This window comes from Miscanthus floridulus, unplaced genomic scaffold (assembly GCF_019320115.1).
Source record: "Miscanthus floridulus cultivar M001 unplaced genomic scaffold, ASM1932011v1 fs_776_2_3, whole genome shotgun sequence".
Taxonomy (NCBI): Eukaryota; Viridiplantae; Streptophyta; class Magnoliopsida; order Poales; family Poaceae; genus Miscanthus; species Miscanthus floridulus.
The window spans coordinates 1-60,000 of record NW_027097257.1 but is presented as its reverse complement, the minus strand read 5'-3'; the positions used below and the strand labels follow the sequence as shown (position 1 = coordinate 60,000).

Here is a 60,000-nt window from a genome sequence, read left to right as displayed (position 1 = left end):
ATCGTCTAGGCTTTCCTCTCCGGCACCACCAACCGAGACTTGGTCCAAGAATTGGGCTGGAACGTGCCACGCTCAGCTGTCGCGCTCCTCGACATCACCACCAACTTCGCCTTGGGTGAAGAGGCTGTTGGAGCCATCTTCCCCGACAACAACGCCAAGGGGAAGTGGAGGGACAAGGCCACTAAGGCCTCGGCTCCCTGCCTCCCTAGGAAAAAGAAAAAGGGTCACCAGGGGAAGCAGGAGATGCTCGAGGCTGATCTAGTCACGGTCACGGAGCACAAGAATCCCCGAGGCCCTAGGGGCCCCAGGCTCTTTGACGACTTGGTAAAGAAACCCTGCCCTTATCACCAGGGCCCGGTGAGGCACGCCCTCGAGGATTGCACCATGCTCTGGCATTATTATGCCAAACTCGGGCTCCCCGATGATGATGCCAAGAAGAAGGGCGTCGATGACCGGGACGACGACAAGGACGAAGGGTTCCCCGAGGTGCACAACGCCTTCATGATCTTTGGTGGACCCTTGGCGTGCCTTACGGCAAGTCAGCGAAAGAGGGAACACCGAGAGGTCTTCTCGATTAAGGTGGCCACTCCCTGATACCTCGACTGGTCTTGGGAAGCAATCACCTTTGATCGGGATGACCACCCTAACCATGTCCTGAATCCTGGGTAGTACCCACTTGTTGTCGACCCGATCATCGGCAACACCTGACTCACCAAGGTGTTGATGGACAGAGGCAGTGGCCTCAACATCCTCTATGCCAACACCCTGGAGCTCCTAGAGATCGACCAATCACGTCTCTGAGGTGACACCACACCTTTCCACGGCATCGTGCCAGGGAAGCGCACGTGACCCCTCTGGCGCATCGACCTTCCTGTTTACTTCGGCACCCCCTCCAACTACCACAAGGAGGTCCTTACCTTTGAGGTGGTTGGGTTCAAAGGAACCTACCATGCCGTCCTGGGGCGGCCGTGCTACGCCAAGTTCATGGCGGTCCCCAACTACACCTACCTCAAGCTCAAGATGCTGGGTCCCAACGGCGTCATCACGATTGAGTCGACGTATGAACATGCATACGACTGTGACGTCGAGTGCATCGAGTATGCCGAGGCTCTCATGGAGGCCGAGACCCTCATCGTCGACCTTGACCGACTCAGCAGCCACCTGCCCGAGCCCAAGCACCGAGCCGGGACTTTCGAGCCCGTGGAGGCTGTCAAACTCATCCCAATCGACCCTACGTGCCCCGACGATCGGGCGCTGAGGATCTACGCCACTCTTGACATCAAATAGGAAGTCGTGCTCATTGACTTTCTCCACGCTAATGCCGATATGTTCGTGTGGAGTCCCTTGGACATGCCGAGCATACCAAGGGAGGTCACCGAGCACGCCTTGGACATCTGGGCCGACTCTAGGCCGGTGAAGCAGCGCCTACGCCAATTTGACAAGGAAAAATGCAGGACCATTGGCGAGGAGTTGCAGAAGCTCTTGGCGACTGGATTCATCAAGGAGGTATCCCATCTAGAGTGGTTAGCTAACCCTGTGTTGGTCAAGAAGAAAAATGGGAAGTGGAGGTTTGAATAAAGCCTATCCAAAAGTCCCCTTCCCATTACCCCGAATCGATCAAATCGTTGACTCCACTGTGGGATGTGAGACTCTGTCTTTCCGTGATGCATACTACGGATACCATCAAATCAAGATGAAAGAGTCCGACCAGCTCGCGACTTCTTTTATCACACCGTTCGGCATGTACTGCTACATGACTATGCCTTTTGGCCTCAGAAACGCAGGAGCCACATACCAGCGGTGCATGACCTAGGTCTTCGGCGAGCACATTGGGCGAACCATCGAGACCTATGTGGACGACATCATGGTCAAGTCCAGAAAGGCTGGGGATCTCATCGATGACCTAGAGATGACCTTCAAATGCCTCAGAGAGAAGGGCATCAAGCTCAACCCCGAGAAGTGTGTATTCGGGGTTCCCCGAGGCATGCTCTTAGGGTTCATAGTCTCAGAACATGGCATCGAGGCCAACCTAGAGAAGGTATCAGCCGTAACCAGCATGGGACCAATCCGAGACCTCAAAGGAGTGCAGAGGGTCATGGGATGCCTTACGGCCCTGAGCCGCTTTATCTTGTGCCTCGGCGAAAAAGGCTTGCCTCTGTACCGCTTCTTGAGAAAATCCAAACGCTTTTCTTGGACCCCCGAGGCCGAAGAAGCCCTCGACAGGCTCAAAGCATTGCTCACCAATCCTCCCATCCTAGTATCGCTGGCCAGGGACGAGGCCCTCTTACTCTACATCGCCGCAACGACCCAAGTGGTCAGCACTGCCGTAGTAGTAGAGAGGCAGGAAGAAGGGCACGCTCTACCCATCCAATGACCTATTTACTTCATCAGCGAAGTGCTCTCCGAGACCAAAACACGCTACCCCCACATCTAGAAAGCTGGTCTATGCCATAGTCCTAGCCCGACGCAAGCTGCGTCACTACTTTGAGTCCCACCCAGTGACCGTGGAATCATCTTTCCCCTTGGGAGAGATAGTCCATAACCAGGAGGCCTCAGGCAGGATAGCCAAGTGGGCCATCGAGCTTATGGGGGAAGCCTTGACTTTTTGCACCTCGAAAAGTGATTAAGTCTCAGGTCTTGGCCGATTTCGTGGCTAAGTGGACCGACACCCAACTACCACCTACTCAAATTCAGACAGAGTGCTGGACCATGTACTTCGATGGGTCTTTGACAAAGACCAGGGCAGGCGCGGGTCTGCTCTTCATCTCACCCCTCGGAGTACACATGCGCTACATGGTGCGGCTCCACTTTGCCGCCTCCAACAACACGACTGAATATGAGGCCCTCGTCAACGGCTTGCAAGTCACCATCGAACTTGGGGTATGGCGTCCCGACATCTAGGGCGACTTGTAGCTCATCGTCGATCAAGTCATGAAGGAGTCGAACTGCCTTGACCCCAAAATGGAGGCATACTGCCAATTGGTACGTCACCTAGAAGACAAGTTCGATGGTCTCAAACTCAACCACATCGCGTGGAAGTACAATGAGGCCACCGATGAACTAGCAAAGATGGCCTCGGCACGAGCTCTGGTTCCCCCGAACATCTTTGCCAGGGACCTCCACAAACCTTCCATTAACTATGCCTCGATAGCAGAGGAGGGCCCACCAGTCAAACCACAGTGGGGCTCAACGCCCCCTTGGCCGCCGAGACTCCTTCGACTGAGCCCGAGGTCATGGAAGTCGACACAGAGCCTCCCTAGACTGACCAGGACATGGACTGGCGAGTCCCGTTCCTTGATTGGTTCGTTTAGGGAGAGCTTCCTAGTGACAGGACCAAAGCCCGATAGCTTGCGCGGCAAGCCAAAACTTACGTCCTCTGCAATGGCTAATTGTACAGGCGAAGTCCCTCCGATGTCCTCCAACGATGCATCACCATCGAGGCAGGCCAAGCCCTACTTTGGGACTTGCACGTAGGGGCCTACGAGCACCATGCGGCGCCTCAGATGCTCGTTGGAAACGCCTTCCACCAAGGGTTCTACTGGACGATGGCGGTTGCCGACGCCACCAAGTTAGTACGCTCCTGCGAAGGATGCCAGTACTATGCTCAGTAGACGCACCTCCTGGCCCTGGCCCTCCAAACCATCCCCATTACGTGGTCGTTTGCCATGTGGGGGCTCGACATGGTCGGGCCTCTGCAGAGGGCCCCGGGGGCTACACCCACCTACTGGTAGCAATTGATAAGTTCTCCAAATGGATCAAGGCTCGTCTGATCAATCAAATCAAATCCGAGCAAGCAGTGCTATTCTTCACTGACATTATCTACAGGTTCAGGGTCCCTAACACCATCATCACCGACAACAGGACACAGTTCACCAGCAAAAAATTCTTGACATTCTACGATGACCACCACATCCGTGTGGCCTAGTTAGCCATAGGACACCCAAGGACCAACGACCAAGTAGACAATGCCAATGGCATGATCCTACAAGGCCTCAAGCCAAGAATTTACAACCGGTTGAAGAAGTTTGGCAAGAAATGGCTCGCCGAACTCCCATCGATCATCTGGAGCCTGAGGAACACTCCAAGCCGAGCCACGGGGTTCACACCTTTCTTCCTGGTCTATGGAGCCGAGGCCATCCTCCCCACCGACTTGGAATATGGTTCCCCGAGGCTACAAGCCTACAACGAGCAAAGCAACCGCACCACCCGCGAGGACGCCCTCGACCAACTGGAGGAAGCCTGAGACGTCGCGCTGCTGCACTTGGCCAAATGCCAGCAAGCCCTACGGCGCTATCAGGCCTGGCGCATTCAAAGCCGAGACTTGAAGGTAGGCGACCTAGTGTTGAGGCTGACATGGAGCAACAAGGGCTGCCACAAGCTGACCCCACCATGGGAAGGACCGTACATCGTCTCCCAAGTGCTAAAGCCCAGGACCTACAAGCTAGCCAACAAGAGGGGCAAAATCTTCACCAACGCTTGGAACATAGAATAGCTACATCGCTTTTACCCTTAAATTTCCAAGTATTGTATATATTGTTTCTCAGAATACAATTGAGAAGCGTTCTTTAGTTGTTCTGATTTTTCGAGAACCCCCCCACCGAGCCCATCGCGGGTCTCGATAAATACAATAACACTGTAAGGGAGACTCGGCTCTGCCTTTGCAGAACCGAGCCTCCCTTGGGGGCTAGATGGGGGACTCCCCCCTAAGTCCCACGCACCATTTTTTAAAGTCATTTTTTGAAAAAATTCCTACGCTAAACTCTCTAGCACGCACTGATGAATCAGTTGTAAAAAACCCTAGGACCGAAAAGTCTGTTCCAAGGACAGAAGGCTGGTAGAGTCATGAGACGGCCTATGCCCCCAGGCTACAGCACTCCCTCACCACTTTTCGCCCAAGGGGCAGCTTAGATTCCAAGGAGTTTTTTTGCAAAAGAAATCTGATCAGACACAACAAGAGGGCAGAGGCTCAGAAATACAAGAAAAACGATTAAGAAACACGAGTACATTAAAAAGAGGCCTCGATGGCCACAAGCGTTACGATACAAAGTTAACCCCTATTCTATTTACATGGCCTCTTAGGCCTAGGTCAAGGCTCAGGGCCTCCAGCATCGACAGACGATGGGAGAGGGACCACCTCCTCTTCGAACAGCTTGGCCAGCGCCGTGCTGGGGCCCTTCGCTGCTTCTATCAACTTCGCGACCACCTCGTCGGCCTCCTCCTCATCATCAGGCAGGACATAGCCAATGCTGATGGCCTAGAGGTCAACGCCAATGTAGTGCAAAGTGATAACAGCCAGCATGCGCTTGACGCCCGTATGTAGCGCCCCTTGGAGTCGCTCGCCCACTTGGCCGCTCAACGTAATCAGGCGGCTCCTGAGGGAGCTTCCTGACTGGACCCCCTCAACTTCTAGGGCCTTGTAGGTAGTATAGGCAGTGCTCTTCAGCGCATCATGTTCCCTGATCTTGGTTTCAAGCACTGCCTGCACTGCGGCGGAGGCCTCGGCTGCCTGGGTAACCTCCTTCTCTAGCTGTATGCCAAACGCAATGGAATGAGGATGAGCGCAAAGGAATACAAGCTAGAATAGGGGTGGAGGTCTATGGGACTCACCCTCAGCCTTCTGCCCCCAGCGTCGGGCCTCGACCTAAGAAGCCTCAGCTTTCTCCTTCCAATGTTGGGCCTCGACCCGAGATGCCTCGGCCTTCTCCTTCAGGCGCTGGGCCTCGACCCGAGAGGCCTCAGCCGCCCTGGAAGCTTCTCTCCCTAGCTCTATGTTACACCAGGGAGTTAGGGAGCGAACATAAGAAAAAGTGAATAAAACGAGGGGAACAGGTCTCACCCTCGGCCTTTCCCCTCCAGACCACAGCCTCAGTTTGCGAGGCCTCAGCCACCATAAGGGCCTCATCCAAGGCACCTTTCGTCAGCTGGTGCACACTCTGCTCTGCCCCTAGCTGCCTAGCAAGGACCTTGCCCGAGGCCATGGCCTCTCCAGCTTGGGACCTAAAGGCATCCCACTCACCGGCCACACGGGTCAGCTCCTCCTCCAACTCCTTGACCCACGCCGCCAGAGGGGTGACCTGCTCCTAGGCTATGGCCACCTCGACCTTTGCATTGGCACAATGAAGGCAGAGGTCTTCTACCTCCGTGCTCCGTGCCGCCAGAAGTTTGTTGGTGCCAGCAAGCAAGCCCTTCTACCGCTAGAGCTGGTCCTAGACGTCCCTCTCCTGTTAGAGAAAGACCGACTTCTTGAGGGACCGGGTCTCGAGCTCCTGGGTAAGCAGAACAGGGGTCATTCACTACAAGAAAACTCAAAAAAAGACAACACCGCATGAGAAAAGAAAGCGTGAACCTGGGTGACTCCGGGCAGATCATCGACCACCACGGACAGCGCTGTCCATAGTGACCGTTCCACCAGCTGGTGGTATTGCTCAAAGGTGTCCCGACGCCTACCCTCGGCCGTGTCCTTAAGGGTGAATAGAGGCTCCCCCTCAGGGCATCCTGGCTCTGCCATAGGACACGTGGGTGATCCCACCCATGGGACTCGGGCCATACCCGCACGAGGGTCGAGCTTCCCTTGCTCGGGGTCGGAACCGGCTGCTCCATGGCACCGACCACCTTAGCATCAACCACCTCCTGCGCCTAGGAGGTATCGTCAGAGGAGATCAGATGGACCTCCACCTTCTGGGCACCCTCCCACGATGACAATGGGCCTTGGCCCAAGGGTGCCACCGAAGCCTCCGCCACCTTCATCTCCACTTCTTGGGCCGACAGCCTTGCCGCAATCACGTCAGCCTCAGTAGTCTCAGGGGCTTCGGCCTCTGCCATCATGGCCTCAATGGTCCCGGGGGCTCCGGCCTCCGCTATCGTGGCCTCGGTGGTCGTGGGAGCTTCGGCCACCACCGCTGTGGCCTCGGCGGTCCTAGGCGCCTTAGCCTCCAATGCCTTGGCCTGTGAAACCCCAGGGACCTCAATCTCGGTGGCCTCGGTAGCCAAGGGAACTGCAGCCCCATCCAACCCATGGGCCTCGCCATCGTGGGGCGGAGGCGCTCCCTCCCCCGCTTGTGTCGGGGCCGCCTCGATAGCCCCTCCTTGGGTGGCTGGCTCCTTTGGGTCGGCCCTCGCTGATGCCGCGCTACGTTGCAAGGCGGCTTGCGCCTCTGCCACCCAGTGGGCGGTGGAGCTGGGGTTCACCTTGAGCGCTTTGAGGGGCGCCAAGGTAGGCACCTCCATAGGTGGCTTCCGGCTAAGGACAAAACCTTTACAGGGTCAGCACGAGACAAAAGAACGAATGGAAAGCACTGTGGCTCCACCAAAAATATGCCTACCTCAAGCGAGGGCTGCAACCGCTTCGGCACAACGACCCTCGTCTACAAAGGCAGTGGCAGTGGCAGAGGCACGGCCTCCGTGTTCATTGGCGCCAGTTTGTCCTCGATGGACCCCGGTGCCCCCTCGGTCCTCTATGGGGGCAGTTGCATCGCCCCCACCGCCACCTGCTCCACCGCTACCACCGAGCCCACTAGGCTGACGGCATGCTTGCCCAACGCCTGCTCCTCGGGCGTGTCAGCCTTGGCCCCGAGGCGGGCAATCACTGACCCTAGGGCGGCTCCTCCTCCTCCTCCTGGGAGTGTTGGGCTGCTTGCCAACTCCCCGGGCACCGTCTCCTCAACGTCAGGGAGATGGTCTAAGGGACCCTGCCCTCGTCATCTCCATCCGAGGCATCCATCAGTAGCGACGGCGATGGGGACTCCTCCAACAGGAGACCATCCTTCCTTTGCTGCCGACGGCGCTTATCCAGTTCCTTGCGCACAAGGATCTTCTTCGTGCGCTTCACCACCTTAGCGTCCTTCCACCTTTTCTGCGCCTCGGCATGTGCCTGGTTAGCTGCCCGCTGCCTTGTGTCCTCAGGAACAGGTGGCGGGGAGGCTCGCACGTCCCTCATCCCCTGCAGGGACAGCGAACACGGATAAGGGAACAAGAAACAATGAGAAACGGGGATGCCCTAGGGGTTGTAGTGGCACGTGACTTACCAGCGAGAGGAACCCCCATGATGGGCGCATCGCGAAGGGGGTCAGGTTACTGCCCCTCAGCTTCGCCTCCACCATCTCCCTTATTTGGCTCATCTAGACTCATCTCAAACAGGCGCCGCCGCCGAGCCATTAGCGACAACACCCTCCAGCGGTGGAAGGCAGCCACAACCACGGCCATAGTAAGGCCATGGCCCTGCAGCCTCTCTAGCCCCTCTAGGAGCGGCTGCAGCTTGGGCTGATCCTCCCTCCAGATGCCATACTTCCACCTCTTCGGGCAGCTCCCCATGATCCGCTCGGTGTAGGGGGGAAGTCCACCATCATCGTTGTGAAGATAGAACCAGCTCGTGTACCATCGGTGATTGGATGACAAAAGCTGGGCTAGGATGTAGAGGTGCTGACGGTCCTAGTGCACTTGGAGAGTGCAGCTGCCAGCCCTCACCACCTTCCTCATGCCCGACATACCCATCGGCTTGGTGGTATGCCCCACCCGGAAGAGGTAGAGCCACAACTCCCAATGGGGAGCAATCCCCAGATACCCCTCATAGACAGCGACGAAGATGGCTACCTACACAATGGAATTGGGGTTGAAGTTGTGGAGCTCCACGCCATAGTAGTATGGGAGCACCTACATGAACCAGTCTGCCAGAAGGCCGAGGCCACACTCGTGAAAAGACACAAAGCTCACGACATAACCGTCGCGAGGCCTCGGCACCGGCTCACCCAACGGAGCGATCCACTCTAGCCTGTTGGGGTCGGTAACCGGACGAAGGAGCCCACCGTCGATGAGCGACTGAAGCATCTCCACGGTGACGTTGGATGGACCCCAAGGATCTACCTCAATGACAACAATGTCGCCGGCCATAAGTGCGATGGAGGGTTTGACTACGGCAGTGAGTCTCTCTCTCTCTGTCTCCGCCTCGCCTCTCTCCCTTCTTCCTCTCGGGGCTCTCTACTCTGGCGATGGCTAAAAGATGGCAAAGCTATTGCGGGCAAGGTAAGGAGGGGAGGGGCGAGGCTCGTTGCATATTTATGCAGGATGAAGGCAAAACAGACGGGTGATGAAATCGGGGAAGTTTCCCTCAGATCCGGCGTGGTTAATCCCGATCTGATTTTACTGCCCACGTGCCCACCTTTTCCTCATTAATTGAGGGAACAGTTACGTCCCATCTGCTAACACCACATCGCACCCGACCGCTGTAGCAGCAGGCATCGTTCCATCTCCCCAGAAAATTGCCTCAAAAGGCGCGCCAGCCATTATCGAGCTGATGGGGGAGACATTCCCCCCACTCTATTCCTTTTAGATGAAGGATCTGGGCACCGAGCCCATTATGGTCTAGGGGTTCGGAGGCTGGGCCCCTAAGGGTTTCGACAGCCACCCTAGGGTAATAGAGTCAAGGACGACCATGGGCGAGCCCACACAGGGCCGAGGCCCAAGCAAGCGAAACGCTTGGGACGCCCTAAGTCGTGTCCAAGACCGGTAGGGAGGTCTCCGAATGGGATCCCACCGTAGGGAGGCACCGAGCCACCGGGGCCTAGTGAATGGCCTCAGCACCCACTAGAGAAACCCTTTGGTACTCTTGGAGTGTGTCTCTAGACCACTAGCCGACCCCTAGCGAACAGGGCATGGGCCTCCACTCGGACTCACCCGATAATAGCTCACCGGAAGTGCCACCGCTCGCGTCCATCGAGGGTAGCTTAGCATATTCCACCCCTCCTTCCGAACAAAAAGGAAGCGCGAGGGTCACACAAAAAGCCAGGGGAACCCCTGACGGCCCTCTTGCTCCGTGTAGAGGCTAAGGGGCTCTTCCTACAACCTTGCTGAGACCCAGCGACCCAGGCTCGCATTCGAGGGGGCTTGGCAAAATAACCCCTCCTTCCGAGTGAAAAGGACGTGCGAGGGTCATTCATAAAGCCAGGGGAACTCCTGACGGCCCTCTTGCTCCATGCAGAGGCTAGGGAGCTCTTACTATAGATATGCCGAGACCCCGCGACCTAGGCTCGCACCCGAGGGGGGGCTCGGCAAACAAACCCTCATGCGCGAGGGGCGTATAAAAAGCCAGGGGAACTCCTGATCGCCCTCTTGCTCCATGCAGAGGCTCGGGGGCTCTCCCTGCAATTTTGCCGAGACCCAGCGACCTAGGCTCACACACGAGTGGGCTTGGCAAAAAACCCCTCTGTCTGAATGAAAAGGATGTGCAAGGTTCGAACAAAAAAGTCAGGGGGACCCCTGACCGCCCTCTCGCTCCGTGCGGAGGCTCGGGGGCTCCTCCTACACCTAAGACAAAGACAAGCGACCCAACCCCACACTTGAAAACTCAAGAAAACATAATAAAGGGCATCGAGCCCATTATGGTCTAGGGGTTCGAAGGCTGGGCCCCTAAGGGTTTCGATAGCCGCCCCAGGGCAACAGAGTCAGGGACGACTATGGGTGAGCCCATACGGGGCCAAGGCCCAAGCGAGCAAAATGCTTAGGATGCCCTAAGTCGTGTCTGAGACCGACAGGGAGGTCTCCGAATGGGATCCTACCGTAGGGAGGCATCGAGCCACCGGGGCCCAGCGAATAGCCTCGACACCCACTTGAGAAACCCTCTGGTACTCTTGGAGTGTGTCTCTGGACCACTAGCCGACCCCAAGCGAACGGGTCACAGGCCTCCACTCGGACTTACCTGATAACAGCTCACCGGAAGTGTCACCGCTCGTGCCCACCGAGGGTAGCCTAGCATATTCCACCCCTCCTTCCAAACGAAAAGGAAGCGCGAGGGTCGCACAAAAAGTCAGGAGGACTCTTGAACGCCCTCTTGCTCTGTGCAGAGGCTCGGGGGTTCTTCCTATGATTTTGCCGAGACCCCGCGACCCAAACTCACACTTGTGGGCTCGACAAATATGATAACATCCCTCGGTCAATGTGAGAAAAAGACCCTAGAGGAATGAATCCACTCCCCTAGGGCCTCGGGGGCTACACCCGGTGGGTGCACTCGCGCGCACCCACCGATGCCTCAAAGTATGAAATACTAGTCCGCCAGGAGCTACCGCAAGTCAAGCCTCATCAAAACCTCAAGAAGAGCGCTCACGCTCTCCCTGAGGCTTGGGGGCTATTGTCGGGTACCACAAAATGGGGTACCCCGAGCGTATACCAAAAGAATCACTTAAACCCCATAAAAACAAAGCCAAAGGATAAGCCGTTTGTTACACCCCGGCCTCATCCAAACCCACCGGCTCTCCACCTCGCTCCTGGCCTCGTACAGGAGGCCTCGGCAACCGGACAAATCTTCGCCTTATGCGAGGCCTTGCGTGGGAGCCTCGATAGGAAACTGATTGTCCATTTCGCCCGAGGCCCCGCGCAAGGAGCCTCGGACAAGATATCGATTCCCTATCTCGCTCGAAGCCGGCTCGGCAGTGACCCATCACTTCCACCTCGGCCGGTCTCCCCGACAGCACGTCATGTCCCATTAATGCGCCAACCACTCCTACAATATCAGCTGGACAACGGCTCAACACTATGGAGCGGTCGACCAGACGGGAAGTCATGTCTACGCCATACCATCCTGGACTGGGCACGACGGGGATTACCAGCCACTGTACTCTAGTGCTATGCCCACGATCAGCGCCTACACTACACTGTGCCACCTAACCCCCACCCAAGAGTCAACGTGGCATGGGGGGTCAAGTCTGGGACACCACAGCCTCAAAATCAGTGTATGTCACCAACTACTCCCTCCAAGCCTTGGCAATCCACTTCAGGGTCTTGGCAACTTCGGGATTCACGTCTGCCGAGCCTCCCACGATGGCTTGGCCTCGGCACCAACTAAGCCTCGACTTCCCGCATAGTCAACACACGATGACCAACACGCCGACTGCCGTGCCCGCTTTGAGATAGCACTGGAGCTTCCATGATGCATAGGATTGGATGTGATCGGCGTGTCACCCCAGTACTTCAAGGACAGACCACACCATCAGCCATGCCACCACAGGAACAGGCTATAGGGCTCAGACACGCTGCCTCTGTCCGCATGACGCCATGTAGCTAGTGAATGTATTACCCTCGTCCCCCCTTCAACTATAAAAGGGAGGGACCAGGGCCGTTTCGAGGGGGGAGATGGGTGATTAGACCTAGACTCGCGTAAACACACTCATTCAATTCACACACATTCTCTCGTGACCTGAGAGCAACGTCTCAAGCAGCCTACACCGCTCCATGCCGAGACTTGGGACTAGCTCCCTCTCTCACCTAGCTTGTAACCCCCTACTACAAGCACTTTGGTGCAAGGAATACAAGATCAATCTCTCAGACTGGACGTAGGGCACTGATTGCCCAAACTAGTATAAACCCTGTGTCTCTTTGCATCACCATTCGGGATTGGGTACACGCAGTATAAGTTTACTAGTTGGTTGAGGACCCCCTTGGGAGCCGTCTGATTGCATTGAGTGGTCAAGTGCGCGAGCGGCTTCGAGGAGCACTACATACGGGCGTCAAGCGTGCACTGGCCATCATCACCTCGCACTACATCGGCGTTGACCTCCAAGCCATCAGCGATGGCTACGTCCTACCCGATGATGACGAGGAGGCCGACGAGGCGGTCGCGAAGCTAATAGAGGTGGTGGAGGGCCCCGCCATGGCACTAGCCAAGCTATTCGAAGAGGAGGTGGTCCCTCCACCGCCGTCTGCCGATGCTGGAGGCCCTGAGCCTTGACCTAGGTCCCAGAGGCCATATAAATAGAATAGGGATTAACTTTGTATCGTAACGCTTGTGGCCGTCGAGGCCTCTTTTTAAAGTTCAGCGAGCCATTTCTTGCCAAACTTCTTCAACCAGTTGTAAATTCTTAGCTTGAGGCCTTGTAGGATCATGCTGTTAGCACGTTCTACTTGTCCGTTTGTCCTTGGGTGTCCTACGGCCGACCAGGCCACACAGATGTGGTGGTCGTCGTAGAATGTCAGGAATTTTTGGTCGGTGAACTACGTCCCATTGTCAGTGATGATGGTGTTCGGAACCCCAAACCTATGGATGATGTCATTGAAGAATAGCACCACTTGTTTGGACTTGATTTGGTTGATTGGGCGAGCCTCAATCCATTTGGAGAACTTATCGATGGCTACCAGTAGATGGGTGTAGCCCCCGGGGGCCTTCTGCAGAGGCTCAACCATGTCGAGCCCCCACACGGCAAACGGCCATGTAATAGGGATGGTTTGGAGGGCCTGGGCTGGGAGGTGTGTCTGCCATGCATAGTACTGGCATCCTTCGTAGGAGCGTACTAACTTGGTGGCGTTAGTAACTGTCGTCGACCAGTAGAATCCTTGGTGGAAGGTGTTTCCGATGAGCGTCTGAGGTGCCGCATGGTGCCCGCAGGCGCCTGCGTGCAAGTCCCAAAGTAGGGACTGGCCTACCTCGGTGGTGATGCATCGTTGGAGGATGCCAGATGGACTTCGCATGTACAACTCATCATTGTAGAGGATGTAAGTTTTGGCTTGTCGCGCAAGCCGTCGGACTTTGGTCCTATCACTAGGAAGCTCTCCCTGAGCGAGCTAATCAAGGAACGAGACTCACCAGTCCATGTCTTGGTCAGTCTGGGGAGGCTCTGTGTTGACTTCCATGACCTTGGGCTCGGCCAAAGGAGTCTTGACGGTAGAGGGGGCATCGAGCCCCGCTGTGGGTTCGATCGGTGGGCCCTCCTCTGCTACCGAGGCGTAGTCAATGGAAGGTTTGTGGAGGTCCCTGGCAAAGATGTTCGGGGGACCAGAGCCCATGCCGAGGCTATCTTTGCCAGTTTGTCGGCGGCCTCGTTGTACTTCCGCGCGATGTGGTTGAGTTCAAGATCGTCGAACTTGTCTTCTAGGCGACGTACCAACTTGTAGTACGCCTCCATTTTGGGGTCAAGGCAGTTCGACTCCTTCATGACTTGATCGACGATGAGCTATGAGTTGCCCCATACATTGAGACACCGTACCCCAAGTTTGATGGCGATTTGCAAGCCATTGACGAGGGCCTTGTACTCAGCCGTGTTGTTGGAGGCGGCGAAGTGGAGCCGCACCATGTAGCGCATGTGTACTCTAAGGGGTGAGATGAAGAGTAGACCCGTGCCTGCCCCGGTCTTCATCAGAGACCCATCGAAGTACATGGTCTAGCACTCTATCTAAATTTGAGCAGGTGGCAGTTGGGTGTCGGTCCACTCAACCACAAAATCGGCCAAGACCTAAGACTTAATCGCTTTTTGAGGCGCAAAAGTCAAGGCTTCCCCCATAAGCTCGATGGCCCACTTGGCAATCCTACCCGAGGCCTCCTGGTTATGGATTATCTCTCCCAAGGGGAAAGACGATACCACAGTCACTGGGTGAGACTCGAAGTAGTGATGCAGCTTGCGCCGGGTCAGGACTACGGCGTAGACCAGCTTCTGGATGTGGGGGTAGCGCATTTTGGTCTCGGAGAGCACTTCGCTGATGAAGTAAATAGGTCATTGGATGGGTAGAGCATGCCCTTCTTCCTACCTCTCCACTACCACGGCCACGCTGACTACTTGGGTTATTGCGGCGATGTAGAGTAAGAGGGCCTCGTCTCTGGCTGGCGGCATCAGGATAGGAGGATTGGTGAGCAGTGCCTTGAGCTTGGCGAGGGCTTCTTTGGTCTTAAGGGTCAAGAGTGGCGCTGATCCTCAGTGCCCAGTCATCGGGGTAGGCAGGGTCAACTGGGATGAGCTTGATGGCCTCCGCAGGCTCGAACGTCCTGACGCGATGCTTAGAGTCAGGCGCCTCACCACCGAGCCAGTCGAGGTTGGCGATGAGGGTCTCGGCCTCCATGAGAACCTCGGCGTACTCGATGCACTCGATGTCACAGTCGTATGCATGTTCGTACGTGGACTCAATCGTGATGACGCCGTTGGGACCCGGCATCTTGAGCTTGAGATAGGTGTAGTTGGGGACTGCCATGAACTTGGCGTAGCACGGTCACCCCAGGATGGCATGGTAGGTTCCCCTTAATCCGACCACCTCAAAGGCAAGGACCTCCTTGCGGTAGTTGGAGGGGGTGCCAAAGCAGACGGGAAGGTCAATGCGCCTGAGGGGTCACGTGCGCTTCCCCAGCACGATGCTGTGGAAAGGCGCGGCATCCCCCTGGAGCCACGATCAGTCGATCTCTAGGAGCTCCAGGGTGTTGGCGTAGAGGATGTTGAGGCCACTGCCTCCATCCATCAACACCTTGGTGAGTTGGGTGTTGCCAATGATCGGGTCGACAACAAGTGGGTACTGCTCGGGATTCAGGACATGGTCGGGGTGGTCATCTCAATCAAAGGTGATTGCTTCCCGAGACTAGTCGAGGTATCGGGGAGTGGCCACCTTAACCGAGAAGACCTCTCAGTGTTCCCTCTTTCACGGGCGCATCGTAAGGCATGCCAAAGATCATGAAGGCGTTGTGCACCTCAGGGAACCCTTCGTCCTTGTCGTTGTCCCGGTTGCTGACGCCCTTCTTCTTGGCATCATCGTCGGGGAGCTCGAGCTTGGCATAATAACACTGGAGCATGGTGCAATCCTTGAGGGCATGCCTCACTGAGCCCTGGTGATAAGGGCGGGGCTTCTTCAGCATGTCGTCGAAGAGCCCGAGGCCCCTAGGGCCTCGGGGATTCTTACGCTCCACGGCCATGACTAGATTAGCCTCGAGGATCTTCTGCTTCCCCTGGTGACCCTTTTTCTTTTTCCTAGGGAGACGGGGAGCTGAGGCCTCAGTGGCCTCGTCCCTCCACTTCCCCTTGGCATCGTTGTTGGGGAAGATGGCTCCAACTGCCTCTTCGCCCGAGGTGAAGTTGGTGGTGATGTCGAGGAGCGCGGCACATTCTGGCCTAACTCTCGGACCAAGTCTCGGTAGGTGGTGCCAGAGAGGAAAGCCTAGACGATTTCTGAGTCACCGACGTTGGGCAACTCGGTGCACTGTTTAGAGAAGCGCCAGATGAAGTCTTAGAGAGACTTGTCCAGTTTCTAGTGATAGCTCTTAAGGTCCTAGGAGTTTCTAGGGCACACGTATGTGCCTTGGAAATTCCCAACGAAGATCCTAACCAAGTCACGCCAGTAGTAGATCTATGAGGGAGGAAGGTGCTCGAGCTAGGCTCACACCAAGTTTGACAAGAGCAAGGGGAGGTTGCAGATGATGAGTAGGTCATCATCCATGCCACCTAGCTGACAAGCTAGGCGGTAATCGGCAAGCCAAAGTTTGGGATTGGTCTTGCCGCTATACTTCGTGAAGTTGGCTGGTTGCTGAAACCAGGCCGAGAAATGAGCAGCGCGGATGGCTCTGCTGAAGACTCAAGGGCCAGGCGGTTCAGGAGAAGGACTACGGTCCTCCTCACTATCATAACGGCCACCTCGGTGCGGATGGTAGCCCCAGGTAGGCCCCTCATTGTCGTGGCGTTGTTGCCTGCTGACCACCTCATGGTCTCCCTGTGCCTTGCATTGGTTGCCAAGGTGGTTGAGTAGCAAGGGGACCCAGGGGGCTATTGGTGCCCGAGCGGGCTTAGGACGTATCGAGGCCTCCCTATTCTACCGAGGTGGTGCCATGGGAAGGTCTGAGGCACCCCCACACCATCAAGAGGCGGAACTCTTGGCTTGCTGCACCACGACGGTCTTGAGGAGATCCCGGAGCTCACCGTGGACCCGTCGCCCCTCCATGGTGGAGGGCTCGGGCATCATGCGGACTAGCATTGCTGTAGCTGTGATGTTCTAGCTAGTACGATTGAAGATTGGGGGTTGCTCACTCCCTTCATCCTCGTTGATGCGGTGGTGTATGTCGCGGGCCCTCTGTCGGGCTCCTCTGCCCTCACCACAACCTCGATGCTCCTGCTCAAGAGTATCTCGAAGCTGCTGTAGGAGGAGTCAGTCTTTCTCTCCCTTAGCCTAGAGCTCATAGAGTTGTTCAAGGTCCGGGCGTTGAGGTCGTGCGGGGGCGAGGTTCTCGTTCCACGCTGTCGGTAGGACAATGTGCAGAGGTGTGGCGACGCCTACACCTGGGCAAAGCAGGGAATGGCTACCTGCCCCCTCGTCCTCCTCGCCCATCCTCGGCATCTCGAGCCCGATGTGGAAGCACTCGCGAGTGGGGTCACAAGCACCCTCATCATCGGAGTCGGAGTAGCCGAAGCAGTAGTCGCTTGTGGCCAAGAAGCGGCGCATGGTTTCAGGGTCGTGGAGTTCGGAGAAATCCGCTCCAGCCCATGCCTCATCCTCCTCTGAGGAGTCAACATGGGTGTGGGTCGATGCGGTGGTGTCGAAGTCAAGGGCGAAGCGCTGGCGGTGTCCTAGGTGATCCACATGAGCGGAAGCGTAGGCGTAAGCGTAGGAGGAGGCATTTCTCAACCTGAAGGGGTATGGGGATGGTGCCATTGCCGGGCTCTGCTCCACCGGAGTTAGCTCCTTAGGACGTGGTGGAGCGGAGCTTGATGTCAGGGCATTGCCGCACGCCGCCACCATTTTTCCCTTATCCAAGCTTAGGCTAGACAAGTCCCCAACCAGGGATCCTATGCCAACAGCTGGGTGCGGGATACCGGTGGGGCGTGGCGCGCCGCCCTGAGCTTGTGCGGTGTCGTGGTGGTCCTACCCATGTCACGCTTAGCGAGCGCGACAAGAGCGGCTACCCAGGCGTCGCCTATGCCTAGGCTACCAGAGCATGGCATCATCATCGGTCGGTGGGGCTCGGGGTGTGAGGAGCACCATGTCGTACTCAGACCCTAGAGACATGAACTCTAGGCTCCTAAACCAGATCACCATGCTGAGACGTAGTGGTCATACAGGGTCTGCCATTTGGAACTTGTTGGGATGATGAAGCTGACACGTAGAGGCCCCTACCTAGCACGCCGGCCATGAGTGCGGTGGAGGGTTCGAATGCGGCGGTGAGTCTGTCTCTTTGTCTCTCTCTCTCTCTCTGGCTTGCCCTTCTACCTTCTTCTTCCCGATGCTCACTGCTCTAGCGATGGCTCAATGGGGGTAGAGCTAATACAAGCAAGGTAAGGAGGGGAGAGGCGAGGCTCGTTGCATATTTATACAGGGTGAAGGCGAAATGGATGGGCAACGAAATCGAGGAAGTTTCCCCCAGATCCAGCGTGGTTAATCCCGATCCGATTTTATCGCCCACGTGCCCACCTTTTCCTTGTTAATCGCGGGAACAGTTATGTCCCATCCACTGACACCATGTCGCGTCCAGCCGCTACAGCGGCAGACGTCGTTCTGCCTCCTCGAGAAAATTGCCTCAAAAGGCACGCCAGCCGTTGTTGAGCCAATGGGGGAGATATCCCCCCACCCTATTCCTTTCTGACGAAGGAACGAGGCGTCGAGCCCATTACGGTCTAGAGGTTCGAAGGCTGGGCCCCTAGGGGTTTCAACAGCCGCCCTAGGGCAACAGAGTCAGGGATGACCATGGGTGAGCCCATACGGGGCTGAGACCCAAGCAAGTGAAATGCTTGGGACACACAAAATCATGTCTGAGACCAGCAGGGAGGTCTCCGAATGGGATCCCACCGTAGGGAGGCACCGAGGCACCGAGGCCCAGCGAATTGCCTCGGCACCCACTAGAGAAACCCTCTAGTACTCTTGGAGTGCATCCCTAGACCACTAGCCGACCCCCAGCGAATGAGGCATGGGCCTCCACTCAGACTTACCTGATATCAGCTCACCAGAAGTGCCACCGCTCGCGCCCACTAAGGGTAGCCTAGCACATTCCACCCCTCCTTCCGAGTGAAAAGGAAGTGCGAGGGTCGAACAAAAAGCTAGGGGAACCCCTAACGGCCCTCTTGCTTTGTGCAGAGGCTAAGGGGCTCTTTCTGCAACCTTGCCGAGACCCAACGACCCTGGCTCGCACTCGAGGGGGCTCGGCAAAACAACCCCTCCTTCCGAGCGAAAAGGAAGCATGAGGGTCATACAAAAACCTAGGGGAACTCCTGATGGCCCTCTCGCTCTATGCAGAGGCTAGGGTCTCTTCCTATAGATATGCCGAGACCCCATGACCCAGGCTCGCACCCGAGGGGGCCTCGGCAAACAAACCCTCATGTGCGAGGGGCGTACAAAAAGCTAGGGGAACTCTTGACGGCCCTCTCGCCCCATGTAGAGGCTAGGGGGCTCTTCCTACAACCTTGCCGAGACCCAGCGACCTAGGCTCGCACCCGAGTGGGCTCAGCAAACAACCCCTTCATCCAAATGAAAAGGATGTGTGAGGGTCAAACAAAAAAGTCAGGGGGACCCCTGACCGCCCTCTCGCTCCATGCGGAGGCTCGGGGGCTCCTCCTACACCCAAGACAAAGACAAGCGACCTAAGCCCGCGCTAGAAGATTCGTTAAAAACGTGATAAAGGGCATCGAGCTCGTTACGGTCCAAGGGTTCGAAGACTGGGCCCCCTAGGGTTTCGACAGCCACCCTAGGGCAACAGAGTTAGGGACGACTATGGGCGAGCCCACGTATGGCCAAGGCCTGAGAAAACGATCGCTCAGGACGTCCTAAGTCGTGTCCGAGACCGGTAGGGAGGTCTTCGAATGGGATCCCACCGTAGGGAGGCACCGAGCCACCAGGGCCCAGTGAACAGCCCCGGCACCCACTAGAGAAACCCTCTGGTACTCTTGGAGAGCGTCTCTAGACTGCTAGCTGACCCCTAGCGAATGGGGCACGGGCCTCCACTCGGACTTACCCGATAATAGCTCACCGGAAATGCCACTGCTCGCTCCCACCAAGGGTAGCCTGGCATGTTCCACCCCTCCTTCTGAGCGAAAAGGAAGCGCGAGGGTTGCACAAAAAGTCAGGGGAACCCCTGGTCACCCTCTCGCTCCATGCAGAGGCTCAAGGGCTCTTCCTGTGACCTTGCCGAAACCCCACGACCCAAACTCACACTTGTGGGCTTGGCAAAAAACAATAAAATCTCTCATTCAGCGTGAGAAAAAAGACCCTACAAGAATGAATCCACTCCCCTAGGGCCTCGGGGGCTACACCTAGTGGGTGTGCTCACGCGCACCCACTGAGGCCTCGAAGTACGAAACACTATCCCGCTAGGAGCTACCGCAAGTCGAGCCTCGTCAAAACCTCACGGAGAGCGCTCACGCTCCCCCTAAGGCTCGGGGGCTACTGTTGGGTACCATAAAATAGGGTACCCCAAGCGTATACCAAAAGAATCACATGGACCCCATCAAAAACAAAGCCAAAAGGCAAGCCATAGGTTAAACCCTAGCCTCATCCGAGGCCGTCGGCTCTTCGTCTCGCTCGAGGCCTCGCACGAGCCAGCCTCGGCAGACCGTCAAATCTCCGCCTCGTGCGAGGCCTTGCACGGGAGGCCTCGGAAGGGAACCAATGCTCCGTCTTGCCCGGGGCCCCGCACGTGAAGTCTCGTACTAGATGGCTATTCTCCATATCACTCAAGGCTAGCTCGGTAATGACCCATCGCTCCTACCTCGACCAGTCTTCCCGACAGCGCGCCACGTCCTATTAATGCGTCAACCACTCCCGCAATCTTAGCCGGATGACGGCTCAACACCGCGGAGTGGTCGACAGGACAGGAAGTCGCATCAACGCCATACCGACCAGGACAGGGCGCGACTGGAATTACCGGCCACTATGTTCTGGTACTGCGCCCATGATCAAGTGCATGCACTATGCTATGCCACCTAACCCCCGCCCTAGAGACAACACGGCATGGGGAGTCAGGTCTAGGTCACCATAGCCTCGGAATCAGCGTATGAGGCCAACTACTCCTTCCGAGCCTCGACGATCTACTGTAGGGTCTCAGCAACCACGGGATTCACGTCTGCCGAGCCTCCCACGATGGCTCGGTCTCGGCACCAATTAAGCCTCGGCCTCTCGCGTTATCAGCACGCAGTGACCAACACGCCGACTACCGCGCCTGATTCGAGATAACACTAGAGCTCCCATGACGCACATGATCGGATGTGACTGGCATGTCACCCCAGTACTTCAAGGATGGACCACTCCATCGGCCACGCCGCCATAGGAATAGGCTACAGGGCTCGGACATGCCGCCTCCGTTCGCACGACGCCGTGTAGCTAGTGAATGTATTACCCTCGTCCCCCCTTCAACTATAAAAGGAAGGGACTAGGGCCGTTTCGAGGGGGGACGTGGGCGATTAGACCTAGGCTCACGCAGCGAACTCACGCACAAACGCACGGATGAACATCCGAGCTCCCCCATGGCTTGAGATCAACATCTCAAGCAATCCACGCCACACCACGAAGAGACCTGGGACTAAGCCCCCTCTCTCGCCCTGTTTGTAACCCTCTACTACAAGCACTTTGGTGCAAGGAATACAAGATAGATCTCTCAAACTGGACGTAGGGTGTTCATTACCCGAACCAGTATAAACCTTGTGTTTCTTTGCATCACCATCCTGGACTGGAAACACAGTACACATTTACTAGTTGGTTGAGAGCTCGTCGGTCCAAAACACCGATAGCTGGCGTGTTCGGACGACTTGCCTCACACACACAGTTCGCTCTGTCCGCCTCGATTCGAGGCTATTCGCCCGGACCCTTCATGTGCATCTAGCCCCCATTGTGTCTCGACCGCTGGCCCCCAACACGCCACATCTACAGGACACCGGCGCGCCGCATGCCTCGCGTCTCGTCCGTCGGTCCCTAGCTCACCATGCCCCATTCCACGGTGCCCATGCCATGCCACCATCACTCCTCACACCCCTGACTCTATGAACAATATGAAGCACATGCAATATGAAACACTTGAATGCAACTTACGTGTGAAAGAGATAAAACATCTAGAATATACACTTGCAACATATGTGTGAAATATATGCAACATCTAGATAAAAACACTTGCAACTTGCGACATAAAAACACTTACTGCAATATAAGAATGAAACAACTAAAACATCTTGAACATATTGTTGCAACATATGTGTCAAACATATGCAACATCCAGATCAGAACGTTTGCAACATACGTCCGGAATAGATGAAACATTTCGAACAAACCTCTGAAACACTTGCAATATATGCAACATCCCCGATCTTTTTTGAGATGTTCAATCCACAACTTCCTTTAAGAATGAGTTGGTCTAGTCCTCTTTTTAACGACAAGGTCAAAGACTTGTTGTCCCAATAAAAGAGGCTTATGGTCTTCATCCAGTCCATCCCAAGAACTACATCATTTGTGCCCAAATCTATCACCCTCAGGTCTATCTGGAATGAATGACCTTGCAATTCCAGTTTTACTCTGACACACTTTCTTTCACTGCACACTTTCAAACAAAAAATAAACTTAGACCAAAAAAATAACCATATCATAAGCCGTATAACAAACAAACAAAGAATGATCACACAAGCTAGGTCTGAATCCAGCTTCATTCACCATGGCCATCTTGAATTTTGCAAGCCGACGCTCTGGGTGCTTGTTTCTACTGTTGCAACATCGATATGAAACAATTGCCACATAACTCTCAAATATTTGAAATACTTGAAACATATGCTTGGAACATCCGCTTTCATCGCAACATTTCCTTGATGAGGTTGCGTGTCGACAGTGGCCACGACCTTCTGGTGGGAACGGCGACGTCGACAGCACTTCGACGTGCGTAGGGACACGACATGACGTGCAACAGTGAGGACACGACACATAGCGAGCTAGAGCGAGCACGACGGCGAAGGGGGCACGACGTGAGATGGGGTGAGCTGTGGTGAAGATGGCAGCAGCGAGTGCGCGTTGCAACATCATGTGATGAACGAGCACGAGAGTGAAAGATATTTTTAAGAGAGATGGTGAGATGCATGGGGCTTGTTGGACTTTTTGCATGTAGACCCAGAAACCAGTGTCGATGGACGACATCCTCTTCTCAGTGTTACCGCAAAAAAGCCGAAGGCACGTTCGCATGTGGACTTTGCAAATGAATCGTCATGTGCCGGCGTGGCGACCGAATTTTTTTATTTTTTGGCCCTTTTTTGAAAGTTTTTCACAAATATGCCCCTAAAGGTATTCTTTCAAAATCTAGACCCTTATCTCGGTGTTATCGTTGGTGGCGCCGAGCTTACAAGTCTCGCCGCAAACTTTGGCACCCAACTTTAGCGCCGTAGATCTTGGCGCTAAGCCTTAGCACCAAGATGAACACCAAGATCATTGGCGCCCCGATCTTGACGCCAAGATCATTGGCGTCGTACCCTACCTGTCGTCCTCTGCCCCGCGTTCGGCGCGCATAGGCCCCTTCTTCGGCTACGACCCTGCTCCCACGGCGCGACGTGCGCCCGTTACGCTCCCTGTCGGCGACCGCGACCGCCTGCTCCTAGTTGGGCGACCTCACCATCGATTCCATCCTCCGTATCCCATCCTGCTCCAATTCTGGCATCACAGTCTACGTCAGCATCCCCATCCTGTGTCGCCCAAGCACGACCATGGCCCCTGCTCCGACGTCCGCGAGCCTACCCCTCCCGCAGCAGGGGATGACGGTGTCCTGCCCTGCAGTGGCCTCAAACAACTGTAGGAGCTCTGTTCGCCTCCAATGTCGCGTGCTCTGTTATTGCATTGACTTGGACAGGTAAATTTTGAATATGCAATGTAGGTACTTAGTTAGCTTGAATTGTAGTACTACTTTGATTATTTGGTAGTTTCTAGTAAATTTGATGATGTATGTAGTTAATTTAGTTAGTGAGATAGATATAGCTAGATAAATATAGTTAGATAGCTAGTGACATAGATACATAGATATAGTTATTAGATAGCTAGTTGATTTAGTCAGTGATATAATATAGTAATATAGTTAGATAGCTAGTGACATAGTTATTTAGGTAGAATTTAGCTATGTAGTTAATAGATTGTATTTATATACTTAGGGTGTAGTTGATTAGTATAGTATTAGAGAGGTACTATATAGTAGCTACTTTGGAGTAAACGAACTAGTATTTCAATTTTTTTTGAACTACTAGATGGATAACCTAGTGAGCATATATCATGGAGGCACCGTGAAAAGAGATCGCTATGGATATGTTGAGTTTATTAACATGTAAAGCGTGCTTGTGTTATTCAATAAGAAGCATTTCATTTAGTGAGTTGGTTGCAAGGGCTCGGGAGGAGCTACATTGCCTTATGAGCTAATGGTGATGGTGGCATCACAGTGGAGGGTGTACTTCACCTAGGTTCCCCTCCCAACATCCTAAGGAAGATGATCCCAATTAGGTGTGCAGACCAGTGAGAGAACTATGTGAGGTCGGCTATGAAGTGTCAATTCCAAAGTTTGGATGTGGTTGTACGTCGGGTGTTAGTTGATCCCATCCCTCATGGGTTTTCTCCACCAATGGATCAGTAGGCACACTTCGATCCTCCCATCCCGGAACCTGATATAGATGTGGAGGTTACACCTATGATTCCCAATGCTCAATCTACCCCCAATGAGCTAGTTGGAGATGCTTGTTAGACTCATGATGTTGTGACAGATCCTCCTCATAAGATCCATTTGACACAAAATCATCTGAGTAAGCGTCTTATCCGCATGGTTATTGAGAGCTTATCCTCTTCCTTATATCTATTTTTTTATTCTTTTCTTATTTTGCTACTTATGTTGTAGGAGATATTCCTGACAATGTGGACACGCCCCCTGTTGTTACGTAAGTGCACTGTGGAGATAGATTCTGTGGCTCTAATAGTGTTGAAATTATGAATGTTTTAGAGCCATATGAGATGGCAAGGGCTCTTGATTCTGATAATGATCGCCCTGTTGGAGAGCTGATAGAGAGTGATGTTGAGATGCTGAGGCATATCTTTCCTAGCCACCGTGATCCAAGAGTTCACAAGTTCAGCAATCTTGCTCATTCAGATCAGGCGTGTGTAGAAGGACATGATGATGAGCTCCTAGATGCTCCTAAGGCCGGCCCTAACATGATAATTGAGAAGGGTAGGGTATTCAAGGACCTCCCTACATTGAAGAGGTGGTTGTAGGCATTTGCAGTGATACGAAAGAGACCTTACAAGGTCTTGCATTCATATGCGGAGCGCCGTTACACAGTTGTGTGTGACAAGGAACACTGTCCATGAAGGGTTTGTGCAAGGAACCAGTGTATTAGTTTCGGGAGTGGGAGAGGAAGGGGGGGACAAAGGAAACTCCCATTGTGTGGGAGGGATCCCTTGGGTCTGATTTCTTTGATGAACCATTGTATCAGTTTTCCTCCGAGAGCAAGAGTGATTTCACTAAAGAATGCCCTCTCAGAGGATACGATAACAGGAAGGAAGATTGGCCAAAATGCATGCATGGTGAGGTCTACTTAGTGTATATGTTCACCGAGGGAATCGACGGAGGTCGTCGCTTCTTCAAATGCCTGCTAGATAGGTAATTGCTATTACATTCCGTTTGTTAAATATGTTTCCTGAATATCCTTACAAATCATAGGACATACTTATTATAGTCTTCCGAGTCTAAAAAAACTATGGGTTCATTAGGTGGGTGGATCATCGACCAATCTATCCGCATCATCAGTATATCTACTGTCTGCAGGACCAAATCTTCAATCTACAAAGGGAAGTTAGTAGCGGGTACAAGGAAGGCGAAGGCGACGACAACAACAATGGTGCAAGTTCACAGGAGGCACTCTATAATGATCTATATTGCATCTGCCCTAATCACAAGAACAAGGGGCCTCTACCATCACCCCCACCACCATCACCACCACCAACAATGAGAGGCTACTGTGGAGAAGGATGCAACATAATTTGCTATATAGCCACACTACTAGGAATGACCCTATCTTATTCACATGGTACATCCATGTGTTTGTTGTTTGGTTTAATTACTAAAGGCATGTTAGGTTTAGTCGAAGGAACTATGTACATTTGTTTGGTACATATTTCTCACATGTCCATTTCGTGTGCTTCGTTGTTCCGCTTCACTTACCTAAGGCATATTAGGTTTAGTCCTAGGACCTCTATACCCTAGCTTGGTACATATTCTCACATATCATTTCATGTGTTGTGTGTGTTGAATTATATAATGCCCTACTTCGTTAGATTTTATTTGCAGTATGTGATCATATTTCACTACGTTCGTAATATTAAGCTGAATATTATGACCACAAATAATGAAAATAACTATATAATGAAAAGTCTAATACTATAACATATTAAACAACACAGTAATACTAGAAGTGCGTGCTGACAAACTAAATAACGTAGTACATGACCTAAGCATGCCTATACTTAAAGTGCATTATATGACAACACAATAAAAAGTTCAACAGTAGACAATAGTGTCCATGAATAAACAATAAAACTAGCAAGTAATGGAGACCACTGAGTGCAACGAGGCCACTTTTCCTTCCTTAGAGCATCGGGATTCTCCTCCATTGTTGCTTTCGCTTGACGTGCACGCTCAAGCTTCTTCTCCCTTTCCTCCCTGTATGCAGCAACATACCTCATTTCCTCCTCTTCCTTGTGCTTTTTTTCTGTAGCCTCTTCTCTACGTCTCTTCTCTATCATCTTCCTATCCTCTGTCTCCTATCGTAACAGTTTCTGCATCCATTCCTTGTCTCCATGCTCGATCTCAGTGTCGATCCACTGCTTAAAATCACAGAGCGGTGGAGGGATCTGCAACAAATGCAATTGTTACAAAACAAAAAAATCATGCAAGATGTCATATGACATAAAATAATTATTACATAACATTAATTCCTCACCATCTTGTTAATGCGGCGCTGACGAAATGTAGTCTCAAACGCAAAATTGAAACACATCCAATACCTCTGCCTATACGTGTCATCTTCATCGGATTTGGCTATCTTGAAAGGATTGCCGTAAAAGCACATGGGCACTGAAACACCTAGACAGAGGCAATGGGTCGAAGATATTTTTGGTCATCCGGCCATAACTACAATTTAGCTATTTTCGTTCTAAGAACCGAAAGCAATTAACATTAAACCCTACACCTAGGGTTTTCCATTTGATCCACAACAATGAACCCATAACATAACAACGTGCGTTGAGGTTACCTTGGTTTGCTAGCTTTTTCACGCCTTGATATCCTATGGTTGTATAATATAAATATTAAAATTCAATAAAACCCTAAGTAATGATGATTTTAAGTTAAAAAATTCGACTAATATATACCGAATCGATGTGAAAAAACTACGAGGGAGCAAGGATATCTTGTTCTCGAAGGTCTACGGATCAAATCAAAGTTTTCAAGGTTCAATATGTCGATTCGTGAGGTAGGGACGAAGTGGGAAGAGAAAAAACCCGAGAGAGAGAGAAAAAAGAGGAAGAAGGCTAGGGCAGCAAGGTTGGGCGACGGGTTAAAACACCACCTCGGCGCTAGGATCTTTGGCGCTAAGCTCGGCGCCAAGATCTTCGGCGCCGAGCTGGCTGCCAGGTCAGCGTCCACGCCGCCAACGTGGTCCCGACCTAAGCGCCAAACCCTCTGACGCCGAGACGTGTAATCTCGGTGCCACCAGCGATGACGCCGAGCTAAGGGTTCAGATTTTAAAACCATAACTCTAGGGGCATATTTGTGAATAACTTAAAAAAAAACGGGTCAAAAAAAATAAAAATATCGGGCGTGGCGACGTCGCAACTGGCAAGTCCGAAGCGGCTACCTTTGACAGGCAGGGCCCACCAGAAGAGGGAAAAAATCATGGGGGCTCGTTGTGAGAGAAGATATCCCGTCCTCTCGCCGTCGCCGACCTACCACTCCCGGTCCCGGAGGAGAGAGGGCGGGGACAAGGGCATGGCAAAGCGCCGTCGCCACGCGTTGGCGCCGGTGGTGGAGGAGCTGATCTCGCCGGTGAACAGCCTGGACGACGGCTGCCTCATGCACATCTTCAGCTTCCTTAGCCCAATCCCAGGTTCGATTCGCTCCTAATCCTATGCCTCCACGTCCACGCCTTCGTAGGAGAACCAATCGAATGGAGAATCTGTAATCGGTGGGGATTCCGACTAGCTCCGCTAGTTGTTTGAGTAATCGGGGCGGATGGGGCGGAGCTAAAGAAGAATGGGTCAGAATTGGGTTGACCTGTTTTTTTTTGCTTGTACAAGATTGGATGGTGGGAAGATCTGTTTAATTCGGCACTGGTTTCATACTTCTTGTGTGTGTTGGATTGCGGAAGTCTTCTAGATGTGCTGATGCTGTATCATGTCTTCAGTTGGTGGATGCAGTTATGCAACTGTGCTCCTGTTTTGGGTAAAATATGAAGATGAGTATAGATGACAATAACTGTTCACATGGCTTGTATGATTGTGTAGTTTCGTAGCAATAGATAGATTTGGTGCTTTTGTATCATATATAACTAGAGATTGAGGAATATTCAATTTGTGTTCCTCTTGCCGTTGCCATAGGCTGTCATACTTCTGAGTTCACTGTCAAATGTAGCTTTTGTGTAGATTATCTTTCAAAGCAATTTACAATAGCTAGTTTACTAATATATGGAAGCTTTTTATGTCTGGAAGTGTTTACAACCGTGGTAAGAGTTGCCTGGATGTGACATGTTTGAACTGTCTTTGATGGTATCTATACTTTAACATGTACTGCTGATGTGCTTTAAAATGAGCTGTTTTTAGCAATTTCATTGTTGAACCTGCAGATAGGTATAACACCGCCCTCGTTTGCCACAGATGGTGCTTCCTTGCATGCCACCCTCGACTATGGCTGCGTGTTGAGAGGCCAATCAGAGATGTGATGGAGCCTGGAGTTTATCCAAATCTTGAGGCTGCTGTTTCTGCTGCTAGGTCTATTTCTCTCCCTCCCTCTCTAGTTCTCATTGGGAACAGCGGATGTTATGGCTGATCTCCATATACCTTGTTGAAGGCCCGGTGACACCATTCTTATTGCTGCTGGTGGTTCCCATGTTGCGTGTAACATCGAAATAAAGAAGCCTATTTGCATAGTAAGTTTTGCCTTCCATGTCCCTGAGTCCTGAAGATGTCAACAGAGATTTTATTTGACGAATGCTTCCTGCACTCGGCGTCGACATTTGTTCTTTTTGTGGGTGCAACTGTGAACCCATTTTACTTGAATCAGATTGGTGGGGGTGATCTTCCTGATGACACTGTATTAACCTGCTCACGTGGCTTCGACAAGTAAGCTCCCTCCCTTTTGTGGCCATTTTTCTTGTCTGCTGCTTCTGCTTCATGATCATTTCATAGTCGTATTATGGCGGTCCATCTTTTACAAGATTGATTGCTGTCACGTCTCTTAACTTACTGTAAATTTTTACCTTCAGTACACCTTAAAAATGAAATGATTATGAGGCTTCCTGTAGATTTATCTCAGCAGCATGTTGGCTAGGTTTATTTATGTTAAGTGACACAGTGACCAGTATAAGTGTACAACATAACTGAATCTATACGTTATTGATTTATGTGGTGTTGCAGTGGTGAAAAGTAAAATTTTATCATGATTGATTGTTGTATGCTTTCCCTAAACCTGACCTTGTGTGGTAGCTTTTAGTGCTGGGAGCCTGTCCTTATGGAAATACTGTAATAGGTGCGTGTTTCATGGTGCGTCTCCAAGTTTAGGTAGAACTTTATTACTCGCTAGTGAGGAGTTGCACCCTGTGGGAAATAGCTGGAGCAAGAGGTATTTCTTACCTCTTCGCTCTACAGCTGGTAGACAACTGAGGCCTACTGCTGGTTGTGGTCGGTTTTTTTTTTCTTTTGTTAAAGGCACATATGTGTATCTAGAATCTTGGATGTGTGGGTGTGTGCCCCCTTTTTCTTCTTAATATAATGCTCTGCAGCTCTCTGTGGGTTCAAGAAAAAAAAAGCTTTTAGCCCTGGGTATGCCCCCTTTTTTTTTGTGTGTGTTGTATGCTTGACTTAAGGTTATTAAAAAGGGCGTACCCAGTGCAGAGAGCTCGCGCTCTATATTGCCACCTTTCGATGGAAAACAGACAATAGGTCAACAACTGTATCCTCTCAAGTCTCAACTATCAGGCAGACATAAACTACTAACGATCCAATATAGTTGAATCCTCTCAACTATCAGGCAGACATAAACTACTAACGATCCAATGTAGCAATTCAACTATATTGGATCGTTAGTAGTTTATGTCTGTCTGATAGTTGAGAGGATACAGTTGTTTACCTATTGTCTGTTTTCCATCGAAAGGTGGCAATATAGATTCTATCTACTTCAGAAAATAGTGAACTTGCAAACTAGTATATGGTTCTGTTTATCTTGCTGTTTTTTTATCAATATCTCAGTCTTACCTAGGTTTCCTTTGATTGACCTATCAAACAGTGCATTGGAGTTCCTGTCAACATGCAAGATTGCAAATTTGACTATTAGAGCAGAACTTGGATGCTGCTTGCTGCATCGAAGCGGTAAATTGACTATTCAGGAGTGTTTGCTGCAGTGTGAGCAAAACCCTCTGGACTATCTGTCCTTCCCAATAATCAGCACAGCGATAGAGTACAATTCATTTCCATCCCTCAAGGAGCAAGGGCATGGTGTAACTGTTGTTCGCACCCGGATTGAAGGGGGTGCGAAGGCCATCAGGACGAACGGAACACTCGCGCTGCAGCGTGTGCGGGCCATCTATTCCCGTAGCTCTGTTTTCTTCTGGTTCGAAGTAGGAGAAAAGTAGAACCGCCTGTACACTAGCAATAAGCTCTCGTGTTCTTGTATCTCCTAGGTCAATAGCGTTTGGTGAACTCAGATGGCTGTCTCCTGTTTGTTGTAATCTTATAATAACTAACTGATGTTTGAATCAACAGTGAACATGTTGCTTTTTGAAAGTGAGCCTTGAAAAGTTTGCAGCGTACGGATTCACAGGTGGCAATGGTGTTGATAAAAACTTTCCCCAGTTTTTGGATCGGCCGCTCAGGTTATTGATTGGCTGGTTGTAATGTTTTATGCCTTGCGCGTTGGATGGCGTTATTTGAACGGAGGACGGGAGGGGGACCAATCTGGCTTTTTACCCTGCGAGGTCTAGTTTGGTGGTGGTCTCCGGTGACTAAAATTTAGGAGGTGTGTCTTAAGAATATTGCATGGAGTGTTTGAATACTAATAAAAAAAATAAATTACATAATCTGTTAGTACTCCACGAGACGAATTTTTAAGTCTAATTAAGCTATCATTAGCATATGTTACTGTAGCACCACATTGTTAAATCATGAACTAATTAGGCTTAAAAGATTCGTCTCGTAAATTAGTCATAAACTATGTAATTAGTTTCGTAATTAATCTATATTTAATACTCTATATATATATGTCTAAATATTCGATAGGACAACGACTAAAATTCAGGAGGGCAGCACTTGCTATCTTGTCCTGCTGTGTTGCTGGCGTGTTGAAGCAAGAACTCAGGTACTGGTGTACTGTACTGAGGTTACAGTGAAGTTCTGTTATTGTTTCAAAAAAACAGTGAACTTCTGTTCATCTTCACTTCATAATACGAGATATGGGCCACGTTTAGTTTGCCGAATTCAGCGCCGTCGGATTCACTGTACGTAACTGTAGCACAGTGTAGCATTTCGTTTGTATTTGGTAATAATTGTTCAATCGTTGACTAATTAGGCTCAAAATGTTCGTCTCGCAAAGTACAACCTAACTGTGCAATTAGTTTTTGATTTCGTCTATATTTAGTACTACATACATATACTACAAGTTTGATGTGACGGAGAATCTTCTTTTTACATAGTGTCAAAGTTGGGAGTTGGGAGCAACTAAGGCCTCGTTTAGATTGCGAAAAAATTTCAACCCGATGAATAGTAGTACTTTCGTCTTATTTGACAAATATTGTTTAATCGTGGATCAACTAGGCTCAAAAGATTCATCTCGTGATTTCGAACTAAACTGTGCAATTAGTTATTTTTTTTACCTACATTTAATACTCCATGCAAGCGGCTAAAAATTGATGTGATGGAGAGAGAGTGAAAAAACTTAGAATTTGGATGGCATCTAAACAAGGCCTGAAAGTGGAAGTTCAGCTTTGGCAATTGTGAAGACAAAGTCAGCTTTAGCAGGGTGGCACATCCAGACGGACACTCAGGCCTGGTTTAGATCCTTCCAAAAATTTACACCCCGTTCCGTACACATGTATATAGAGTATTAAATATAGACTAAAAAATAATTAATTATACAGATTGCAACTACTTTACGAAACAAATCTTTTAAGTCTAATTAGTCATTATTTGACAATAAAGTGCTACAGTGACGCGGCGCTAATGACGGATTAGTTAGGTTGACGGATTATGTAATTTGTTTTTTATTAGTATCGGAATACCTCATATGACACTTCTATGTAACATCATGTGACACTCCAAAACTTTACATGGAGAACTTAAAAAAAAAAGGCCTGGCTGAAAAAGTAAACAACAACGGGAATCAATTTTGCCCAATCGAGCATGCCGTTCCAAGAAAGAAGAAACAACGGGAACGGATTGTTTGTTTGTTTCGCCAGAGATTACACGTGAACGCGTAGTAAAATGTCTGACGGAGCAATGGTCCAGTGGCCTACTGGCCGGCCTGAGACAGCCGTTGCAACTTGTTTGAATTGATTGATACTGTCAATCTCTTCTCACCCCCAAGGTTCTCTATTTACTCTAAACAACACGACTAACTAGACAGGATCCACCCTGCTGAGCAAGCGGTAAGTGCCTGTTAAGGACAAATTACGGCACAAATTTACCAGCTTTTGGGCACCTCCAGCTCTCACCTGTCGTACCAGGCAACGGACAGAGGGCTGTGTACAGGATTGAGTAATTATGCATTTATGGTGAATTGGCACTGTTTCAGGCAGGGGGAAATGAAAGGATCTGTCAGCCTCTGTCCAAAGGATCAACAATGAATTCCCCAACTTCTTCATGGTCATGGCCTTAGCCTCATTTAGACCCCGTTTAGTTCCCACCCAAAAGTTAAAATTTTTTGCGTAGTATCTATCACATTGAATTTTACGGCACATGCATGGAGTACTAAATGTAGACGAAAAAAAAATTAATTGCACAGTTGAGTGAGAAATCGCGAGACGAAACTTTCAAACCTAATTAGTCCATAATTAGACACTAATCGCCAAATACAAACAAAATGCTACAGTAGCCAAAACCCAAAATTTTTTGGACCTAAACGCGCCCTTAGATGAGAAAATTTTTGGCTTTTGGCTACTGTAGCACTTTCGTTTGTATTTGACAAAAATTGTCCAATTATGGACTATTTAGGCTTAAAAGATTCGTCTCGCCAATTACGGGTAAACTGTGCAATTAGTTATTCTTTTTACCTACATTTAATGCTCTATGTATATGCCGCAAGATTTGATGTGACGGAGAATCTTGAAAAATTTTGGATTTTGGTTGGCATAACGGGGCCTCAGTACCGTCATTCCGAAAGGCGTACGTATACTCCAGTAAAGCTCTGAACTTCCAGTTTTTTATTCGATTCCGCGGGACCATACTACTAGCAACCTAGCAGGAGAGTATTCATATAAATTACAGTATTTTTTTTACTAAAAAGATACACATAATCCTCGAATACTAAAATTTAACTTATGCTAATGCTTATGCTGAAATATTGTGAGAAAAAATAATCTTCTATAGCTGAAAAATAGTGCTGAATAAGCTAGCAACTTAGCATAAGCATCAGCATAAACTAACAGTGTATTACATTTTATGAGGAAGACAATTTTTTGTGTGCTTTACATGAGTAAAATTAAAACGCTTGTTTGTTAATTTTAATTTTTTTGAGAATCGTTTGTTAATTTTTAGTTAAACCCCTACTTCCAAACCCCGAGGTAAAAGAAGACACCCGTAACTTTCTCTCAGTGTTGGCCTGCCCGGGGGAAGAGAGAGATGCTTTAATTCGAACGCCGTTGCCTCCTCGAGGACGAGCCCTTCTCCTCCCTTCCCCAAAGGCACAGTGGCATCACATCACGCCAAAGCCCCATCCACCGGCCGGAGATCGACTCCTCCGCCCTGGCATCCGGCTTCGATCGCGGCTCCTCTCTGAGGTGACGCATTGTTGTCGCTTGTTCGGTTTCGTTGTTTCTTTCCGAGGAAAGATTGGATTTTAAAATCTTGGGGCTGGCTTTGCAATGCTGCTGCGATTCCTGGTCCGTTCTCGCTCAAGTGCGAGCGCGAGATCAGGGGTGCGGGCGCTTGGAGCGCGCGCGGTGGTTGTGGATTAGTGTTCTAGTCTAGTGTCGTTTGGGGAATTTTGCGGCTCTGCAAATGATCGTAGATTCGCAGTGTTGCCTGGTTATGTGTCGAGATGCTGGGTCTCTCTTGGTTCAAACTTTTGTCTCTCTCTCTCTCTCTATGTGGTGTGTGTATTGGTTAGCTAAATGCAGCGCAAGCTATTGTTGATTAACCCGTCACATTGTTTGGGCGGCCACATATGGGATGCTATGTTAATCTTTTCCCAGTTTTAAGGCTATGATGACTTATGCTCCTGGGACTGTTTCTTAGTTCTAAAAGATTATATTGGTCATTGGAGTTGTTCCCTCTCCTTTCTTTCTTTAGAAAAGCTCACCATTCTGTGCAATCATAGTAGATCATCATTTTCATGTCCCTACAATTTCATGGAGTTCTGTAGGCTCAGGCCCATAGTTTCGGTTTTTTTTAGGAGAAATAGCTTCGGTTTTCCTTCCTTAATAAAGATGACTTCAATTTCTATGGTGTGTTCCCTTCGGAGTAGTCATGATGTGCTCATTTGTGATTTGTGTTATGATGCCTGTATCTTTCTGGCACCACGTTGCCATAATTTCCTTTGTCCACTGTTTCGGTATGCCCACTGCAAAAACCCGTGGTTTCTGTCAAATGGCAATTATTAGAGATCCTGCATGTTGCTGGCAATTCGTTATGCCATGAGGAAATAGCTTTATGTGATGAACTGCCCTTCTTTTTGGGGGGTGATTGATTGCAACTGTTGTAGTAGCCGGCCTACTGCTTTCGGAGCAATACAAGGTGTGGTGAAGGTTGATGGAAGTCTCAGTTTGCCACCCCTTTTTCCATTTCATGTAATCATGTTCTACCACGCCCACCATTTGCTTTCAGTTCTGCACCACCAACTTTCCACCCCTTCCATCGTTTTTCTCCTCGGGCTTGTGTTCTTCTTGCTCCTTCCTGTGAATGAACTGGTTCTAGATCAACTGGCGAACAAACTTTCTTGCTCTTTGCTATATTTGGGAAATGATGCTGTTTTATAACTTCAGTTTTGTCTATTCATTATTAGTGTAGTTTTCTCTTTAACCTCACTTGTCAGCAAAATACCTGCAATGAAAAAAAAAATGATTCAAACATGCATTAAATCTGCAAGGAAAAAGCCTGAAAATGCTCTTGAACCCAAGATCTTTTTTTGTTTTGTTTTAAATGTTCACTTAAAAGTCTTGCGCATATGACAGGCGTTCTTATGTCCTATTTGGAGTGTGTGGATATTTCCTGGTTGAGCTGTCTCTTTTGAAATTCCTGCAATCATGCTTTCAAAACATTGTCTTATTGGGTCAAACCTCCAAAGCGTCATGCAAGGTTGCTCATGATTTTCATTTCAGTAATGAAAATGAAAATTTCTCTTACAAAACCTTTATGTGTAGTCCAACTGTATTATTGCTGCCTTTAGGGCTTTGCTCGTACAAAACCCTTCAAGTTTGTCCAATTATTTTAAAATTGCCCTTAAAAAGATATATCTGATTACCTCAGGGTTCAGCAAATAAAATAAATATTTGTCCTTCCTAAAGAAAATTGAGGCTGTTTGATAAGGCACTGTTTTTTTCTTTTTCTTTCTGAATTATAAGATATGCTTCTATTCTTTAATATCTTCAGTGATTTTGCTAATGATAAAGATTGCTTCTTTCTCTGTTTTTTAATCTTTTCTTGCTAACTTGTATGCCTGATATGTTTCCATTGCTCCCATTTTCCTCCAAATAGGATTTTCGACCTAGAGGTTCCCCATGGCATCAGTTACTTATATTGATGATAGCCATGCTGAGGTTATTGATCCTCCAAAGACTGAGGAAATGCTGGATGTCACTGAACTTGTTGGTGATCATATTCAGCATTCACCAAAACCAAATGTGGCAAGCTATGGCAACGTGCGTGAGCTACTGGAATGCCCTGTGTGCTTGAGTGCCATGTATCCTCCAATTCATCAGGTACTGCTTGACACTGAATCTCAATTACATTCAGCTGAAGCATGTACTTGTGATATTCTGTTCTTATTCTAGCCTTTTAATATGCCGAATGTTGGGAATTTTGAATAGAGTTCTGCTTTAGGCAGCAATATGCAGTTAAGATTTTACAGATAACAAAGTTAATGTCTGAATACACACACTGACACACTGCAATTTTTTTCTTTTAATTTCTACATTGTCTGCGGCACCACAGATTCTTCTGGAGGGACTCTTAACATTTGCTATGGTTCATTATGTTGAACATAACTGCATATTCCCCTACAAAGCAAGTTGAATTAGCATGGTTGTCTTTAACGTTATTTTCGCATGTGCTGGTGCAGTGCTCCAACGGACATACTCTGTGTTCTGGATGCAAGCCAAGGGTTCATAATCGCTGCCCAACATGCAGGCATGAACTTGGTAACATAAGATGTCTTGCTCTGGAAAAGGTGGCTGCATCACTAGAGCTTCCATGCAAGTACCAGAACTTAGGGTGCTTGGGCATATACCCTTACTATTGCAAGCTGAAACATGAATCGCAGTGCCAATACAGACCCTATACTTGTCCATATGCTGGATCCGAATGCACGGTTGCTGGTGATATTCCATATCTAGTAAATCACTTGAAAGATGACCATAAGGTTGACATGCACAATGGAAGCACCTTCAATCATCGTTATGTCAAGTCAAATCCTCATGAAGTTGATAATGCTACCTGGATGCTCACGGTAATGCTCACCGACTTCTGTACTGTAGAATCATAGCACATAATTCATGTTTTTTTTGTGCTGACCTGGATCTAAATTCTCAGTATAAGTTTGTGGCTCTAGGATGTCGATTCTTTTGTAAACATGATATTCTAATTGACCTGAACACCTAGGACAATTTTGTATATGTAGATTTTATTGATCTAGATCTTAGCATTGAGTTCATGTTTTTTTCTGATTGCTTAACAAGTGCACATTTATCAGCACCACTAGCCCTGGTACATACTGCTAAAAAGTTTCACTCTTGTCATGATCAGCTCTGTCAGTCATGGTACTCACTACAGACACAAAGTGATTGCTTGCTATCATCAGCTCTACATGTTTTTCTTCTCTGGGTAGAAGTAGAATATGTGTTATAGTACCACCTTCTTTTTAAAAAGGGACGTTATCCCAACTTCAACTTTTGAAGCCTGTGTTTTGGTTTTTGTTTCCATGGGAATTGAGTATGCAGTAGCTAATCACAGAATCATCCTCCAGGTTTTCAGCTGCTTCGGCCAGTACTTCTGCCTGCACTTCGAGGCTTTCCAGCTGGGCATGGCGCCCGTGTACATCGCCTTCCTCCGTTTCATGGGTGACGACGCCGAGGCCAAGAACTACAGCTACAGCCTGGAGGTTGGAGGGAACGGGCGCAAGATGACATGGCAGGGCGTGCCTCGGAGCATCAGGGACAGTCACCGGAAGGTCCGGGACAGCTACGACGGGCTCATCATCCAGCGCAACATGGCACTCTTCTTCTCGGGTGGCGACAGGAAGGAGCTCAAGCTGCGGGTCACCGGGAGGATCTGGAAGGAGCAGTGAGTTGCCAGCATGCAGGTATGTTCCTTTCCTCCGGTGTACCATGGCATGAAGCATGGAATCCAGGAACCTTGTAGGGTGTAGGTGGTAGTTGGAATCTTTGAGTCATGGGTGGTTCTTGTGTCGTTGGGTGGTTCTTGTGTCGTTGAACCGGAGGCAAATCTCTCCTTTGCTTTGCACCTCTCGAGAGTTGGCCATGGCGGGCCTTGATGGCACGGCTGTGGACTCCATGTGAAATGTAAATGATGTATCCCGGCTCACTCTGTCTGTGGATCAGACTCGCTCTATATGACTATATTGGACGGCAGACCACCATTGTCTCTGAGTTACTGGCTCCAACCACTCTCTGCTCCAGCTCGTACATATTATTGAGATCTGACTGTCTGAGAGTACACATCATTCATGTAAGCCTGTTTTTTTTGTTCAACAGGAAACCTGAGAGGTAGAGCCGTAGAGCACATCATTTGCAACTACAACGGCAGCATGAATGTGCACGCTACTAATATTTGACCTCTTATATCCCAAAGGAAAAAAAATTGTATGCGACGGTGTCGCATTTTAACACGGTGTCTCATATATTTTTTCCCTATCCCAAACGGTGAAACGGAGCCCGTGCCGTGCCTGCAGCTGCGGCCCGCAGGGCAACCTTCTCGGTGAGCCAAAACTGCCTAGGTAACCTGCATAGGTCAACCGGTCAAAGGATTTAGCAGACTCCACTACTGTCTCATCTGGGCACGCGTGCGTACACCAACCTTCTCTGACCCTGAAATCCGTTGACAATCCCTGCTTGTATTGTATTGACCCATCGATGAGATTCATGGGACTGTTACGCCCTGATCGTTTGGCTCATAAGTCGTACTTTTTCAGCCAACGAATAATATTTTTCTCTTACAACAAATCAATCAACAGTACTTTCAGTCATGACTTATCAGTCAAGCGAACAGGGCATTACAATGCAAAGTATTTTTTTGGGACCCACAAAATTTACAAATTATTCCCCCATAAAAAAATAATTCTTACTTATCGAGGAGTTAAACAAATTTAAATTCGACCAAATCAATATAAAAAATTATAAATATTTAAGATACCGAATAAATATTAGATTGATTATTATATTTTTATTTTAATTGAAGACAAAAATGTTGATATTTTTTTAAAACTTGGTCAGACTTAGAAAAGTTTGACTTATCCAAAACATAGAATTACACTTTTTTTTTGAGAGAGATGAAGTACAATGATTTACAATACAGTGGCAGAACAAATTATGTGACAGAGTAACACCACTGTCATTGTTCAAATGGGAGGTGCTAAATTGATAAATTCATATGTCTGCAATCTGATTGAATTGCACCACATAAACATAACGAACGCGCCTTAGCAACTCCACAGGCTTCAACATTTCAGCTCAGGGTTGACTACCAAATATGTTGAGAGTAATTCTCTACATATCAATGGACAAGAACCTCATGATCTTCTCACGGCTTTGTATTTGCAAAACTGGAGCTTTAACAACTTGTGTACACTGGAAGGAAAGCAGAGTAACCGGATCCCCTGCCTGTACACACTGAAAGGAAAGCAGAGTAACCGGATCTTATCCTTTCTCAGTCCCAATGGACAGACTAGCAATTCAGGGAGCATACAAATCTATAGTACTCGAGAATATAACCAGGTAGAGGTAGTTGATATTATGCCAACCATTTTCCCTGTTACATGTGTCTCTTCAATGCTTGTTATCATAAAGAAAAAAGAGATGTCATCTTACCAAACCACCTTCTTTGCTGATACTCCTATAACCAGTTAGAGGTAGCTGATGTTATGGCAACCATTTCCATTGTTATATGTTCTCTTCAATACTTGTTATCATAAGCAAATGAAATGTCGTCTTAGCAAACCACCTAATGTGGCTCTCGAAGGCAAATGTTTGAAATACATAGTTACATTGGTATTTTCAGCTTGGCTTTTACATTGCGTTAACTAAAATGGAGCACCATACATCAGCTATTTCTCTGTCCTTCAGTAAGCGAGCTTTCCAGAGTTGAGCTTCGGACCTGCATGCCATCAGCGCTCCTTGCAGCGTGGATCGGTCATTCCTGAAGACAATATTATTTCTCCTCTTCCAAATATGCCAGCAGCATAGCAGTACAAAGGTTTGGAAATGCTTTACTGGAATGTGTGTTGGTGCCGTGATCTCTTGTACTTTTATAACTGACCAGCTGGGATCGGTTGTAATCTGAATAGCCTCCCAGAATTCCCTGGAAGCGGTGCAGCCAAAGACTACGTGAGCCGGCGTCTCATCCGTCCCATGACAGACATCGCACTTTGTGTTTTCCACAATCCCCTTCTTGGTCAGATTAGATTTGCACTGTATCCTTCCTTGTGAGAGCAGCCATGCAAAGAATTGTACTCAAGGTGGCGCCTTGTTGTTCCAGATAAATTTTGCCCAGGCATCCGGACTGGAGTCGGCACTTCCAGTTGTCTCAATAGAAATGTTATTATGAAAGGATTGATGAAAGAATCCTGGTGACTCCACTTCATTTGGGAGCTGCAGCCGCAAAGCTGCATTCAAGATTAGTGTCCTAGCATAAAGAACCGAAAAGCTGGCCCCAAGGTATATATGAAGAGTTGCAGGACAACATGATAATAGTTAAGAAGCTTTATGTTAGCTATAATCGCTAAAGAAAAAGGAGCCTTCATTTAGTATAGTTCGATCAGTTCCTTTATGCCGAAAAAATCAGAGTGTGTGAGCTGTGAGCCCACCTAATATTCAGATTTCAGAATGAAAATGTCTTTCTAAAATTATTTTATTATTTTATTTACCTTTTATCTTCCATTTGATGCTCTCTTATGCCTTCGAGTGTAATTAGCATATGAGCTGAAAGCTATAAAAACTTGCTGTGTGCAACCAATCGCAGAGGCCGGAATTAACCTTTTTTTTCTAAAAAAATGATTTATTTTTGCTGCGTAGAACTTCAGATCTCTAACCAGTTTATCAAGAAAGACGAGAGCGAGTCTACGAACTGGACAAGACAAGCAATTCATCACCCCAAACTTAAGTATTTACATTAGTTGAACTAATAGCAGTGTCAATCTTTGATACATGAGATGCATATACAAACAAGGCCCATTTCTTATTCTCCAATCGCCATCACCATATGGCAATTTTGCAGCAAGGAGTCAAGAACAATCTGTTGTTCTCCACCGAGTAGCAAATCCGATCCTCAAAATGATCGGATCACACACACGAATCCCACGCCTGGAAACCGAAAGCCCCTCTTCTTTTTCTGTTGATATCAACTACAACCTCTACCACTTGGATTAGCAGCACGAATGGAACGGCGAACCGTTGGGCGTTGGCGATCAAGAACAGCAGTTAGCGCAGCGTACCAATCCGTTCTCGTTGCACTCGCCGCAGCGGACGACGCGGTCCTCCTCCTCGACGAACACCTTGCGGCCGCCGCCGCAGCCGGTGCAGGGGACGAACCGGACGCCACCGCAGGCGTCGCAGACGAAGGCCGGGTCCTGCCCGGCCGCGCCGTCGAGGAGCCGGCGGAGCTGGCCGGTCTCGTTGAGCTGCCGCACCTCGTCCGCGCCGCCGACGAGGCGGCCGCCGATGAACAGCTGCGGGAGCGCGAAGGCGCGTCCCCGCGCGGCCAGCAGCGCCTGGAGCTCCCGGCGGAGCGCGGCGTCCATGGACACGTCCCGCTCGTCCACGGCGACGCGGAAGCCGCGCAGGATGGCGCGCACCGCGGCGCAGTCCGCGAACGTGCGCCGCACCCCGCGCAGCGACGTCGTGTACAGCACCACCGCCTGCGGCCGCTGCGCGCGCGGCTCGTCCGCGAGCTGCTGCCGCCGCCACCTGGCCGCCGACGCCGCCGGCCGGTGCCCCTGGTGGTGGTGGTACGTCAGCGACCGCGTCAGCTGGAACGGCTTCTTGCCGCCGCCGCAATCCTCCATCTCACGCGCCGCCGCCGGCGCAGCAGCACCGGCCGCCCGCGCCGCAGCCAGGTTCTTTGGCTATGGCGGTTACCGGGAGGCGAGGAAAGGGGGGAAGGAAGACGAAGAGGAAGCGAGCTGTGCAAGCAATCGACGCGAGAAACGGAATTCGTTGGGAAGGAAGGTGGGGTGGGGGGCACGAGAGCCGCACTTCATATGTTTTCTTGTGGTGGTGGAGATTTTTACGGCTTTCTTGGTGGTGTTTTCTTGGTTTTCGACGTTTTGGTTTGGTAATTAGCAAAGCGATTAGGAGATGGTTAATTGGTATTTATTAATACTAGAACTAGTGATTATTTGTGTGATTAATGGTTTGCTGATTAGGAGCTGGAGGCTGTTTAGAGTTGTACTGGCAGAAACTAACAACCTTCTTCTGTTTGTGTTGCTTAATTTTGAAGAAATGGTTTCCTTGGTTAGTTTTAGTGGTTGTTAGTTAATTTTAGTGTGTGTTTTTAAACGAATTTCGGTGGGCTTTGGATGATGGAGTTGGACCCGTTAGCTGTTAGAAGAGGCGAAACGGGCACAGGAAAGTTCCACAACGTGTTGTCGCTCAGCTGAGCGTGAGGCTGTCATGGTTGCGCAGGAGCAGATCGACGCCCTTTTGGCAATGCACTGCCCGATTACCCCTAATGAGCTCACTGGATAACAGCTGGCCGGTCATCCCAAGAGTTTCCAAGACTTGTACAACCAAGAAATGAATATCGCGAAGAAACTGCGTGACTACCATCAGGCCCTCATCGACCAGTACGCAGAATATGGCTACGCGGTGGACGAATCGGAGGCCGAGGTCACCGACGACGAAGGCGAAGACGACGACACCTAGCTGAAGGCAGCAATTAAAGACCTGATGTCAATAATTTACGAGCTAGGAGCCTGTGTGTCAGTTGGAGCCATGCCGTTTCCTTCTCATGCTATGCATGGTATTAATTAAAAAATGATAGTTTTGCAATCGTATTTGAATCGACGATGTATTTTGTGCTAGCGAAGGACAGTTGCTATTTATTAAAAATGCTAAGTTTTGCGATCGTATTGGAATCGATGAATGTCTTTTGAGCTAGTGAATCACAATTGTTGCTGATTTGTCGAGATTACTGATCTCTCTATTGTCTTTCATACACCTCAACCACACTGGGTGTAACTACTTTTGCCACATGCTGTTCTTTTTATGTATGTTTTGTTTGTTTGTTTCTGTTTGTCAATTGTATTGGTACCTGTCAATTCTCAGTTCTTAGCCCATCATGTTAATCAATTCGGCGTCCGACGATCGTGAGTTATCCAGCGCTCCATCACCAAAGCACGCATTCCTAGTGTTTGTGCATATATCTTCTATTGATCCTGCCGACAGTACTATATATAAGGATTGACCTGATAATCCCCATAAGTTTGGATGTGGTAAACGAGTATAATAACACTGAAAATTCTGAAATCCCATTGCTGCTATTCTGTTGGAAACCTTTTTAAGGTTGTATCAGCTACTCCGTTCATTGTTCAGAACCTCATCCGAGCCGACAGTACTATATATAAGGAGTTGACTGCATCTTGTGTTACTGTTGTATTGTTTCTGCACTCATCATTTTCCCTTGTGTTATATACACGTATATGCAGTCATGTTGACACATTTGAAAATAAGACTCCTTGAGCCACAAAATGGCCGTTCCTCCAAAGCATAACTTTAACTGGTACTGATATCTGCTCTCAGCCTACTCGTTTTTCAGAGACATGAGCCGTCACCGTCAGTTATCCGGAGCAGGTTCCCATATGGATGTGCCGCACGCATGCAACAAGTTATACAGAGTCACTGTACTGACGACATTCCAGTGGCACATTGATCGGTTGAGCCATGCTCTCTTCCATGGCTCCCCATCCATAGAACTTTCCTCGGAAGGAATCATGGACCATGGCACTCCTCCATCCATGGCTGCCTGCCCTGCTTGTTTGGTCCGGTGGCCATGGCATCAGTTCATGAGTCGTCAACGTCGCGTCGCCTCGCCCAGACATCGATCTACACGGCATTGCCTCCTCTCGTACCGTGCAATGCATATGGCCATATGCCATTGCTGATCCATACGGAGCCGTACAGGAACACCTCTGCTGAAATGAATATAGAAGGTATGCTCGTGCTGTTGTGGCTACAGAGATATGTTGTTTATCAATTACGACACGCTTGCAGGAAGGAACATCCAGCTTGTTCATCTTGCAGGACAGCACAAGACATATGATGTAGTTGTCTGTATCAAGTGTAGCTTTGAAGCTTCAGCAACAACAATATATCCACAACTCCACAACAATTGTGCTATCACATATTTGGCGTCTGCTACATCAGTGTTTGAGCATCATCATTCATATACAGGACTAAAATTTCAATTGAGTCATCATCATACAATAAACATCCTTACAGCATCTAAATAGCAGAGTGTGGGTCAACCAGGGCAAAGTAGGCCTCATCCAACTTCCGGATATCCAAATGATTTGTAGAATGGTTTTGAGCACCTACTAACCTGCACCATATAGAACACAGATCATGACATGTCAAAATGTAAATGATACACCGTGGTGTCAAACAACTATTTGAAATATATATAACCACCCACCTAATCCTCACCGTTTGATATAACCGTACCTCATTCAGCACATTACCTCAGCAAAAAAAAAAAGGAAGCAATGCAAGTATCCAACAATCCCATCACGTAAACAAAAGATATATTTCACCCCTATTTACAGAAACTGAAACAAACTAACACCTATTGTGCCCGTCGCTGCAACTTTGTTGCGTCCAAATGAGAACATGCGTTTCTTTGATCTATTACATAAACGCAGAACAAAAGGGCACAAAACACATCGAAAGGGAGGGGGATAACTAAACCATATTTCATTATATTGCAATGTAAAACATAACACATGTATTGAGATTGAACTATAGATCATTGTTTAGACGAACTTTTCTAAATGACCCCAACTTTTCTATTGGATCACAAAACTGAACCGACAAAACTTCCTCGATTAATCCTCTTGGCAGTTCACGAGCCACCATGTATTTGTTTTGCTGTGATGGTGTCAGAAGGATATTCAGTGTAGTTGTTAACAATTCCCCGCGTCGCCTCTGGAGTCCTTGCATTACCTTTGTGGCACAGATTTCAAAACTGCGATCCAGGTCAGGTTTTCCTCTTTATTCCTTTTTGTTATGGAAAAAAGAATTTCAATTCCGATCGAGGTCCTCCATTTGTAACTATATGGAAGCTGAATTTCACTGGGAACAGTTATGCCAAAATGGACAAGGTTTTCGCATCATCTACTTCCTTCAGCTACAGCAAAGGTCCATGCCCAGTAGGAAAATGACTAGGATGAACACCACGTTTTGGCCTTGCATTACCATACCGTCTCATTTCAACTGGACCCCAACCAAGAATACCCGCAGAACTACTAGATTCCTGCAGCCTATTACCATTTGTCATAATTGGAGGCTGATACAAAGGCTGGGTGTCAAATTGATTATCTGGGTCAGCTCTCCGTCGCCGCTTCCATGCTTCAGAACTTCCAGAGCTCTCATTATTATGGAAAGACTCAGAATTGTACTGGAGAGACCTAGTTGGCCTTTGGTTTCTCGAAGGATGAAGTTGATTTGAGTTACCTCCCTTATTGGGAGGAACGGATGCGAAATTGCCACCATGAGATGGGCCAACTCCACCTTCCAGTTGGTCTTGACTAAGTTTCAAATAGAGATCATGCAGTTGCTCCCCAGACATATTTGAAAAGGTGGCAACATAATTCCATAACCTCATGGTCATGCCTGCGATCAATAAAATAATTTAGACAGGATCTATCAAGGGATCCAACTATATGCCATTCAAAATTGTCTGCACAATGTTAAGACAGAGAGTCTTGTCTGGAGACTGATAATGGAGAAGGGAACATATTCACTTACGGGATTGCCTATAAGATTCACTGTGTTGCCGGACAACTTCTCCAATTTTGTCCCCAATTATTAGGAGATACTTACGAATTCTTGAAAGAACCTAAAGACAGTAAATTAAGGTAAGATTCGGGTCGAAAAGCAGTTTGAGAATATATTGTCCACAGAAAAAGCAGATACCTTTTCCTTTGGGAGGTTTACACTTGTATTCTGCAGCCTATCCAGGCGCTTCAAAGTATCCTGCTCCTCATCTAAAACTTCAGAGCACCATTCAAGCCACTTCTCCTCTTTGTCCAGACGATACTTTGTCTCTGCCTCCGATTCAGAAATTTCACCTTCTTCTCTTGCTTCAGCTTCCACTATTACCTTGCGCTTCTGAATGTCATCTTTGTTCAGCTTATTATCCTCTTTTTCTGGTACATCCTTTTGTCGGCCCCTCATTGATCGAGCTCCACTATTACTGTCGTTATTGACTGTCTGGCGGGCATTTCCTTTGACTTTTGAGCTCTTACCACTAAACTTAGCATATTCCTTGATAAATACAACTTCTTGTCAGCATAATAGAATGCAAAAAAAAAAAAAAAAAAATTGTAAAGCATGTAGAATATGCAATTGTTGTAGTAAACAAAGGGATAAAATTCAAGGTGAAACATTCATTTATACTCTTTCAAAATAAACTCAAAACATCTCGAAGCAACTAAAACATGTGAAGCAAACAAATAAACAAATTGCTGTTCTTGATTGTCAAATTGGCTACAGCATTACAAATGCATCATTATAAAATAGTTGGATTAGAAAAAAAAATAGGATAATTCGTTTAAACAAGCCCTTAAAATTACAATCTCAAGGTAAAACCTAAACGCCACTCTACTTGAGGATTGCAATTCAATAACAGTTCAAAACCTGAACTCACTGAATGATCAGAACATGATAGAAGGGTTCAACTATTAGTAGTCCATAAATTAGATAATCACACACTTGAAACCAAGAAAAGAACAATGTACAGAAAGTTAACTGATCCCATGTACATTAAAAAAGAACCTCCAGTTCAAAAGAGGTACCTTTTGCAGGAGAGCACTAGCGCGGTTATCCAAGTTTGGAGCACGTGGTAAAAATGTCTCTCTCTCACCAAGTGTTGCTGGTGCAATTTTTGTTGCCAGGCCAAGCTTTGGATCCAACCGTATTTTCTCCCAATTCCCGTAGCCATACCAATGAATTCCAACCATCAATCTAGCATCGTCAGCTACGACCATACAAGAAACAGACTATAAGATCCCAATGTTTTATAGAATGTCTAAACAACTACGGTTGAAATGCAATTACTTTCAGTCCATCCACAGCTTGCAGACCACTGAGGCTTTTTATAAGGTAGCTGGATGCGGTAATGCTTGATTGGATCTTTGTAACGTGCAATTCGCTTTGCCAGGAACTGAAGCTCTTCAACACGAGCTAGCAATTCGTAGGCCTTCACAGCTACACCGAAAAAATCCAAAACTGTGCCCTATATTGGAAGTGCACAAGTGAACTTAACAAAGGTGATGTCACGAAATACTCTTTACAGTTAATGAAAAGGAGAGAGTTATTACCTTGATATCCGTATTCTCTTTAACCGCTTCCTGACAACCATCAATCAGCAAATCAAATAGCTCTATTTGCGCTTCATGTGGTGCCTTCGCAAGTACACTACCAACATCATCCACGATTAATCCAATCTGGGTTGCATTCCCAAATTTTTTGACCTAAAAAATTTCACATATCAGGGTGAGTACATCAACACACATATTGCTTCACAAACAATGCCAGATGAAGTGCAACCAAATCAGACTAATTGATCCCATAGAAAAACTTTCCATGAAAAAACTTGCAAAATCGACTGGCAATTACATGCCAATAGAATTGGACTAATATAGTTACTTGTTCTATAACCATCATAATGCAAAGTATTACAATATCCCATCAAGGCATCAACTCAAAGCAAAGAAGATGATGCAATGACATATTGATAGCATGCTTCCAGGCACTAGTATATACAATTAAAAATCAATTATGAGAAGTACACGATTCAACTGAAAAGACAGAAAACGATAGATAGATTAACGTGCATATTACCGCTCGTACAAAACGAGAAGCGTCCTTCTTTGGAACATTACCAAAAGACCACTCTCGTACTTGAGCTACTGCTCCATCAACCAATGGTAATGAATTAACTGTTTCCACAGTTCTGCCAGAACGCCTCCTTGGCTTTTCTTGTGCTTCAACTGTCCGTCTTTTCCTGTTGTTATTATTTTTGTCAAGCTGGGGATCTTCAACATAGCTCTTTTTATTTCGTGCAGCACGAGGTGCCAAGGTTTCCTGAAGAATACCAGTCATCACTATCTGATAATGTTTACAGAAAGAAATGACGAAAGCAGGTTATAATAACTGGGCAAACTAGCTAGCCAATCAATACCTGAATCATATCTGCAGGATCTGGCTGTATCAGCCTACTCCAGAATGTTGCATCATCTTCGCCACTGGAAAAGTTTGCGACCTACAGCAAAATATGAAGAATAATAAATGTGAATACAGAATAGTTCCTGCTCAGCATCAGTAACTTGGGTATAGCATACACATCACATGCCTTGAAAGCACTAAGAAGCTCATTTCCTTCCTCCCCTTCACCACCCTTTGTCTCGACTTTCTCAGCTCTCTCAAGAATTTCATCAATGTCCAAACTTTCAAGGTTCCTCTTGGCTCTTCATCAGTCTTGTCTTCTTTGAACAATTCCTCTGCACCGAATCCTCAAGATAGCAGAAAGTTCATTCTGCCGAGTGATGCAGCTTACATCAGAATAGTAAAACAGCATAAAAGGGAAATAGAGAGTGAACAAGAAAATACAGTATCTTTTTTTTTACCTTCTCACAAGATTATTATATCCTGATAGAAGGTAAAGGAACAAGCAAATGCATTTAACTTCTAAACTGAACAAAATTAATATGATAGACACTTCAATTTCAGCATTAATGTGATAAGCTGTACGAAAGCCCCAAGGGCCTCTAGTTCAACTGGTTTAGAGCGTCCCGCGGCACTCCTAGTGTCCTGGGTCGGCACTCCTCGTGGGACGCGAATTTCAGGCTGGGTGTTAAAAAATCCCCTCGTCTGTCCCACACCAAAGCACAGGTCTAAGGACCGGCCCGTTCTCACAGGGCAACGGTGCCGCTGTGTAAGGGTGGGGCAGGAGTTCGGGGGTTTTCTGGGCCTGCGTGAGGTCTTCTTCTTAATGCAATGCCTGGGGGTGGTCATACCCTCGCAGGTCCAGTTTTTTTATAAGCTGTACGAAAATTTCTTTAAGCAACATGTTACAACTTGTTTGAACCAGAAGCTATATTCAATGGCCACCCAATACAAAACTCGGTAATGAATCTTGTAAACCACCCAATACAAAACTTCTAGGGTAATTCATGCCGAAAAGTTAGCCTAAAACAAGGAAACAAGATAGTAAAAACCAAAACCTACCTTGTCAAATATGGAGCCACCCTTTTTGGATTCTTTCTTCTCAAGCCTGCCCTCAGCATTTAGCTTCTGAATAACCAAGTGATCAAGAACCTGAAATAGGAAAAAAAAATAGGTAAAAAGAACAGTTCAATAATCCTACTAAGAATACATGAACTATGGCAGTTTGACAACCATCTTTTTCTTTGCGCGTTCCAAAATATCCTCTTCAACACTTTTGCATGTGACGAAGCGGGTAGATATTAACAGTCTCCTGTTGGCCAATCCTATGCGCCCTACTCATGGCCTAGCAAGAAACGAGCCATATTAAGAAATCATAGGAAAGATAGTAATTTTTACAAGTTAAACACACACACTCACTTCCAGGAGGGAGGGATGGAGGGAGGGAGAGGGGAGAGAGAGTGGGTGAGTGAGTGAGAGGAGGAGAGGAAAAACCTGCAGATCATTTTGCGGATTCCAATCTGAATCAAAATTATCACTGTATCTGCAGTTGCAAGATTAATACCAAGTCCTCCGGCACGTGTGGATTAAAAGAAAACAGAAGTCATCACTTCCAGGAGCATTAAAATGTTCCATGGCTTGATGACGAAGATCTGCTCTTGTACTACCATCAAGGCCTCTGAAACTGAAATCCCCGAAGAGAGAGGTATTCTGCAAGGATGTTCCAACCATCTTAACCATCTGCAAGGAATCAAGAAGTAAACCACATGAGGCGCACATGCTTTAAAAAATATTTGCTTCCCAATATATAATGTTAGCACAATAAGAAAATAGTTATGTAATGTTTTAACTTGAAGCAAATCACGCCCAAGATTCTCTTAAAAGGAATCTACTCAATCACAAAGAGAACTGCCCAAGATTCTCTTAAAGGAATCTACTCAATCACAAAGAGAACTACAGAAATAGAAAAGAATCAGTACGGCGAAAATAAGTAGAAATTTTCTCCACAACGGCCGAGACGAATTTCATTACCATGAAGAAACGAAATTAGATTACAATGTTTAAGTTGGAGCCCACAGAGTTACCGAGAAAAATAAGCAAGTTCCTGATCCTCTGAACATGAAGGGGTCATTCGGCTAGGCAAACACCAAACAAATTCATTGTTTTGGTTTCCAAACGCCTGCCATTTAGAAATAACTAAAGTTCATTCAAGCATTTTTATTTGGTTTCCAATTCTTGTCATTTTGAAACATTTTCCAACAAGTGTCCCTCTGAATGCCTCTTCGCCATTGTCATAAAATCATCGTATAGTGAAAAAAATCTACCTTTTTTACTGAAGAAAGTACATTGTTAAAATCAGTTTTATTTCAGTTTTGCAAAATTTCTTTTTGTTACTATATCATGATGTTGATATATTCTCGCAACCAGCTGCCCCTAACTTAAGTTTCTGGTTCTACCACTAGCAAAGTACATTGTTAAAATCAGTTTTATTTCAGTTTTCCAAATTTTCTTTTTTGTTATTATATCATGATGCTGATATATTCTGGCAATCAGCTGCCCCCTAACTTAAGTTTCTGGTTCTACCACTAGCAAAGTACATTGTTAAAATCAGTTTTATTTCAGTTTTCCAAAATTTCTTTTGTTACTATATCATGATGTTGATATATTCTGGCAACCAGCTGCCCCTAACTTAAGTTTCTGGTTCTACCACTAGCAAAGCTCAAGGACTCCCAAAGGTGTATTCGGCAGGTTGACATCCAAGTAACACTCACTTTTTTGCTTTCTCTCTTAGGCACCCGTAGTGCTGGTTTGAACCAAATCAAACCGCACTGATGGGCCATTCAGAATTGATTTGGTTATAGGTTCATACCTCTAGAAGTCTAGAATTGTGCTCGTTTCATGGGGCCGCAGCAGAGGAAAAAAGGAAATCAAATGTTACCACTATCTAAAATTTGAATAACCACATCATGTGGTGAAAAACTGGTAGACACAAACCTGTGAAAATATAAGCACACGATGATTAGTCTCCCGCAAGTCTCACCAATAGTTTGTCCAACAAGACAAGTTTCCCACTACTCATAACAATGCGTTCAACTTTATTCCGATCACCAATGCTATCTCCACCATAACCATGATCGGCACTTTCAAACAAGAATGGATGGTTGCAGCATTTCTTCAATTCAACAACAATGTTAAGAAGTGATACCTGCATATGCCATGATCAAGTCAGTCACATAAAACATGGTAGCAAGACAGTAATTTTTTGGAGAGCAGATTTGGCTATGCCTTAAGAATAATTGTTGCCAAACACACTAATTATTTGGAATTAGTAGATCAGAACATGAAGTTATAAACAATCAATCCTTGCCCACATGGGAAAGCAGATTTGGCTCACAACGGCCCAAGTGTTGCCTTGTGGCCTTGCCCATGCTCCAGTTTGATAGGTAATGCACGGCCAGGTGAGGAACTGCTTGAGCTAGCAATAGCAGGTGAGAAACTGCTTGAGCTAGCAATAGTAGGTGAGAAAGAATAGTAACATTGTTCCAATAAAGATAATCCTGGCAAGCACCACAGCATTTAGCAAGAAAAATGGTCCTAGACTAGCAGCAACAGCATATATTCATGTCTGGAGATACGGTTCAATTTGCTACATACTGAGACAACCAAATTACATTAAATTCCATGATAGAACAGAGCGGTAGCTAACAAAAAATAACCAAATGTGCCCACCGAAATAACTAAAGCCACAGATAATATAAAAACATAAGAACTTGATTAAAAGAACAAGATGTAACAAAAACCTGATTCCCACGGACTCCTTTATTTAGATTCTGAAAATTCCGCTCTAAAATCCACTTGTAGTACCTAGTAAAAAAACCAAAAAAATTAGCCTCAATGTAAAATAAGGGCATGTTTGGCCGCTCCAAGGTCCATGCAGGGTTTGGAGCTTGTAGGAAAAATAAAAGGTTTAAGAATGCGGGTTCCATCCAAACTAATAAGAAAACTTATCGAAAAAAAAGAGGTTCAAGAAAATTAGCATGGAGTACTCACTGTTTCTGAAGGGGTGACATCTCGACACGTAGAATCCTCTCAATTTTAGGAGGTAAAGACTTCTCAACATCTTTTATAACCCGCCGTAAAATATGAGGCCTCAATTCCTTATGCAAATTCGCAAGCTACAAGAAAACCGGCAAAAGAAGTTATGGGCTTCAATCAACGGAAAACCAACATATTATATGCTGATCAGCGAAGATAAAGCTTTTATTTGAAACACTACCTCAGTTTCGTTGAACGAACTCAAATTTTTGTATCTCTCAACAAAACTATCCTTGCTGTTGAATTTGACTGGATCAAGGAAATGAAGTAATGCCCTACAAAAAAAAATCTCAGAAACAAAGGAAAAATGAAGGATTAAAAAAGATTAACAAAACTGAATCAGCCCAGATGTAGCAACTGCGATCAGATTGCTGTTTTTTAAAATAATATAGCTCCACATAAAAGATGACATAACCGCATATAATATAAGTTAACTATTATAACAATAACAACAACATAGCCTTTCAGTCCCAAGCAAGTTAACTATTATAACTCCACATAAAAGATGCCGTACCAAAGCTCTTCCACACTGTTCTGCAAAGGTGTTCCAGTGATAAGCAGCTTGTTCTTAGTGCTGAATTCCTGTAGACGCAATACAAAATTAGTCTAATCATAATCCCAGTAAAAGTTACATGATACAGAAGCTAAGAAATTGTTTCATACCAAAAGGGTCGTATACAGTGACGCTTCAGAATTCTTCAACCGGTGGGCTTCATCAACCATAAGATAGTTCCATTTGATCTTGGAAAGAACCGCTTTGTCCTTGAGAATCACCTCGTAGGTAGTTATCAATGTGTGGAATTTTACATGACGCCCACCCTTCTTGTCTGAAAAAAATTCATGCTGCTGGCACATCTGTGGCAAATAGCAAAAAGATACAACCAAGGTGAATAAAACTAAATTAGAAAGTGTATTAGTTAGAATTTTGTGCCTTATGATTCCTCAAGCCAACTAATTCATATTTTTAACTAAAAACAAATATAACACAAGCAAACAGAATGAGAAAGGAGGCAAGAAAAAAAACACAATTCCATACCCTAAAGAAAAGCAAAAAAAGCAAAAAGCTACGCACATCAATATATAGAGTTTTTTAGCATAGATCCATGTTACAAAAAGGTTTCATTTCAATGACATGTGATGTTAGCATAACATAGATAGACTATAGTCCTGTTTTGAAGAAAGACAGGAAGCTCTGTGGGGGCTTTGGAAACTAAGAAATGCTATGTGTTTTCAAAACTGTCTGGAAGGAATATGAATATGGCGCTGCAAAAGATTGTTGTCATGGTGCAAAGTTGGAAACTGCTTTGCCCTCACCCTCACGACAAGCTCCAGTTGTTAAACTCCAAAGTTGGAAGAGCTAAAGAGGTTGGCGTCTATGCCAGCCAGGATTTCTGGCTGGACAAGGTATCAAGGCCTGAAGATAGCTTCATGTATGAGAACACAGGTGACTGGCGACCCCCAAGGACATGGACTTACTACTTCATTTGAAGAGGCAGTCAAGTCAGGGAAGTGGCTCAATCTGGTGGTTTCTGGTCTTTGTGGAGCATAGGAAGTTCTGTGTAATTCTTGGTTGTTTTTGTGGTCGTCAGTCTTTTGGTTATGGATGGGGAGGTGAATGGTGACAGTCCTTTTGGCTATTCAATTTTCCTCGGCTTATCATATTGGTTTCTCTAAACTTATCGAAATCATAAAACGTGGGCATGGAAGTAATACATACAGGTCCATCATAGAAAGTGATGTAGGTTAAAAGTCATGATATTGTTGAGTTGTCACAAAAAATATAAACCAGGTAAATTCCATAAGATATTATTCTATTGTATCAGCCTTTTACATTCCTAATATTTCTTTTTTACGAAGGCTTTTAATTTCTAAAACTATGCAATTTACAAGCTGATATCTAAAGTTACTAGCCAGTTCAAAATATTCATACAGGAGAAGAAGTCTCTCTTACAGATGATATGAAATACTAGTGCTAACAGCGAATAAATTAATTCTCAGCAGTAACAATAATTGGTATTTTCAGGTAAAGTTTATATTTAGCAAAAAATAATAATATACGATTTTAGTCGATAATTCTTGTTGCCAACATTTGACAATGGCAGCTAGATCACATACAAAAAATAGATCGAGAACTGATTTGATAGTTTTATATACCTCTCTGCTGGCACGGTTGCCAACATAAATGACAACATTCATGTTGGGCAGCCACTTCCGAAATTCCTTTGCCCAGTTCGACAATGTTGACAGTGGCACAACTACAAGAAATGGGCCATTGATTTCTTGAGCATTCTGCAACAGATATGTCAGATATTAATATTAAAAGACAATTTCATTCATCATAATGATGACAAGCAAATACAATGAGAAATAATTACATGAAGGAAGCCAAGCATGGAAACAGATTGGATAGTTTTTCCCAGACCCATTTCATCAGCAAGTATAACATTAGTATCGTTTCTCCATCTGTGTCACCAATCAAACAATCAGAAAACAAAGTATTTGTATTCTGTTGTGCACATATGTACATTCATATTGATCTTACGTACCCATTGACAAGAAAGTTTAGTCCTTCCAGCTGGTAATCACGAAGCTTGCCAGCTTTTAGCCATTCTGGCTGGTCATCAAGCCTCCTCAAACTAGCTGGAAACGTAGAGTTTGATTCAGTTAAACTCAACAATAGTGATCCACTGGTGCTAGAAAACGTACATTGGATCCCGTAAAAACCCAAAGAAAAGGGTAAGCCAATGCAAATCCATATTCAACCTATGACCAAAAGAACATTGTAGATTTCCGAGGGATAAGGATCACTTAATCTGATAACATCACATCATAGTCATGGTAAATAGCATACTAATTGAAGACTTTATAACAAAGAACAAAGGTGAAAAACTACACAGAAGGAACAAAATAGCATAGAAGAGTTTTTAACTAGTATGTCTTATGAATTAACTATTTTCTGGACCAATAGTAAGTAGGAATGTGTTACCTTTGCTTTTCTTTCGTTGGAAATCTACTGTTTTCCCCAGTATAGCTGAGGCAGCTTCACGAGCCTACCATTTAGTGTAAAGCCAGTCATGATACAAAATTGCATGCTTAGGTACAATTACAGAAGCTTTTATAGGGTACTGAGTACCTTACCTTATATTCATCAATTGCGTCTTGAGCAAAATCTATATCTGTATCTTTTTCCCTGAAACAGCGCACCAAAAACAAGGTCGGTGAGACTAATGCATACTAATTAAACAGTAAAGGCGCATTCCTATTTCCTACAACAAAGATATTAACATCCACAAGATAGAATATAAAATGTATGAAAGATCATCACACATAATCATACTCTGAATCAACAGAGGTAGAGATATTGTGTTTATGGTCGAAGCTCATCCATGTGCAAAACAATAATCATAACCATAAAACTAGAACTGGATACCATGCCACAAAAATTACCAGGTAGATTCTGCATAAGGAAGTCCTTGCCATTTGACTAAATATTCGGGAACCAGATCATCTCCATCAGCTTTGACCCTATCAGCAAATATCCGTTCAACCTGAAGATTCAATGTTAGACAATATGCAAAGCGATGATGAACAGTGTATATCAACAGTCAACCTGACTATATTGTTTAATAAGATCCAGCTCCATCTCCTTGCCCACATCATGCACCTCAACCTGATATGAATATGTTGGCATAACCAGAGAAACATATCAAATTAATGCCAATATTTTGCCAAGTAAAGAAGCACTAATTAATAGCACTCCATAATCACTAATTAATAGCACGGAATATAAACCTAACATTGAATTAATTTTGAACATCATCAAAACAACTACTATGCAAAAAACAGGAACCTTCCATAACAGGAAGAGGCACAAACATTTCCTTTACATTTTGAAGTTTTACCATAGAGTTAGTATTTATACTCTGGATGCTAAGATACAAAAGGTGTCATGCTTCAATTTCATGTTAAATTTGAAATGAATGGTCTACTGGTTTACCTCTTCACGTGATAGTGCCCTCTTGTACCTCTGTTCCTCGGCAACTCTTTTCGTGTAATTTATTACCTTCTTGAATCCACTAACCTGTCATGTAGAGGTTATATGAATGAAAGCAGATTTAGAAAGAACAAAGACAAAGGATTAAGCAAACCCACCTAAACATACAGATAACATAATCTATATGTACTCTACATAAGTACTTACATTTTGGAGTTCTGATAATGTCTTCCATTGACAATGCAGGTAAGACTGGCCTTTCCATTTTATATAGAACTCTAATTCATCCCACTGTTGATCGAAGTCCGATGTTAGGCTGACAACAGTAGGTTGAGCTGACTGGTGATTCCTTATTGCTTCTTCAGCTACACCCTTGGGTTGATGCCAAAGAACTTTTTCAATTGTTTCTCCATCTTCCTCTTCCAGCTCCTCCTTCATGAGCTAGATTACATTAAAACTTGTTGAGGTGGCCATAATATATATGGATTGATTTTTTACGCGATCAGAAGAAAGTAACTTAAATTAACACCGTAATAACAATGACTTAGACAACAAAACAGAGGAAAGTTTAGAAGACAGATATCTAGATTCTCTATTGTCAAAGAAGCAGCTTAAAAGTGAGAATCAGGAACCGAATGACAACATTAAGAATATAATACATATGCAACTCCAGCCTGATAACAAGCCATACATGACAAGAACTAGTTTGCCAGTTATCCATTATGATTCCTCAGTGACAAAATTGCTATTTCACTAATAGTTTGTATTGAGCTCACCTTTTGTTGTTTAGTTGACTTCTCCTCACTATCATCACTTTCTTCGCTTTCAGCATATGAGATCTTTTTCACCGTCCTCCTCCTTCCAGAAGTTCGAAGCTCATTATGAGAATTGATTGGGGCAACGTCACTGCGGCCCACGGGTTTCTGATGCAACCTGTCAAATTTTTTCGATCTGTGTTTGAAATCAGAATCGCTGGGAACATCTGAGTCTTTTCCTGAAGAATATTCTTCATCACTGTGAGAAACCCCTCGTTTTCGTTGAGCTGGCATGGGCAACTTTCTTCCCTTGGAAGTTTTAGTTGCTACAATCTTAAGTCGTTTAGGTTGCCTCCGATTCTCCACAAAATCATCTTCATCATCTGAGAGTTCAAGGTCATCATCGTCCTCGCCATCAGAATTCTCACTATCCATAAACTTATCCTGTGAGTTGAATGTTTCAGAGGGTAGATAATCAAGCAAAAATATCCAATAGCTCAAATACAAAAAACGAATAACATTAACTTGATAAATTTCCTTGAATGGGCCAATAGAAAACTCAGCAATCCAGAAGAAAACACAATAACATAGATGTAAAACCATTTTTATATATAAAAAAATACGGCCTTAGTGGACAATTTATAGGCCGAAAAGCAGGGGGGGGGGGGGAGTTCATAATCTGTCCTCAGATGATCACAGTACAAATAAATAAAGCACTCTAAAATGCTGCAGAACTGGTCACACGAGAATGGTCAAGTACATTAGAATGACACCAAAAGGTCCAAATAGAACTACTCCAGGACTCGGTTAGAAACAACTGCAGACTGCAGCTGATGCAGTTAAGATGGCCCACAGAAATCATGTTTAGCATATTTTATCACCTCGTTCAAGAATACCAAAGAGCCAAATCCATCCTAGGTTCTGACCATTCACATGAATTTTGCTTGCATAAGTTTATTCCATATACTATGAATATATTTCCTCTAGATTACCTATCTGATGCTAAGAGATAATTTGAGTTCTTGGGTCTATTACACCAACTGAAGAAACAGTCCATTTTACGTAAGTTGGAGTTCAACTAGGCACTATTTTTAATATCACCAGCTCAGGTTCATAAATAATATATACGTAAACAACTTCATAACCGGGCAGCAGCATATAGATCTCGAACATAGTTGTAACAAACTTTCACTACACAAGCTAACCCAAATAATAAAAGGAGGATGTAGCTTAATATGTGGAAACTGTATCATGTTACAGTTATATGCCATTCCATGCAGAGTAATTAAGTAAATAGATGACCTTATCAGTAGCCTTGTCCGTTTCGCTGTCTGGCTCAAAATCCACGTCAGCGGGATCATCTTCTACAATATAAGAAGAAAAAATGCCAATCAACTTGGGTTGTAACACCTTGTATACAGACACAAATAAAGCAAAAACACATTTATTTTGTTAAGCACAAGACTCCATATTTCAATATACCATCTGCATCATTGCCATCGTCATTCTCATCATTATACTCGTCGTCGTCGTCGTCGTCGTCGTCATCATAAGCATTGTACTTTGACGTCTTCTTCATTTGTCGTGAGCCAGACTTTGCTGCTCCACCAGAAGTGGAACAGCTTGATTGCTTCGTCCCGCCACGATGCAACGATTCAATCTGCTCCTCTCCGTCCTGCTCGTAATAGTCATCGGAGAGCATTTCCTCAGCAGGCACCTCACCATTTGCTCTGTTCAGTTCATCATCCTCTCCGCTACCATCCATGTCATCATGCAAGCTAGCAGCATCCATTCCCCTACCACTATTCGATGGAATTTCTCCGGCCGTCTGTTTGGACCTGGAATCCTTGAGAAAATTTGTGCCCCATGGACCACCAGACGATCTGCCTCCTCTCTGGGCATGCTGCCCTGATGCGTTCTCAGAAGAGTACAAACCTGACTGGCCAGCCTCATATTGCTCTGCTTCACTGTGGTAGGCATCCTCTGCTTTCTCATTTAAGTTCCACTGCCTAGAGTTCAGGTCAACATTCCCATCCCGGACTGACTCATAGATGCCCTCATCATCGGCCTTTTCATTCAAGTTGTACCCTCCTGAATCGGCCTTGCTCCCGGAGTTGCTGAAGAATGCCATCACAGATTATGGCATTACATGGAATACCTCTCACAGGCTCAGTATCACTCCTGCAGTTCATGAAACGAAGTCAATTTAGAACGTGGCTAGTGATCAATATGCCGTGCCCTAAACAGGGCAATCCAACTAGAATCTAATCAATTTCTAGTGCTTTCTGTTAGGGGTTGATCGTTTGAATGCCAAATGGATTAAAATTTTCAGGTGAGGGACGTGACGAGACCCCAGCTCTCATCAAAATCGAGCAGCAGAAGCAGAGATACACCCGTGAGCAGCCTCAAGCGCGCAGAATCCAAACTGTATTACGAAACCCTAAATCCCAAACGATTGACGCGCGGCCGAGCAGATCGGCGCGTGCGGCGGCCAGATCGAGCTGCCGCCGGCGCGGATCGGGCGGGCGGCGCTCGAACCGACGCCACATCACGCGCGCCCATGCCTCAGAACCAACCACTGCCCACAAAAACCCGCGAGGTGGCAAGGGGACGCACCTCGTGCCGCGGCCGACAAGAGGAGCAGGAAGAGGCGGCGGGCGGGCGGGCGGAGGGCGGGCGACGGGCGCTCAGTCCTCGCGACAGAGACGAATGCTCGGACAGGCACGCGGCGGGTTTTCTGGCTCGCCGCGGGGCACCTATTGGTCTGCGCGATCGCCGTTGCCGGCGGCCGCGGGGGCGGGCGGCGGGAGGGGAGCGGGGGAGGGGCGCAACGCCCGTGCGATTTATTCAAAAAGGACCGGGCGAATTTCCGCGATTTTTTGCGGTATTTTCCGCGATTTTTCGCCTAGGATTCGGATCGGAGGCGGGGCAGGAGGGGGGATGGACGGCGGCGATCGCCGAAGACGGGCTCCCGGCGGGGCAGCGCGGCGGCGGCGGCGGCGGCGGCGGCGCGCGCAAGAGAGAGGGGGGTGGTTATCTATCACAAGGGGGTAAGGGCGATTAGGAAGGGCAGATAAGTTTTTCCCCTCTCTCTGTCTGTCTCTCTCTCTCTCTCGCCCTTTCGCTCGTGTACTAGTATTTGTCTCGGTCGCGTTGGGGGGCTGGTTGTGGCAGAGTATTTCGGGGCTCGCTC

At 47.2% G+C, this 60,000-nt stretch overlaps 4 protein-coding genes and 1 pseudogene across 4 annotated transcripts; 2 read left to right on the top strand and 3 right to left on the bottom strand.

Moving 5' to 3' along the window:
- Positions 1-5,086: 5,086 nt before the first annotated feature.
- On the bottom strand, positions 5,087-7,227 carry LOC136533053 (uncharacterized). The gene is made up of 3 exons (XM_066525620.1): positions 6,670-7,227; positions 5,345-5,527; positions 5,087-5,254 (listed from the first exon to the last, which is right to left on the bottom strand). Exons 1-3 carry the CDS (start codon positions 7,225-7,227, stop codon positions 5,087-5,089), a joined length of 909 nt encoding a protein of 302 aa, XP_066381717.1.
- Positions 7,228-27,612: 20,385 nt separating this feature from the next.
- Positions 27,613-30,733, top strand: LOC136533050 (F-box protein SKIP5-like). Its single transcript, XM_066525617.1, has 5 exons — positions 27,613-27,815; positions 28,551-28,695; positions 28,775-28,853; positions 28,988-29,046; positions 30,209-30,733. The coding sequence occupies exons 1-5, from the start codon at positions 27,698-27,700 to the stop codon at positions 30,552-30,554; spliced, it is 747 nt and encodes a 248-aa protein (XP_066381714.1). The 5' UTR covers positions 27,613-27,697; the 3' UTR covers positions 30,555-30,733.
- Positions 30,734-33,807: 3,074 nt separating this feature from the next.
- On the top strand, positions 33,808-37,927 carry LOC136533052 (E3 ubiquitin-protein ligase DIS1-like). The gene is made up of 4 exons (XM_066525619.1): positions 33,808-33,911; positions 35,827-36,050; positions 36,410-36,796; positions 37,313-37,927. Exons 2-4 carry the CDS (start codon positions 35,850-35,852, stop codon positions 37,631-37,633), a joined length of 909 nt encoding a protein of 302 aa, XP_066381716.1. The 5' UTR covers positions 33,808-33,911; positions 35,827-35,849; the 3' UTR covers positions 37,634-37,927.
- Positions 37,928-39,386: 1,459 nt separating this feature from the next.
- LOC136533051 (uncharacterized protein At5g39865-like) lies at positions 39,387-41,724 on the bottom strand. The gene has a single exon (XM_066525618.1). It carries the CDS (start codon positions 41,582-41,584, stop codon positions 40,988-40,990), a length of 597 nt encoding a protein of 198 aa, XP_066381715.1. The 5' UTR covers positions 41,585-41,724; the 3' UTR covers positions 39,387-40,987.
- Positions 41,725-43,773: 2,049 nt separating this feature from the next.
- On the bottom strand, positions 43,774-59,915 carry LOC136533054 (protein CHROMATIN REMODELING 5-like; annotated as a pseudogene).
- Between the last annotated feature and the right edge of the window lie 85 nt (positions 59,916-60,000).

Coding starts and splice junctions, on each gene's coding strand:
- LOC136533050 (XM_066525617.1), top strand. CDS start 27,698: ATGGCAAAGCGCCGTCGCCACGCGTTGGCGCCGGTGGTGGAGGAGCTG. Junction 28,854..28,987: donor TAAAGAAGCCTATTTGCATA/GTAAGTTTTGCC, acceptor TACTTGAATCAG/ATTGGTGGGGGTGATCTTCC. Junction 29,047..30,208: donor TGCTCACGTGGCTTCGACAA/GTAAGCTCCCTC, acceptor CCTATCAAACAG/TGCATTGGAGTTCCTGTCAA.
- LOC136533053 (XM_066525620.1), bottom strand. CDS start 7,227: ATGGAGGTGCCTACCTTGGCGCCCCTCAAAGCGCTCAAGGTGAACCCC. Junction 5,528..6,669: donor AGGGTGCCCAGAAGGTGGAG/GTCCATCTGATC, acceptor TTTGGCATACAG/CTAGAGAAGGAGGTTACCCA. Junction 5,255..5,344: donor TGATTACGTTGAGCGGCCAA/GTGGGCGAGCGA, acceptor GTTGACCTCTAG/GCCATCAGCATTGGCTATGT.
- LOC136533051 (XM_066525618.1), bottom strand. CDS start 41,584: ATGGAGGATTGCGGCGGCGGCAAGAAGCCGTTCCAGCTGACGCGGTCG.
- LOC136533052 (XM_066525619.1), top strand. CDS start 35,850: ATGGCATCAGTTACTTATATTGATGATAGCCATGCTGAGGTTATTGAT. Junction 36,051..36,409: donor TGTATCCTCCAATTCATCAG/GTACTGCTTGAC, acceptor GTGCTGGTGCAG/TGCTCCAACGGACATACTCT. Junction 36,797..37,312: donor ATGCTACCTGGATGCTCACG/GTAATGCTCACC, acceptor ATCATCCTCCAG/GTTTTCAGCTGCTTCGGCCA.